The sequence below is a fragment of the Glycine max genome, chromosome 6 (genome assembly GCF_000004515.6).
Source record: "Glycine max cultivar Williams 82 chromosome 6, Glycine_max_v4.0, whole genome shotgun sequence".
Taxonomy (NCBI): domain Eukaryota; kingdom Viridiplantae; phylum Streptophyta; class Magnoliopsida; order Fabales; family Fabaceae; genus Glycine; species Glycine max.
The window spans coordinates 22,775,169-22,847,257 of record NC_038242.2 but is presented as its reverse complement, the minus strand read 5'-3'; the positions used below and the strand labels follow the sequence as shown (position 1 = coordinate 22,847,257).

Genomic DNA, 72,089 nt, shown 5'->3' with positions numbered 1-72,089 from the left:
GTATGATGAGACAAATGTTTATTCATTTGATGCACACAAACACCAACACCATTTTGCACACACAGTGAGTTGAAAAAAAAAGGGCCTTATACTCAGGTCCATGGGAACATAAGGAGTGGAGGTGAATCTGTGGTCATGCTGGGTCTCCGACTTGCTTGATAACAGTGAACCCTCTCATCTAGAGTTTTTCTCTTTGATAACATATTGTTGTTGGCAGTCCCTACAGCCGCAATATGTTTTTTCGAAGGGGATGATACCTCTAGAAACCATCAAGAGAGATATGACCACCTTGGGAATTATCACTAAAAGCCTTTTAGTTCCTCCCTTTTAGGTCCCTAAAATAGGGGCACGAAGTGAACATGCTCCGTGCCTTTTAAACACTGCCATGCATATAACCTAAATGTCATGTACGCTTTTGCTATATGATAATTTGTAGATATTGTCATGTTGTGTACATCTCCTTGTTACCCTCTTTTTTTCGCATCTGCACCATGTCATCATGCACGGGTTGCATCTTGATCCCCTCATTTTGTCACGAGAAGTCGGAAGGTCTGTGTCACCTTCTTAAATGCATGCATCAGGCGCTGTGCTGCCCGAATGCTGTATTTAAGAAAGAGATGATCTCCCGAGCTCTCGTATCCGTAAAATGCATCTCTGCCATAAGCATTTCTTCATGCATTCCTCCATTTTTACCCGTGATAGATGTCGGAGCCTTGATTCGCACATGTTTTTCACTTTTTAGTAAAAAAATGGGATCGAGTCAAATGCCTTGGCTTAAAAGGAGATTCTATCAGGTCAAGATTAAGAGCCTAGGAATCGCTAGTTTGAAAGAGTTATGACAGTTGATGGGTCAACTCCAACGACAAGCCTTCCGCAAAACCTATGGTAAGATCTGGGACCTAACTATGGCGGAGGTCTCCACGGAGGCCATTGCATCCCTTGTTCAATATTATGACCAGCCTTTGAGGTGCTTCACCTTGGGGGACTTCCAGTTAACACCCACGGTGGAAAAGTTTGAAGAGATCCTGGGATGCCCACTGGGAGGAAGGAAATCGTATCTTTTCTCAAGCTTTTATCCCTCCTTGGCTAGAATTTCCAAAATAGTCAGAATCTTGATACAGGAATTGGACCAGGGAAAGCAAGTCGAAAATGGGGTGGTTGGAGTACCAATGAAATGTTTGGAAGCAAAGGCGAGAGTCTTGGCAAGTCAAGACGAATGGGCCCCGTTCATGGACATCCTAGCACTCTTGATCTTTGGGTTGGTCCTCTTTCCAAATGTGGATGGGTTGGTGGACCGGGCAGCGATTGATGCCTTTTCTCACCTTTTACGACCGCAAGGAAAGCCCGGTTGTCGCTATCTTAGCCGATCTATATGAAACATTCGACCGAAGATATAAGAAGAACAATGCAAGGATCGTTTGCTGTACACTGGCTCTCTACGTATGGTTGGTTTCATACTTCTTCCGCCAAGAGATGAGACACGTTTGCCCGCTAGAAGGCCACCGCTCATGCACCGAGAAAAAAGAGGCAAACTGGGATCGACTCTTAGCAAGCAAAGAAGGAGCGTCTGTCAATTGGTTCCCCCGATGGAAGGAAGGAAGAGTCGGGATTCTTATTTCATGCGGGGAATTTCCCAATGTTCCCTTGCTGGGGACGAGGGATTGCATCAATTACAACCCCGTCCTCACCATAAGACAACTTGGTTACCCTATGAGAGGGGCACCATCAGAGGAAGGCCTCACACCTTTTATTGCACGAGGTTTCAATAACACCAACGCGGAGGTGCTTCAGAGGGTCCACAAGGCATGAGAAATGGTGCAAAGGAAGGACAAGGAACTTAGGGGAAGTAGCAACGGGCCCATCGGCGGTTACCATAGGTGGTTGAAAGCCTACGCACAAGGTCTGGATTGGCTCCCGAGTTTGAGGACCACTAAGGAGATGGAGGGTGAAGCTCCGAAAGAAGACAAAGAGGTACAGGCCCTCAAGACAAAGCTTGAGAAAGCCTAAACAGCCAAAGAAAAGTTCAAGTCAGCAGCTGTTAGGGTTCGAAAAGAGAATGCCAAGGGGCTCTGTGGGGCAGTAACATCGAGCTTAAACTCCGAAGAGAAGAAAGGGACCAATCGCGAGTAGATGGATTGATTCTGAAGGACGAATTGAAGACTTGCCTAAGGTCAAAGAGGAGTTTGTCTTAGTGGTTATGCGAGACCAAAACAAACATGTTAGCCATCATCCGCAAGTACCAAGAAGAATTAAATTTAGCCACCGCCCACGAGCACAAAGTGGTAGACGAATACGCCCGAGTGTACGCGAAAAAGGAGGCTAGAGGAAGGGTGATTGACTTGTTACATCAAGAAGCAACGATGAGGATGGACTGGTTTGCTCTTACTTTGAACGGGAGTCAAGAACTTCCTCGGTTGCTTGCAAAGGCCAAAGCAATGGCAGACGCCTACTCCGCCCCCGAGGAGATCCACAGGCTCCTCAGCTATTGTTAGCATATGATAGACTTGATGGCCCATATAATTAGGAGTTGTTAGGGGGTTTATATTGTCACTCAGATCTTGACTAGTTATAACTTTCTGAATAAAATGAGTTTATCCCATGATTTTTACTCCAAAGATCCATGCGAATTGAGTGACTCCCACATTTTTCTAGCATGCATTCATTCCTTATTAACGTACTCTTCACATTTGGTCTCTTTAGGAAAGACGCCATAACTAAGCGTGCCCAAGGCATCCAAATCTAGGACGATGGGTGACCTAGAGGAAGTACAGGAACAGATGAAAGCCGACATGTCGACTTTGAAAGAACAAATGGCTTCCATGATGGATGCCATGTTGGGAATGAAACAACTAATGGAGAGTAATGCGGCCACCGTCGCCGCTGTTAGTTCGGCTGCCGAGGTAGACCCGACTCTCCAGACTAATGCGCACCACCCTATTCCAAACATGGTAGGACGAGAAAGAAGCACACCGGGGCACATCAACAACCCCCATCCGGGGTACAACCGAGGAACTTACCCCTACGGCTTACCACCTAATTACACACCACCAGCCATACATGATGACGTAGGTCACGTTCCTCCCCTCATCCTCGAAGGGGAGCCTCCTCGACATCTTGATGGGGTCCACGAGAATCCTCGAGAGCATGCTTAGGGAGACGTCAACTCCTACTCCTCATTTCCTGCTGAGGGGCCGACACCCAACGCACTACCTCAACCCAACATCACAGGAGAACCCTGAAGCCACCCAACGCAGCCAATGTTTTTGTCTGTGGGAGGGCCACCACCGACAGTGGAAGGGAAGGGGAAACTCGATCTCATCGAAGAGAGATTAAGAGTTGTTTAAGGATTCAGCGATTATCCGTTCACATACATGACCGACTTGTGCCTGGTGCCGGATGTCGTCATCCCTCCGAAGTTCAAGGTACCTATCTTCGATAGGTACAAAGGGACGACTTGTCCTAAGAATCACCTAAAAATGTACTGTCGTAAGATGGGTGCATATTCCAGGGACGAGAAGTTATTGATGCATTTCTTTCAAGATAGCTTGGCGGGGGCAGCGGTCATCTGGTACACTAATCTAGAAGCTTCCCTCATCCACACCTGGAAGGATCTGATTACGGCCTTCCTTAGGTAGTATCAGTACAACTCTGACATGGCTCCCGACCAGGCTCAACTGCAAAACATGATTAAACAGGAAAATGAGTCCTTTAAAGAATACGCTCAGCATTGGAGGGACCTGGCAGCGCAAGTAGCCCCTCCCATGGTCGAGAGGGAAATGGTTACTATGATGGTGGATACCTTGCCTGTATTTTACTATGAGAAATTAGTGGGCTACATGCACTCCAGCTTCGCGGACTTGGTCTTCACCAGAGAAAGGATAGAGGTGGGTTTGAAGAGGGGAAAGTTTGATTACGTCTCCCTGGTAGGTGCTAGTAGTAGGAGGACCGGCATAGCTGGGGCAAAAAAGCAAGAGGGAGATGCCCATACCGTCACTTCAACACCTGCGTGGTCCAAGCCGCCGCAAACCCCCCACGGTACCCACCAATATGCACAACATCACCCGAGTTTTTTGGCTCGCACCGGGGCCTCTTTCGATACAACGCTCACCTAACCAAGGGTGCCCACGCTCCCACAGGGGGGGGGCTCTTCAGGCTCCGGCTCCGACCCGGCCTCACCCGGCCAACAATGCTCACCTTGGCACAAGCCCCAACATGGCGAGGAACTATTCGCCAAGGCAGGCTCAGATTTTCGCCCCGATCCCAATGACGTATGGGGAAGTCTTGCCATCTCTCATCGCCAACCAATTAGCTGTGGTGGTTCCGGGAAAGATCTTCCAGCCTCTGTTCCCAAAATGGTATAACCCTAGCGCAACTTGCGCATACCATGGGGGAACCCCAGGCCACTCGGTCGAACAGTGCTTGGCCTTGAAAAGCAAGGTCCAAAGCTTGATAGAAGCCGGATGGCTGACTTTTCAAGAGGACGGGCCTAACATAAAAACAAACTCGCTTGCCAATCAAGGAGGGGGGGCGGTTAATGCCATCGAGGTGAGTAGGTCACACGGGCCCAAACTTTTGAAGGACGTAACGACCTCCAGAAGGTTTATCTACAAAGCCTTACAAAAGGCGGGCATGATTCCCCGCTACGGGCACAGAGAGGATTCATGTTTAATGCATCCAGGTGTACTGCATGACATGGAAACAAGTTCAGTGGTAAGAGATCTATTACAACAAATGATAGACCAAGGCCGGCTTGAGGTCGGCAGTGAGGGGGCGGAGGAACAACATGTATACATGCAGTCGGCAGATGAGGAAGGTCCTAAAAAGCCTAAACCTTTGGTAATACACTTCACCAGGGACACGACTCCCCAAAGACCTCAACACCCCTCGACAGTGTCAGGCGGTAGACCTATTCCATTTCCTTACGAGAACAGTCGCATAGTTCCGTGGAGGTATGCCCCTCTGGGCAGTAGGAAGGAAGAAGCTACCGATATCAGTTCACTATCGGCCAAAGTGACCAATATCACCGGGCTGAGCAGCATAACCCGCAGCGGTCGCGTATTCGCACCCTCTGGCCTACCGATACAGCCCGCAAACACTAAAGGGAAAGCAAAGATGACTAAAGGACAAAATGTCAAGGTGATCCCCACACCGGACGAGGATGTTCCGACGAAGGATTTTGCCGAGGGAAGAGAGGGCTGCGGCAAGAAAAAGGTATCACTTAAGGAGGCCGGCGAGTTCCTCCACATTATCCAACAAAGCGAGTTCAAAGTCATTGAACAACTCAACAAAACCCCAGCTAGAGTCTCCCTTCTGGAGCTGCTCATGAGCTTTGAGCCTCATCGAGCTTTGCTGGTAAAAGTCTTGAATGAAGCTCACGTAGCCCAAGACATCTCCGTCGAAGGATTTGGGGGGATCGTCAATAACATCACAGCCAACAATTACCTTACCTTCGCTGAAGAGGAAATCCCCACCGAGGGGAGAGGACATAACAGGGCTTTACATGTGTCAGTCAAATGCATGGAACACGTTATGGCCAAAGTACTCATCGACAACGGCTCAAGTCTGAATGTGATGCCCAAGAGCACGTTGGAGAAATTTCCATTTAACGCCTCCCATCTAAGGTCGAATTCCATGGTGGTCCGTGCCTTTGATGGTAGCCGCCGAGAGGTAAGGGGAGAGATCGACCTCCCAGTACAGATAGGGCCTCATACCTGCCAAGTTACATTCCGAGTGATGGATATTAATCCGGCCTACAGCTGTCTTTTGGGACGTCCATGGATCCATTCAGTGGGAGTCGTCCCCTCCACACTCCACCAAAAGTTGAAGTTTGTAGTGGAAGGACATTTGGTCATAGTATCAGGTGAGGAAGATGTCCTGGTAAGTTGTCCTTCCTCTATGCCATATGTGGAAGCTGCGGAGGAGTCATTGGAAACAGCTTTCCAATCTTTTGAGGTAGTGTCGCAACCTACCCTTTTGCGGGCAAGCGAGGCGAGGCTCACGGGTGCGTCTTCCATAGGAGGAAAATGCGCAGAGTCGCCACCAACGTTTATTGAAAGGAAAACGTTAGAAAAACCAAAGGAAACCGGTCATGAAGAATATTCCAGATTCGGGAGTTATCTTTACATTTGAGGAAGGTATTAGCACCTCTCACGTTTGTCCCAAAGGACAACAGCCTTAGATTAGAATTGTGTGAAATTATGTATCTAAAATTTTATCTCTTGCTCCTACGTACCCTCCATTGAAGAGGAAATCAGACCTACGTAGTTTTTTCGAAAGGGGTGAATCAAGTGATTCTTTTTACTTGGAAGGTGGTCATTTAAGGCGTTGGACCTTAAAATGATCCACTTTTACTTGGTGAGAAAAGCTGAGGCGTAGGACCTTAAAACATTTTTTCAGTGATTTTTGCGGACAAAGCTTGATTTTGTGAGTTGATTTTAGCCTTAGTTTAACTTTAGTTATTATTCAATTCAATTAAGAAAGAAAAATCCCAAAGAGAAACGTCCGATTAATTTTTTTGTTTTATTTTACTAAAAGATATTTTTTGATTATTATATTATTATTTTACCTTTTTTTTGGTTTCCAACGTGGTTACAGCATGACCGAACAGTCGGATTTCATTTTAAAAGAAATTAACAGATATTACAATTCAAATGATCGGTGGAAATTTATTTTATTTTTTGATTAGGCGAGAAAATGACTTAAATAAATGACTAAAGCACGTCAAAAGGAGGTACGGAAAGTAAATGAAATGAAAATAAAAGTACGCGAAACAAGTGGGGACCACCAAGGGTACATAGAATCAATTGAAAAGTTCGATTTTGGGAATTTACCGGTTGAAGACTAAAGAACGATGTAGAACGAATGAAAGACGGCGGAAAATCTTCACGAAATCAAGCACGGAAACGTTTCGGACGCGTTACGGAAGCGCCTCGGCTTGGATTTTCTTCACGGAAACAATTTTTTTTCACTAATTTCAAGTGATCCTCAGATACCAGGAGGGTTGAACGTTTTTGTTCTTCCCTCCTCTCCCTATCTATAGGGAAAAGAGGGAGAATCTTGCCACCCAGCTCGCCCAGGCGAGCTAGGTTGCTTGCTCTAGAAGGCACCGCCTTCTGGAGGAACATCTTGGAAGGCCCAAGTGGGCCTGGTTGCTATTTGCAACCCCTATTTACTAAATACACCCCCTGCCTTTTTTTTCTGATTCTTTTTCTATAACGTTACGGAATTTTACGAATTCCGTAACGATACTTGTTTTCCTTCCGTAATGTTATGGAACCTTACGGATTATGTAATCATCACTTTTTTGGCTTTCAGAATGTTATGGAACCTCACGGATTGTGTAACAATGCTTCCTTTTGATTTCCGGCATGTTACGGAACTTCACTAATCGTGCAACAATGCCCTCTTTTGACTTTCGGCACGTCATGGAACTTCACGTATTGTGCAACAATGAGTGCCAAGTACCTCGAAGTGTTCAAGCAAAGGTTGCATGCCATCAAACAATGGTCCCCGGAAAAAATTAGGGTATGACAGGTAGTAAGCATCGCCTCCGTAGATTCCCTCCCTAGGCAGCCCTGCCTGTTCGATGCGGCAATAATGGTGGCCCAGGTGATGTTGGGGCACGGCTACGAGCCCGGAATGGGTTTGGGCAAGAACAACGGCGGTAGGACCAGCCTGGTAAGTACCAGAGGAAACCACAGGAAGTTTGGGTTAGGCTATAAACCTACGTAGGCTGACATAAGGAAAAACATCTCAGAAAGGAAGAACAAAGGCCAAGGCCCGCGGTCGGGACAACGAGCCAAAGAGACTCCGTCGTGCCACATCAGTAGGAGTTTCGTAAGTGTGGGTTTAAGACGCGAAGGACAAGTCGCCGCGATATGCGATGAGGACTCCCCGAGGAGATCGGATTTGGTACAGGCATGCTCTCCCGGTTTCCAACTAGGAAATTGGCAGGTGGAGGAACGATGGGACGTTTACACGACACGCATAATGTAACCGTTTTAGCTTTAAAACTCTACAGTCGGGCCTAGACTTTAGGGTTTCCTTTTGTTAAGGCATTATGTCTTTTGTTCTTAAAGTTATAATATAAAGATCTTTCTTCATCTGTTCTTGCGCCTCCACCCATTCTCATTCATTTGCATGTTTATTTCCTTGTTACGCTTAAAATGATACAGATCCGACGACGAGTCCCGTGAAGGTACTAATACCGGGGACCCGACTGTCGATTTCGAGCAAGAAGCAAGTTGGATGGAGGAAGAAGAGGATGAGGATGTAGGGCTTCCCCCAAAGCTAGAGAGGATAATCGCTCAGGAGGATCGAGAGATGAGGCCGCATCAAGAAGAGACAGAATTCGTAGACTTAGGAACCGGCAGTGGAAAAAGGGAAGTAAAAGTAGGCATGGGTATGACCGCACCCATCCGTAAAGAATTAATGGCCCTGTTGAAAGACTACCAAGACATCTTTGCCTGCTCATACCAAGATATGCCCGGTTTGAGTTCTGACATCGTACAACACAAGTTACCTCTAAATCCTGAGTGTTCCTTGGTAAAGCGAAAACTGAGGAGGATGAAGACTGAGACGTCCCTGAAAATAAAAGAAGAAGTAAAGAAACAGTTTGACGCTGGCTTCTTGGCTGTTGCTCGATACCCGAAATGGGTTGCCAACATTGTGCCAGTCCCTAAAAAGGATGGGAAGGTACGAATGTGTGTGGATTATCGGTACCTAAATCGAGCCAGTCTCAAAGACAATTTCCCTCTACCGCACATCGATGTCCTCGTGGATAATACGACCAATTTTGCTTTGTTTTCCTTCATGGACGATTTCTCCGACTACAATTAGATAAAGATGGTGCCAGAGGATATGCAAAAGACCACCTTCGTCACCCTGTGAGGGATGTTCTGCTATAAGGCGATGTCCTTTGGGCTCAAGAACGTCGGGGCAACCTATCAACGGGCTATGGTGGCTTTGTTCCATGACATGATGCACCAAGAAATCGAAGTCTATGTAGCGACATGATCGCCAAGTCTAAAACCGAGGAGGAACACCTTGTCAACTTGCGGAAGTTGTTCGAAAGGCTTAGGAAGTATCGATTGAGGTTGAACCCCGCTAAGTGCACCTTCGGGGTCAAGTTAGGAAAATTACTGGGTTTCATCGTAAGTCAAAAAGGAATACAGGTGGACCCCGAAAGGTAAAAGTGATGCAATCCTACCCCGTAAGGGCATTGGATAGAAAACTCCAAGTAGATTGGGCCAGAGATGTAAGAGAATGCCCTAGGGTTCTTATGAGCCTTAGGGTAGATTTCAGGCCCATGGGCTAAGTACGAGCCCACTTATCTTTGTAAATATTAGATTAAGGTTTCATTATTTTTGGGCCTTGTATTTAGGGCTCCATAATGTAGGTAGGGTACCCTAGAAATATAGGATTTTTCAGCCCTTGTATTTTAGGGCACCTAGACTAGTTTTTGTATTAGGGGAAGTTTTGTAATTTCACATGCACTAAGTGAATATTTGATGTGTGTTGGGAAATAAATTTAATTGAATTAGTAGAAGCCCAATCCAATTAAATTTTAGAGGGGGAGGTGAGCATTTGCTTACTACACCCCATTGCCACATCATATAGTCACACTTTGTGCATGTCCTTCATGCTTTACATGCCTCATGACACCTAAGCACACTTAGTGGAGAATCTTGGAATTGATCTTGGATTAGTGGGCTGAACCATAAATAAAATTCACTAATCATAATTAGTGAAATTTTGGCTCCAATGTTTGGCTCCACAAATTCAAGTGAAATTTTAATTGAAATTCAAATTTCCCTCCAATTTTGTGTGACACTTAGGCTATAAATAGAGGTCATGTGTGTGCATTTTTTTTAACTTTAATCATTTGAATATTAACTTCATATTTCAGAGCTCTTTTAGAGCATAAAATTTTGTGCTCTTCTCTCCCTCTCCCTTCATTCATCTTCGTCTTCCTACAAGCTCTTATCCATGGCCTCCTATGGTGGTGAGCTTCTTCTAGACTCATCTTCCCCTTGAAGTGGCGTCTCCTCTCTCTCTTCCTTCTCCATTCCGCTGCCATCTATCTTCCAAGAAGCAAAGGAATCCATTGATGAAGAAGATCCTAGGCCTACAAGCTCCAATGGAGCTTACACCATGTGGTATCAAGAGCATCTTCATCTAGGTGATGTTCTTTTGCTTCCTCTATCTTTTTGTTCGGTGAATTCTCTTTAATTCCTTGTTCTTCATCTTATTCTCCTTGTATATCCTCCATTGTCTTGTGGGTTGGTTCTGTTTAGAGTAGATTCAAAAAAATAAACCGATTAAATCTTAGATCTACACTTGTTCTTGCATTTCTATGGTTCAAATTTTGTAGATCTACTCTTGAATCATGTTTTTTGTGTTGATTTTAGGTTCTATCATTTTTCATTCATAATATTCTTGTGCTGAACCTTTAGATCTAAATTTTCTTCCAAAATATTGATTTGAAAAAAAAACACAAAAATGTAAGTGTAAATCACTTAATCCATGTTGTCTGAGAGTCATGTTTAGTCATAGTAATTGTCACATTATGTTCTAAGTTTGTGCTGAATTTTTATTTTGTTGATTGAATTCTAGATACATTTGTTCATGTATTCTTGTCATTCTTAGCCTATCTTTTGAATTTTGAGTCTAATTCATGCATGTTATTTAGTTCATAACATGTTCTAAATCAATTCCTAGAAGTAGTCTTGTTTTTGAACTTTTTTTTGTTTTCAAAGTTTCTTGCATGATGCCTATGATGAAGTTGAGTTGTGGTGCTGAGTTGTGGCTGGATTTGTGAATCAAAATAAGTCTTAAGCTCTCTTGAATTGTGTTATTCAAGATAATTGAGCATAAGCAAACACAAATTGTAACTATCCAAGCCTTAAGCAACATAAACACTACTCTTGATTTCGAGGTTGAAATCGCTGGTGCTGGCAGCTTGAACATACGAACTTGTATAAATTAGTGGGAATTGGTCACTACGTTTTTTGAGCTGAAATGTTTACTGAATTTTCTAAACATCTGGACCAAAATTATAAAAAAAGAACCAAGCGATTTTGAGTAAAATAAAAAATAAGAAAAATCGCACAAGTTGGCAGAAAAATCAGTGTCCAAGAAAAAAAAAAGTGAAAGGAAAGTGTGCATGTTGTTTTGGCTCATAATTTGTTCTATAATTGGTGCCTATTTTATACCTATCCTAGTTCTGAAATTTCAATTGAAAATTATTGTGAAAACAAGTGCCAAAACTAGAGGTTTCTTGAGTCTTTTTTTTTTAGTTTTTCTACTCTACTCTAGAGCCATTCTAGGTTTCTCTTTGAGTCCTAGCTTGCTTTTTTGTGCTTTTCATTGCTTTAATTGTTATATAATCCTTGAAAATTTGTCTATGCATGTAATAACAAAGAATGAATTCACAAATTTTCTATTATTAGATGGATTAGATTAGATTAGATTATTAGATTATATTACACTCAATAATTATTTAGTAGAATTTGATATTTAAATAATTATGTAAAAAAATTCCCCCTAGCACATGGACCTCCATGGAGCTAGAGAGTTCAATTATATCGTGATAATGAGAGTGTTGTGCTATTGATTTGACAAAGAATCATGTGTATCATGTTTAAACCAAACATATTGATATGAAATTTCACATTGAATTGGTGACATTTAATCAAATTTGTTGATGATGTAATTTTGGTTTTCCTTTATTTTGTTTTTTTATCTCACGTTTTATATATATATATATATAATAACAATAATTTCTCAGCACAACAACCACAATACCCACAACCCTAATTTATAAATCACAAAGATAACCACTTTTTTTACTATTCAAATAACATTGAGCAAAATATAAGTAGTATACTTTTTTTAATACATTCTATCTTGCTAGTTAAAATTAATTGAAATTAATGGATTCCAGACCTTATTTATTAATTTTTCTCTCTTAACGATGTAGTTTTTAATCATTTTTAACCAATAGAAGAGTGTTAGAGTGTTTCTAGGACTCCTCAAGCATTAATAGTGATCACAAACCAAACACTCCAATCTTGATCATCAATTCAAATTGGCCAAGATCCAATTGATTTAATCAAAAGAGATTCAATAAATTTCTTGATGTGAATGTTTAACGCGGTTACATGATAAGATTTGAATGCAAGATTAATGATTAAATTGAAATAATCATTTCAATATTTGTAAAACAAATAAATTTTAATTGATTGACAATGTAATTTTTTATATCTGATCTTAAATAAAAATGATTTTTTAAAATAATGATTGTACAATTCTAATAATTTTTAATTATATAATGATTCATCATTAAATGTAAATGCATTTCAATTAAATTCATATAAATAATATAAGGAATGAATAATGTCATGTTTGAAACTTCTATTGGCACAACATAGTAATATTATTACTTTTATGAGAAATATCTTCAAAGAGAAAGGACACGTGTCGCATAGACATTGAAGGAACCATGTAATGGTCAAAAGTCAAAATTTAAAGTCAAAGCTCAGCATCTAAAAAAAGTCAAAACTCAGTCACATGCTTACATTAATACCTTTTTATTGTGGCTTACATAAATACTTATTGTGTAATTAACATGCAAGAGCGGGGTATATATAAAGCATCCCTCATTCAGATTCAATTGCAATAAAGAAAACCTAATCGCTATGCATAGACAAGATAACATAACACAATGGATTGGGTCTCAAAAACTATCAAACCAATGCAATTCAGACAAAATCTAACGGAACTCATCAGTGTTGGTACTATGCTCCACTCTTCTCCTTCCTTTTCACTATCATCAATTCAACATAAGAATTAATTAATTAATTAACAAATCATGTCTAAGAATCTAGTTACTCTTGCAGCATGTTTCAGGCTTAATTGCATCATTCACTCTTGTAATGTGGAAAGGGTTAATGTGTGTTACCGGTAGTGGAACACCTGTTGTTGTTGTTATCTCTGGTAGCATGGAACCAGGATTCCGAAGAGTTAGTGTCGCTCCTTTTTATTTTATTTTTAGTTTTGGTTTATTTCAGCGCGTGGAAATAATGTAAATGATATTGGCATTTTATTTTGTCCTTACTTTTGAAGCTTATGATTCTGCTACAGGGTGATATTTTGTTCTTACACATGAGCAAAGATCCTATTCGCGCAGGAGACATCGTGGTTTACAATCTAGATGTATGTATCATCCCCCATTATAATTTTGTTTTCTATTGGCTATGAATTTTGAAATGCTTTGGAATTCTAATATATGAATTTGTTGTTATTCACCATCATGCTTTTGTACTTAGTAAGTAAATTTATCGTTGACATGAATATGTTTGTTTTTTCATGAAAACATTATGATATTATTTATAAATTTATAAATTTTTTATTCATATCATTGATTTTATTTTAATGAAATTTGATCTAGAAAAGTGGTAAAATTGAAAAATACCTCCAATATTACATGGCAAGACACATTGACATGTTGGGACTAAGAATATATTTTTAGTGTAAAATTCTTAAGGGATTTCCTAGATTACCAATTATAAGAAACCAACATGATCTTGAAACCTATGATTCTCACAAACAACAAATAAACAAATAATACGTATCTTTCTCCATAAGAAGATTTGTACTTTTCTCCATAGGAAGACTTCTCTCCGGTGTACTTTGATTTCCTTGGAAGATGAGAGAAATAAGATTTTACTTCCTTAGACCTTTCTTTCCGCCTCTCTCTATGTTCGTGATGGCTATAGGTGAGAGAAAACACTTTTCTGTTAGGAAGGGGACCTTATTTCACGTTAGTGGGTATTAACCCTCTTTTATAACCACTACTCCCATCAAGTAGCAGTTAACTCTAGAAATTTCTCCTATTAAGCTCAATTACAATTTAGTCCTTAATTATTAATTATTTATTTATTAGTCCCTACATAAGTCACATGTCTCTCACATGAGACATTAATTTTAACATTCTCCCACTTGGCTCATGTGACATTAATAAACATTATGGACTAAATAAATAAATAGATTAACTAACATAATGCGCATTAAAAATGACTAAATTGTTCTATACGTTGGGTACATCATAATTTCATGATTAAGAATAGGAACCAATTCGAGTCATGACAGTTGTACATCATCTAATCGACATAGTTCCTTCCATGTACTACAAATTAGTCTTTTCCTTAATATGATCATTAGTTAGGAGTACATAATTGGTCCAACATAATGTCTTCATTCAAGACAAAACCTATTAACATTACTCTAACACAAACATGCATGCAAACATAGAGAACATGTAATTAGAAACATATCATAATTGAGCTCAGAGTGTCACTAAAATGCATAAGATAAATTACACTTATGATCATCAATAACAATAATGCCCATACTTTCAACATGTTCTACAATTTCTTGGGCGGTAATCCCTTATTCAAAGGGTCAATTATCATAAGGTTTGTGCTAATATGTTCTATTGGCACTCTTTGTTTCTGAACTTCTTCCTTCATGACAAAGTACTTCAATTTCATATGCTTAGCACCCTTAGAGTGGTTGTCGTTCTTACAAAAATATTGTTGGGGAGTTATCACAATACATTTTTAGCGACTTAGCAATACTGTCGACAATTCCAAGCCCTGAAATAAAGTTCCGCAGCCAATTAGCCTGAATTGTAGCCTCAAAACATACTACAAATTTAGCTTTCAGATGCAACAACAATTGATGCATACAACATTGCTTCCATTTGTTTTCATTCCATATCATTTCTAGGAGATTGTGCGAGACTAAATTTGTCTCCTTTCTAAATTAGAACAGATGATATTAAACACCTTTCCATCTTGAATCTCTCTAGTACTTTATTGATATATGCTTTCTGAGGTAAGCCTAACAATCCTTGTGATCCATTATGGAATATTTTTATTCCTATCACATAGTTTGCCTCACCCATATCCTTCATTTCAAAGTTACTAGAAAGAAACTTGTTAGTCTCATGAAGAGGACCAAGATCATTAGCTGCAAGCAAGATATCATATACAGAATTAAAAAATAACCTTACTCCCACTGACCTTCATATATATATATATATATATATATATATATATATATATATATATATATATATATATATTGATCTATAGTATTTTCCTTAAATCCAAAGGAAACAATGGTATCATTAAACTTCAAATACCATTGGCGGGAAGCTTGCTTAAGACTGTATATTGATTTCTTTAATTTGCACACCATGTGTTTCATTCCTTCAACTGAGAATCCCATTGGTTGGTCCATATAAACATTCTCCTCTAAATCTCCATTAAGAAAGGTGGTTTTCACATCCATTTGATGTAGCTCCAAGTCATAATGGGCTACTAATGTCATGCTAATCTTGAAAGAATCCTTTCATGAGATTGGTAAAAATGTCTCTTTATAATCAATGTCATCTTTCTAAGTAAATCCCTTAGCAACAAGTCTAGCCTTGTAATGTTCAAGGTTGCCATGAGAGTCACGTTTAGTCTTGAAGACCCATTTACAACCAACTCTCTTACAACCCTTTGGTAATTCTACAAGGTCCCAAACACCATTATGTTCCATGGAATTTATCTCTTCTTTCATGACATTCAACCACTTCTCAGAATTATCACAACTTACAACTTGTGAAAACAAAACTGGATCATTATCATTAATGCTTAAGTTTGTTTCTGTTTCATGTAGGTATACCACATAATCATTCAAAATAGCTTGTCTCATTTCTCTTTGAGACCTCCTTAATGCTACTTCTTGTGGTTCTTCCATAATAGGTTCATTATCCATCATGGGTTCATTATTGTGTTGCTCATCTTCATTAATTTTGTAACAACAACTAAAAAGAGCAATCACCTTACTGCTAGAGGCACAAGCTAAAAGGACTTGCACTCTAACTTCTTTAATTTCCACTTGTCGTGGAACTACACTCCCACTGATTTCACCATTTTCAATGAACCTTGGATTTCCAGTTTCGACAATTCTCATACTATGATTAGGACAATAAAACATATACCCCTTTGATTTTTCTGGATAACTAATGAAATATCCACTGATTGTTCTTGCATCCAATTTTCTTTCTTGTGGATTATAAATCCTTATTTCTGCCTGGCAACCCCAAACATGCAGGTGTCTTGTACTAGGTCTCCTATTTGTCCACAGTTCAAAAGGTGTCTTTGGAACTGCCTTACCAAGAACCCCATTCAACAAATACATGGCAGTTTTGAAGGCATACATCCACAAAGATACGGGTAAAGTCAAATTGATTAACATACTCCTAACCATATCCATTAAAGTTCTATTACGTCTTTCTGATACACCATTTTGTTGTGGTGTACCGGGCATTGTGTATTGCGCACACATGCCACGTTTCTGAAGAAGCTTAGCAAATGGACATGGGTGTTGCCCAGTTTCATTATATCTTCCGTAATACTCATCACCTTTATCATATCTAATAATTTTCACATTTCTGTCTAATTGCCTTTTTACTCCATTCTAGTAAATTTCTAAGGCATCCATTGCCTAAGAAATCTTAGGCAGTAAGTAGACATAATCATAACATGAACAATCATCAATAATGGTGATAAAGTATCCTTCCTTTCCGAAAGAACTAACATCAAAAGGTCCATAAATATCAGTATGCACAATTTCAAGAAGTTGAGTGCTTCTTGTAGCTCATTTCTTTGTATGTTTTGCTTGTTTTCCCTTAATACAAACCACACAAATATTTAGATCCGTAAAATCTAGATAAGGAAGAATTTCATTCTTTATTAATCTTTCCATCCTTTCTCTTAAAATGTGACCTAAACATTTATACCACAAGAAAGCATATCGTTCATCACTAAACTGCGTTTAGTGCCAACATTATGATACAGAGTTAAAACAGTTTCAGCATACAAACTGTCTAATTTCAATTTATATAAACTATCACAAGGAATATTAGTACCAATAAGATGATTATGCTTAAATAAATTGAAACATCCATTATCAAAATTAAAAGAGTATCCAGTAACATCAAGTTTAGTTAATGAAACTAAATTCCTAGATAAACTAGGTACATAAAGAATTTCCAGTAAATCTAAACGATGTCCAATGTCGAGTTTTAAACAATAAGTCTCAACTGCTTCCACTAGAGCTTTCACTCTATTCCCCATGAAAATGAACTTCTCATTTGGGCTTATGGTTTGGATTGTAAAGAATCTCTGCATAATGTTAGAAACATGAGTCGTACATCTAGAATTAATCCACCATGTATTATGGGGAACTTCAGTTAAGTTTGATTCAAAATATACATGAGCATTAAGCTCACCTTTCTTTTCAAACCAAGACTTGCACTTTAGGCAATCCTTCTAGAAATGTCCTGATTTCCTACAAAATTGACAATTATTGCTCTTTGATGCTTTTTCTGGATTTGCACAGGACCGCCATTGATCTTTAATGGCCTTTTGCCTTTATCATGCTTCTTCATAAATCTTTTTCTAGCTCCTTGATTCCCTCGGTGGCTTACATAATGAACTAAGTGACTTCCTTGATTCTTAAACCTCGTTTCTTCCTGAACTAACATATTGTGCAATTCATGCACATTCTATTTATCTTTCATGGTATTATAGCTCATTTGGAATGGGCCATATTTAGACGATAATGAGTTTAGAATAAACTGAACAAGAAAGTTCTCATTCACAGCCATTCCCAAGGTCTTAAGTCTTGATGCAATGTTTGTCATCTCAATGACATGTTCATATGTGAACCATCAAATTTCATGGTGGTCAATGTACCCATTAATGTCCCAGCAACAGACTTATCAGCTGATTGAGAACGCTCTCCCACTAATCCCATAAACTTTTTAGTACTTTCAATTTTAGGGAGAGTTGTCTTAATACTGTTTGCAACAGTCATTCTCATTAACATTAGGCTGAGTCTATCAGATCTTTCCCAAGCTTTAAATTGGGCTTTCTCTTCATTGCTACTAGCATCAATAATAATAACAAACTTCTCTTCCAACATAGCAAGATCATGATCCAAAACACCAAAGTAAAATTGGACTTGCTCATTTCAGTCAGAGAAGTTAAGCCCATTAAAATTGGTACAGATGATTCAATGAATTCAGAACATGTATTACATAAAAAAATTCACATAAGTGTTTTGAGACATAAAATACATGTCATACATATGATTCATGCAGGTAACGGTCAATGTATATTGATGTTCTCCTTTGGGTGATACACCAACACAAAACACACAAACATAACGATGCTAATAAAAATTCTTAACATTATTTGGAAATTAAATATGCACCAATTAGTAGTATCTATTTCCTTTAGGCATATAAATAAAACTAATGATACACATAAATCGCCTACAATTATATTCATTATTATAAGAACAACTAATCAACCTTTGGGCGATCCATGAATGCCTTATAACAACGAATTTCAATTACCCATAAACCAATAATCATATAATTTAGCATCCATTATTCTATTAGTAATTGAAAGAATCATTAATTTGGAATTAAATAACCTTATAAATTTGATCACTTTGGTGACTAACTGTCACAACCTACCCTTCGGCGAGAGGGCGACGCGTGACTCGTGTGTGCGTGTTCCAAGAAAGGAATACGCGTGGAGTCGCCACCAACGTTTATTTGAGGAAAACGTCGGAAAAACCGGAAAAGACATGATCTTCGAACTTTTAAGTGAAAGGTTCGGGAGTTGTATTTACGCACGGGGAAGGTATTAGCACCCCACACGTCCGCCACAAGAGACGACAACCTTTAATCAAATGTGCAAATATGACTTCAATTTATATTCTTTTCCCTTTTTACGTTCTTATGTCTTTTTTATGCCTTTTTATGTTTTTATCTTTTTGTGGTCGACAAGGGGGTTTCCCTTTGCTCCTACGTATTCCTCAATTGTGATGAGAAAATCACACCTACGTAGTTCTTTTGTGAACAAAGCATGTTGGTTATTTTTTTATCCTTTTTTTGCAAGATATGTTTTTATTGAATGAAAGGTCATTTAAGGCGTTGGACCATTAGACAATCTTTCAATTCTTTTGAAAAGTGAGAAAACATTAAGGCATTGGACCATTAATGATTTCTTTATTTTTGAAAGAGGTAACAAAGTTACATATTGATTTTAGGCTTTTTAGAAATCTACACTTAACCAATAAAAGCGGAAAAGACCATTTCAAGGCGTTGGACCTTTGAAAATGGCTTTTTTAGGCGATGACAAAATTTTGGTTTATGAATTGATTTTAGCCTTAGTTTCACTTTGGTTATTAGTCAATTCAATTAAGAAAGAAAAATCCCAAAGAGAAACGTCCGATTGATTTTTTTGTTTTATTTTACTAAAAGATATTTTTTGATTATTATATTATTATTTTACCTCTTTTTGGTTTCCAACGTGGTTACAGCATGACCGAACGGTCGGATTTCATTTTAACAGAAATTAACGGATATTACAATTCAAATGATCGGTGGAAATTTATTTTATTTTTTGATTAGGCGAGAAAATGACTTTAGTAAATGACTAAAGCACGTCAAAAGGGGGTACGGAAAGTAAATGAAACGAAAATAAAAGCACGTGAAAACAAATGAGGACCACTAAGGGTACATAGAATGAATTGAAAAGTTCAATTTCGGGAACTTACTGGTTGAAGACCGAAGAACGACGAAGAACGAACGAAGAACGTCAAAGTATGGTTGAAAATCTTCGCGAAATCACCCACGAAAATGTTACGGCACGTTACGGAAGCGCCTCGGCTTGGATTTTCTTCACGGAAACGTTACGGACACGTTACGGAAGCACCTCAACATGTCACAGAACTTCACGGATTGTGCTACAACGCTTTCCTTTTGGCTTTCGGCATGTCTCGAAACTTCACAAATTGCCTAATGATGGATGCCAAATACCTCGAAGTGGTCAAACGAGGGTCGCATCCCAACAACAGATGGTCTCCGGACGAAATTAGGGTATGACTGTTGCCCCTCTTTACTTGTCTTTTATTGGAGATAAAAGGGAAGTAAAGATAAGACACTAATTTCATTCGAGCGAAACACCATTCGGCCAGTGAACCTCCCTGCAAGCGGAACCTGCAAAAATTTGAAAATGATCAGTACTGACACATCATCCTGATACTGTCGAATTTGTTCCTCTTGGTTGATACAAGACACAGAATGACCATAATTTGTCTCTGCGTTTTGTTGGACATGACCGAGCCTGGGCGGCGAGACACAGAATGACCATAATTTGTCTCTGCGTGCCACCGGACACGATCGCCTCTGGATGGCGAAAAGGTGTGCGGAATGACCATAATTTGTCTCCGCCCACCTCTCGACTTACTGTCCCTGAATGACAAAGGGCGCAGAATCTGTCTCTGCGCGTTTATCACTTGACTTGCGAAATCTGAATGACAAAGGGCGCAAAATCTGTCTTTGTGCGTTTATCACTCAACTTGATGTTCCTGAATGATAAAGGGCACATAATTCGTCTATGCGCGTTTATCACCCAATTTGTGAAATCTGAATGGCAAAGGGCGCAGAATTCGTCTATGCGCGTTTACCACTCGACTTGCTGCTCCTGGATGATAAAGGACGCAGAATCTGTCTCTGCGTGTTTACCACCCAACTTGTTATTCCTGAATGATAAAGGGCACAGAATTCGTCTATGCCCGTTTATCACCCAATTTGCGAAATCTGAATGGCAAAGGGCGCAAAATTCGTCTATGTGCGTTTACCACTCGACTCGCTGCTCCTAAATGATAAATGTCGCAGAATCTGTCTCTACGTGCTATCATGCTTTGAGTCTTAGAGATAGCAAAAGAAAGTTTTAAAAGTGCGAATAACCACTTGGGTATCTCCGCATGTCACGTGACTCCAGGGTCAGTATGACAGAAATTGTCTACGCGGAAGATGGCGCAAATCTCCGCGTGTTAACGGGCTTGTTGGCCGCGATTGACAAAGGGTGCAGAAGACAACGTTAGTCTCTACGTGCTATCATGCTTTGAGTCTTAGAGATAGCAAAAGAAAGTTTAAACGGATAACCACTCGGGTATCTCCGCATGTCACGTGACTCCAGGGTCAGTATGACAGAAATTGTCTGTGCGGAAGATGACGTAAATCTCCACGTGTCAACGGGCTTGTTGGCCGTGATTGACAAAGGGTGCAGAAGACGAAGTTAGTCTCTGCGTGCTATTATGCTTTGAGTCTTAGAGATAGCAAAAGAAAGTTTAAACGGATAACCACTCGGGTATCTCCGCATGTCACGTGACTCCAGGGTTAGTATGACAGAAATTATGGGGCGGTCGACAAAAGCGAGGCTCTTGCTCCTACGTATCCTCAATGAGGAACTCAGACCTACGTAGTTCTGGATAACTTGTGAGACTAAAAATAGTCTCAGTGTTTTCTTCACTAAAATGCGAACATGCTTTAGTAAAGAGACAAAACTTCCAACTAATCAGAGCAACATATGTTTTTCGGATGAAAAACAATGTGTCTACCGGGGAAGGAGAGTATGCTGATGAAATTCTCTCGTAACCATAAATGAGATTTTGGATGTTTAGCATTTCGTTCTAAATGACCATTTAGAGGAAACACTGGGTTCAACAAAAATAGAAGAAAATCACTCAAAGTGTATTAATCTCACACAGGTAAGTGTTTCGTCCTAATTCCGAACCATAGATATGCCATGACTTGATCTTGCAAATCATTTCCTATCAAATCAAAAATTACATGCGTGATCATGGATCAATAGGACTTTTTCTTGGGAATGGTGTTTTTTTTGTGGGAATTTTGGCTTTGAATGTTTTTGGCCTTTTCCTTTTCTGTTTTTGTTTAGTGCGGGGCAAAAAAGTCGCTGACACACAGGATTTTGGTTGGCAATCAAAGGGAGAGGACCACTTTAGGTCGTGGTTTCCTTTCTTTTCTTGTTTACCTGGTGACAATTCTGTATTATTCAGATATTGTTTGGTCCAAAGACCTTTCTGCATGTTTATCCTATTTTCTTCCGATCTTTGATCGGGGATTTTCTTTCTTCTTCCATTTTTTTGCTTTCTCTCCCTCTTTTAATTGGGAATTTTCTTTCCTTTTTTGCTTTCTCCCTTTCTTTGATTGGGGATTTTCCTTCTTTTTGTGTTTTCTTCCAAGGGCAAGGATTGATATTCTCACCCTGGGTCAAGGTTTATGGTAAGTTGGGATTTTGGCTCAAGGCTTGTAGCACGGCTGGACATGATATATGTCAGGGCTTGGTTTAGTTCAAGGATAAAAGGGGATGTCCCACATTATTTCCATGACACAAATGCAACAATGATGATTTGGAAATTGTATGCAAAACTAGTCATGCATGCACCTATGCGGACACTCAAGTGTCGAAAAAATTTTGGTCATGTGATGCTAGGGCTCATAATTCATTTTCTCTATTTTAGTCAACCCAATGTTTCCAAAATATGTTCTTTTATCAATTTGTGCATTCATCCGAGTCTATCTTGGGTGTTCGGAAAAACTTTCACAGCATTTACCCTTCAGGTGTGTACACACATTTTCTTTCAAAAACTGGTTATGATTAGTGAATTTTTTCAAAGAAAAGTTGGAAGTTATCTCTTTTCACAAGCATGTTGTTTTTTTAGCTAGACAACTTTTTTTTTATTTTCTCTTTTTTTTATCATTTGTTTATTTCTTTTTCTTGTTTGTTTTTGTTTTTTCCCCTTTTTTTCTTTTTTTCATGAGGTATTTTGCTACCTAAATACGTGTATATTTTTGTGAGGTATTTTTGCTATATACATGCATATCCAAGGTATCTTGCTACCTAAACATACATACATACATACATACATATATATATATATATATATATATATATATATATATATATATATATATATATATATATATATATATATATATATATTGGTGAGGTATCTTTTTGCTACATACATGCATATCTAAGGTATCTTGCTACCTAAACATACATATATATATTTTTTGAGGTATGACTACCTTCCGAGCTTGTGCTTGTTTTAGTTAAATTCCTAGGATCATGAACAACTAGGCGTGTCCTACTACAAAAAGTGATCAAATAACAAGCATAGATTCAAAAGGTACTAGGTTGCCTCCTAGTAGCGCTTCTTTAACGTCTTGAGATGGACGCACGATGACTTGTCGGTCACGGACCTAGTACTTTGCTTACCTTTGGCTTTGGACTTGGTCGCCTGCTGGTCGACCACGGGTCGTAGGCAACACTCTAACCTTTTATGGATGAGCTGAGGTGAACTCTAGAGGTGGCGGCGGTGCGTTTAATGCCCGCTGCCGGCTATCCCCAGGCTGTTGTGGTGTCTCGCCCTGCGCCTATCTGGGGGGCGCAGTACTTCTTGATGAAAGCCCGGTTAATAGGGGGCTTGATGACCTTGCTGGGGGTGACAGGCACTCCGTAAAACTGACAAAGGCTCGTAATCAGAGCTGGAAACCCCAGGACCTTGTTGGACTTCTTCGGGTTCACTAGGTGTCCTGTGGGCACGACCCCTGCAAATAGTAGATTGCATTAGAAATCAGTTGAACCATACGCATACTTACCTATGTCATGATGGCGTGACCTTGCCGGGGGGTACGAGCACCCTGTAGGACTGATAGAGGCCCATAACCAGAGCTGGAAACCCCAGGGCCCTGTTGGATTTCTCCGGTTCCACTGGGTGTCTTGTGGGTGCGACCCCTGCAAATAGTAGATAGCATTAGAAATCAGTTGGACCATATGCATACTTACCTATGTTGTGACGGCACAGACCAACCGATACTTTCGCAGGGGGAGATCGGCATTGTGGTCGCTGGGCAGAATGTTGCTAAGTAGCAACGTCATTTATATCTGTGTAAGAGTGGTCATGTTGGTGCGCATGATCCATACTCGTCTCTTTGCAGTGGCACGGGTGAAATCTTGCCCCGGTATGCACAGTAGCTGCATGATAGCCTCCTCCTCTGGTTGTACTTGCATAGTTGGCCCTCCTCCAGGATCAAGGGGTGGCCCCAAAGTTGATAAAAGGAAACTACTAGCCCCTTAAACGGGAGCACAAATCTCGGTTAAGCATCAAGGGCAGAGGACCTTAAATTCTCTTAAGGTGCGGATGTGGAGCCCACTGAAGGTGAGAGCGTGTAGCCCTCTAAAGGCGAGAGCGTGTAGCCCTCTGAAGGCGAGAGCGTGTAGCCCTCTGAAGGCGAGGACGTGTAGTCCTCTGAAATGAAGGATGTGTAGTCCTCTGAAGGCGAGGACATGCAGCCCTCTAAAGGTGAGGGCGTGTAGCCCTATGAAGGTGAGGACGTGTAGTCCTCTGAAGATGAGGATGTTTGGCCCTCTGAAGTGGAGGACGTGTAGTCTTACGAAGGTGAGGACGTGTAGTCCTCTGAAGATGAGGACGTGTAGTCCTCTGAACGTGAGGGCGTGTAGCCCTACATAGGCGAAGGTACATGACCCTTTGAAGGTGAGGACGTGTAGTCCTCTGAAGGTGAGGACGTGTAGTCCTATGAAGGCGAGGGCGTGTGGTCCTCTGAAGGCGAGGACGTGTAGTCCTCTGAAGGCGAGGACATGTAGTCCTCTGGAGGCGAGGACGTGTAGTCTTCTGAAGGTGAAGGTACATGACCCTCTGAAGGCGAGGACGTGTAGTCCTCTGAAGGTGAGGACATGTAGTCCTCTAAAGGCGAGGGCATGTAGCCCTCGAAAGGTGAGGACGTGTAGTCCTCTAAAGGCGACAGGTTCTAGTACCCAAGGGTCCACCCTTATAAGAAAACATGAGATTGACTCATTGAAATTCACAAGATTTGGACATTAGATGCAGGAAATCTATGCAGTTAACATGATTTTTAGGGATGCAAATGCATGCAATCTTTGTCGTGAAATTTGGTAAATGCGAACTTCATATGAAACAATGATATGTAATGGAAAGTTGTACAATTTTCATGACATTCTTTCCCTATTTTATGATTTTGATTTTGATTTAATTTTTTTGGAAAATGCAAATTGACTGTCCTTTTGAAAGAGGTGATAATTCATGCAACCTTATCCTATCTTTTGGAAATCTCTCCGGGAACTCCCTCAGAGTGTATGTTCTGTTTGATTTAGTCACTTGACCATTTTGGAGTGACGGCAATCCATTGAAATTCCAGAATTTGTCCCCCATTCTTTTGTTTAAAAACATCGACGGGTGAGAACTTTTGATCTGCCCCTATGTTCACTTGAGGCTCATGCACGATGTCCCTCATTGCCCCAGTGTAAGGTTTTGAGGTACCAATCGTTGTCTTTCGTCATGACCTCATAGCTGGGAACCTATTGGGTGAAAACTTCTAATCTGCCCTAGGTTCGCTTGAGGTTCATGCACGGTGCCCCTCATTGCCCCAGTGTAAGGCTTTGAGGTACCAATCGTTGTCTTGTTTTCACAACCTCGTAGTGAGGAATAATGAAAGAAGCAGTTAATTCTCGCAAAAAGAACTTTCCAAGGACGATAAATAGTTGAAGGATTTATTTTTAGTTGGTGGATTAAGTCAAATGACTCCTATGTAGAAGCAAGATGTTTTGATGTTTTGATGATGCCAAAGGATCAAGTGCTTCTAAGTCAAGAATCCAAGAAATCAAGATATATGATCAAGTTGATCTCTAGAATCTTAGGAAGAAGTTTCCAAATTGAAAAAGCTAAAGGTTTGGCCAAAGAATTCCATCTAAATCATTTTAAATTGAGATTTACTCTCTGGTAATCGATTACCGGCAGCTGAAAATGTTTATAACAGTCACTAGAAATTTGAATTCAAAATTTATAATGTGTAATCGATTACACATGGATGGTAATCGATTACCAACAGTTTATTCAACGTTTTAATTCAAATTTTAAAGCCTATAATTGATTACACAAGTCTTGTAATCGATTACCAGAGGAGATTTTCAGAAAATAATTTCCAAGAGTCACATCTATTCAAATGTTTTATGAATGGCCATTAAAGGTGACTTGGAAACACGAATTTAAAGAGAGTTTTCATTGCCCAAAATTTTTATCCTCTCAAAAGATTAAGAGTTTTTCTGAATTGAAATGTCTTTATCCTCTCAAAAAGATTCCTTGGTCAACCACTTGCATATTCAATAAGGAATTTTGATTGGTCTTCATTGTACAATCTATCTCTTTTAAGAGAGATTTCTTCTTCTCTTCTTCTTATTTCTGAAAACGGATTAAGAGACCATGGGTCTCTTGTTGTAGAGGATTCTTGAACACAAGGGAAGGGTTGTCCCTGTGTGGTTCAGACTTTGTAAAAGGAGTTTTACAAAGAGAGTGGAAAATCTCAAGTGGGTTGCTTAAGGACTAGACGTAGGCACGGGAAGCGGCCGAACCAATATAAATCAAGTTTTCATTCCTCTCTTCCCTTAAACTTCTTTTATTTATTGCTATTTATCTTTTGCTTTAAAGAAGTTTATTTTGAATTGTCTTTTGAGTAATTCATGTTAAGGGTGCATTGTTAATCCAAAAAGAGAGAGTGAAAGTTTAATTGGGGAATAGTCTTTATATCTTAATTCAACCCCCCTTCTTAAGATAACTGAGGCCATTTGTCCCACATCCTATTCTTGATAACTCACTTCTCTCTAAAAAGACGAACTTTTCGGAATAATAAAACGAGGTCACATGAACGTCTTGAAAACACAGTCAATCAAATGCTTTTTTTTTTCTTTTTGAACTCCTTTTTTTTTATTTTGAAACTTATTTGTTTTGAACTTTACTCGTTGTTTTACGGCACCCCCACCAACGTGCAAGATGAGTAATCTCTGATTGAACGGTCTTGGAAGTCAGCACTCAGGAGCGCATGTCGCTCGAGCAAACAAACCAATGGCTTGCACCCACATTCCAGTGGAAGCAAAGATGTAATTACGAGACGATGAGGGACAAAGATGTCAGATTTATCCATTTTATTTAGCATTGTAACTATGGTTTACAATAATGGCATAAACTTGAAGATCCTGATGAGTCATTAGAGACATCTAACAATAGCTTTCAAAATTGCCCCATGTGTGGTGTCGCTTGTTAGTGTTAGGATTCAACAAGCAATTCTCCTCAAATTTCAGTCAGCCCACATCAATTAGACTTTGCACCTTATGCTTCAGGGTCATACAGTGGTCAATGGAATGCCCCAGGGCTCCTCCATGATATGCACATGTTGCGTTCAAGCCGTATTGATGGAAGCTTGCTTGTGGGGCTTCTATGGAGGCTGGATCTTTGAGCTTCAATGGGGTCCTTTAATGGTGATTTTCCACCATGGAGATGCAGCGGAAGACAAAGGAAAGGAGGTGAGAGGAGGCGCCATCCATTAAGGAATAAGCCATGGAAGAATGAGCTTCACCACCAAGATGAGCCTTGGATAAGAAGCTTGGAGAGGATGCTTCAATGGAGGAAAAGAAAGAGGGAGAGAAAGAGGGAGGGGGGAGCACGAAATTGAAGGAAGAAAAAGGGAGAGAAGTTGAACTTTGAGTTGTGTCTCACAAGACTCTCATTCATCAAAGTTCCAACAAGTGTTACACATGCTTCTATTTATAGACTAGGTAGCTTCCTTGAGAAGCTTTCTTGAGAAAACTTCCTTAAGAAGCTTCTTTGAGAAAACTTCCTTGAGATGCTAGAGCTTAGCTACACATACCCCTCTCATAACTAAGCTCACCTCCTTGAGAAGCTTCCTTAAGAAGATTCCTTAAGAAGCTAGAGCTTAGCTACACATACCTCTCTAATAGCTAAGCTCACCTCCTTGAGATGAGAAGCTAGAGCTTAGCTACACACCCCCTATAATAGCTAAGCTCACCCTCATGACAAAAAACATGAAAATAACAAAAAAAATGTCCTTATTACAAAGACAACTCAAAATGCCCCGAAATACAAGGCTAAAACCCTATACTACTAGAATGACCAAAATACAAGGCCTAGACGAAGGAATAACCTATTCTAATATTTACAAAGATAAGAGGGCTCATACTTAGCCCATGGGCTCGAAATCTACCCTAAGGCTCATGAGAACCCTAGGGCCTTTCCTTGGATCTCTAGCCCAATCTACTTGGAGTCTTCTAGCCAATGCCCTTGCGGGGTAGGATTGCATCATTCCCTCCACCTTGGAAAGGATTTGACCTCAAATCCCGAGTTTCATCATACTCTGGGCTCCTTCCCTCAACACCTGTAAAAAGAACAAAAACACATGTATTAGTGGTGTTTGGTATGTTGAAGTAAGGTAAGGTCTGAAAACCCATTTCCTGGGCATCTTCCCATGAAGGAACATGGTTTCTCACCAACTCAATGAGTGGTGCTACAAGTATAGAAAAATATGGGACAAACCTTTTGTAAAAGTTTGTTAAGTCATGGAAGCCCCAAATTTTTCTTATACTTGGTGGAGTGAGCCACTCAGGAATGACCTTTATTCTCTTAGGGTTCATGGGAACCCGTTGATCACTATTTGAAAAATTAAGAAAAGTAACGCAATAAAACATACCTTTTTCTGTATTTTCATATTGATTATTCCTACCAAAAAGTATGACAAACCTAAGGTGTCCCATATGAGTACCTAAGTTTGTATTGAAACTAAAAATAAGAACAAACCTACCTAATGGGTCCCTATGTACACACACCATGAAGATGTTAGGTGTACGAGTGATTTTACAAAAGAGGGTTGCACCACTCAAAACATTCATCATACCACCTATTTTAGGGACTTGGTGCCTAATAATACCTATTTTGGGCACCAAAAAAGCACAAGGATTTAAGCTTTTGCGAACCAAACCCTCATCCAACAACTTCTTTACTTGAGGAATAAACTCAAGCCCAAGAGGTGTGGCAATGCTAGCAAGTGTCTTTTTACAAAAGAGAAAATGTGGAGGTTGTCTAAGAGGGAAAGTTTCTTTAATGTTTGTCTTTATTGTAAAATGAGTTTCCTTCTTGGCTAAACTCTTGGAGGAGACACTTACCTCCTTACACTTCTCTTTAACCACTAATGGTTGTCCATCTTCTTGGGGGTAGATTTCTTCACTAGATTCTTCCCCTTTTGCTTCTTCACTTTCACTAGAGGAAGGTGAAGTAGTAGCCTCATCTTGGCTACTATAAATGTCTTGGCCCCTCATAATCATGGTTTTTGTGGTGGGGCATTGAGAAGTAATGTGTCCTCTTCCAAGACATTTAAAGCACTTTATAGAGCTAGTTTTCTCTTGCATACTAGCCTTAGGGGCTTGCTTTTCTATTGCCTTCCCCTTATCATCTTTGGGCTTAGAAGGTGTCACCCCTAAGATGCCTTGACCTTGGTCTTTCTTTGGATAAGAGTGAGAGCCATAAGATTTTGAAGTAGACTTCTTTTTAAGTTGTTGCTCTACCCTTATTTCCCAATCTAAGTTAGCCTCTACATTGTCCTTCCCATGGAAGTATGAGAGGTTAATGTTAGCCTCTTGAGGCTTTCTTTCCTTTTCTCTTCTATGGGAGTGAGGTCTAAGATGTGACCTATGCCTTCCTTCGTAATAGTCACGAAGTTCTTCACTTAGGCTCTTGCAAGAGTTATGACTACTATTGGAAGCATGTTTTTCTCTTTTCATTTCTTTCATTATTTTTCTTCTTTCTTCCTCTCTTATTTTCTTTCTTTCATCTTGACTTATTTCTTCCACTCTTTTTTTTTCCTTTTTCTTTTCTCTCTTGTTTTTCTTTCCATAACTTGAGGGAACTCAACTCATCTAAGATTCTAGATAAAGGGTCTTTATGACTAGTACCCTCGCCATTAACACTAGATGAATGATGACTCATGTTGGTTCCTAAGTTGTGGTTCTTTCTTGTTGGAGGTTTAAAAACAAAAGGTAAAAGAAACTATGGTTGAAACTAGCCAAATAAACACTAAAAGAGGTGTGAAAGATAAGGTAAAAAAAAAAAAAACTAATTGGTAAAATGCAAGCTATCTAGGCGATTTGACAATGGAAGGTAAAAGAAATAAGCTATGAAAGTAAGCAAGAAATGTAAACTAGGTGAATCCTAAGAGTGTTTGGATGACCACATTCAAGGTTTCCAACAAAACACTCACTATCCTAAGTAAAAATTGCCTAAAATTATTACACATAAATGGAAGTTTGGTAACCTATTGGAGGCTCCCAACACACTTCCAATGAAAGGCCTTTTTGTTACAAAAACTTGAAAGCAATGAAGGTAATTAAATTGCAAATTACAAAATTACAAAACGGTCCTCAATTTTGGTGGTTGTTCTCTCTTTGGTGATTCACTCAATTTGGAGTGCTTCTTAGTCCAATAGCTCTTAAGGTGGTTGGCCCCTTGCTTCTGGACTCAAATTCTTCAAGGGATGGCACCAATCCTCCTTCCAATTCCCTATATGGCAACCCACAAACAAGGAAACAAAGAGACAAGCAATAACCAAAGACCAAAAAGAATGAAATGAAAGCTAAACCAATGGAGTTTTAACAAGACAATTTTTCAAGGATTATTCAACAATTAAAGCAATGAAAAGGACATAGAAGCAAGCTAGGACTCAAAGAGAAACTTAGAATGGCTCTAGAGTAGAGTAAAAAAAAACTGAAAAAAAAAGACTCAACAAAACTCTAGCTTTGGCACTTGTCTTCACACTAATTTTGAATTGAAATTTCCAATTATAGAATAAATTTTGAGCCAAAACAACAAGCACCCTTCCCTTTCACCTTTTTTTTCTGGATACTGATTTTCCTGCCAAATTGTGCGATTTTTCGTATTTTTTCCTTTTATCCAAATCACTTGTTTCTTTTTTTATAACTTTTTTCCAGATGTCTAGAAAATTCAGTAAAAATTTCAACTCAAAATTCGAAGTAACCAATTCTCAGTAATTTTTACAAGTTTGTATGTCCAAGCTGCCAGCACCAGCGATTTGTTTCTTTAAGCATGGTATATTGATTGCCTTGGGCTTACTTTCAACCTTCCTATGTATGTTGAACTCACTAGGATTGTTTACCACAGTTTTCAGAGTTCAATATTAACTTAGGATCAACATTTCAGCCAGCAATTCAATCACCAAAACTCAAATTCATAATAGACACAATCATAAGGAAACCTAAAAGTTCAAGAAAAGGTTCACAATCAAAGACTCTCTAAGAATTTTGCATGAACATGTTAAGGACTAATTAACACGAAAGATTTGACTCAAATCAATAGGCTAAAAGAATTTCATACACTCATGAACAAATGAGTTAGACAAAGAAACAAGAAAATAAAATTCAGCACAACATAAGAAATCTTATGTGACAAGTTTCATGACTAGACATGACTTCTATGACAAAACTACAATAGGTGAACAAGTCACTCTAGATTTTTGAGGTTTTCTTCTACTTTAATATTTTTGTAAGAGTTTTATGGTTTAGGTTTCAGCCACAAAAAATAACAAGACAAAACTCAAAGGAACCTAAACTCAACACAATTCATGGTTCAAGAACAAGAACAAGAAATTTGAACCATAGAAAATCAAATCTAACTTCTATAGCAAGTTTAATCGGTGGAAACTCTAAAGAATCATGTTAACAACATTTAGAACAAGACATGTGAGGAGATACATGGAGAAAAATGAAGAAACAACAATGGAAGAGAAGGTAAAGAAAAAAAATTAATGGAGGTTTAAGGAGCACCTACTTGAAGCTCTTGTGCTCTGATACCACTTGATGGAAGCTTGCTTGTGGGGCTTCTATGGAGGCTGGATCTTTGAGCTTCAATGGGGTCCTTTAATGGTGATTTTCCACCATGGAGATGCAGCGGAAGACAAAGGAAAGGAGGTGAGAGGAGGCGCCATCCATTAAGGAATAAGCCATGGAAGAAGGAGCTTCACCACCAAGATGAGCCTTGGATAAGAAGCTTGGAGAGGATGCTTCAATGGAGGAAAAGAAAGAGGGAGAGAAAGAGGGAGGGGGAGCACGAAATTGAAGGAAGAAAAAGGGAGAGAAGTTGAACTTTGAGTTGTGTCTCACAAGACTCTCATTCATCAAAGTTCCAACAAGTGTTACACATGCTTCTATTTATAGACTAGGTAGCTTCCTTGAGAAGCTTTCTTGAGAAAACTTCCTTAAGAAGCTTCTTTGAGAAAACTTCCTTGAGAAGCTAGAGCTTAGCTACACATACCCCTCTCATAACTAAGCTCACCTCCTTGAGAAGCTTCCTTAAGAAGATTCCTTAAGAAGCTAGAGCTTAGCTACACATACCTCTCTAATAGCTAAGCTCACCTCCTTGAGATGAGAAGCTAGAGCTTAGCTACACACCCCCTATAATAGCTAAGCTCACCCCCATGACAAAAAACATGAAAATAACAAAAAAAAATGTCCTTATTACAAAGACAACTCAAAATGCCCCGAAATACAAGGCTAAAACCCTATACTACTAGAATGGCCAAAATACAAGGCCTAGACGAAGGAATAACCTATTCTAATATTTACAAAGATAAGCGGGCTCATACTTAGCCCATGGGCTCAAAATCTACCCTAAGGCTCATGAGAACCCTAGGGCCTTTCCTTGGATCTCTAGCCCAATCTACTTGGAGTCTTCTAGCCAATGCCCTTGCGGGGTAGGATTGCATCACGTATCCTCAGAAAAATGGAGGTTGAGGAAACCTAGCAGGGGTTATGGCTACCATTGAATTATCGAGTAGATATGAGAGCAAGTTTAGCATATGACACCGGAATTTGGGGTGAATCCTACAAGATTTTTGCTGCAAAATTCCTTTTTGGTTGGTGTTTTGGTTCGTTCTAAAGGTGGTGTTTAGCATTGGTTGTGTGGTAGACAGGCTTTGTGATTGATTTAGGGACGGCCTTTGTGGATAACTGGGTGGTGGGGAAGGAGAAGGTTTGTTATTGGCTAAGTAATGACATTGTTGGGTTGGTGGGAAACTTGGTTGTATAGGAATGGCAGTCGCAGCATGGGTTTCTCCCTCATTCTCACCCTCCTCATTTGCCCCAGTTTTTTTTCTCATTCATCCAAGCAAGATGATTAAATTTGCCTCTTTTCATACCTACTTTGATCCTTTCGTCGGTGAAAACTAAATCAGCAAAGCTTGAAGGTGTGTAGCCCACCATCTTTTCATAGTAGAAAACTGGTAATGTGTCTACTATCATTGTTATCATTTTTTTCTCCGTCATTGAGGTGCCACTTGAGCTGCCAGGTCTCTCCACCTTTGGGCGTATTCTTTGAAAGATCTGTGCCCCTTTCGGCACATGTTTTGTAGTTGCATCCTATCCGGAACCATATCAAAATTGTACTGATACTGCCTAACGAAGGCAACCATTAGGTCCCTCCAAGAGTGGACTCGAGAAGGTTCCAAGTTAGTGTACCAGGTAACAGCTACCCCAGTAAGATTTTCTTGGAAGGAATGTATCAGCAATTCCTCATCTTTTGCGTATGCCCCCATCTTCCAACAATACATCTTTAGATTGTTCTTGGGGCAAGTAGTCCCCTTGTACTTGTCAAAGTTCAGCACCTTGAACTTGGGAGGGGTGATGATATTGGGTACTAGGAAAAACTCTTCTAGGTTAGCAAAGGCATAATCTTCACCTCCTTCAATGGCCCTGAGCCTTTGCAAGAGGTGTAGTTGTGGGTGATACTGAGGGCTCTCCACAGTGTTTTGCAAGGGTAAACCACCAACTGCTTGCCCTTCAGTGGCATATCCGAGGCAAGGCTCGAAGTCGGCTAGATCATGTGTCTCCCCCATGGTTTGAGAGACATGTGCCTGATCAGATTGAGGTTATTGGCTCTCAATGAGTATCGGAGTGGAGTTATTAACATTCTCATTTGGAGTGTACGCCACATTGGGTGGTGTATAGTTGGAAGGCAAGCCATATGGAAGGAAGGCATGCTTGTTTTGAATTTGCGCATAATGGGGGCCGCCCGTAATTTCCAAATCTTTGCCTACCCTAGCTAAGGTTGGATGATTCATTTGGTTGAGGCCAGATGGGGGCATCAGGTTCACCTTAGCAACAGCACTGGTAGCGGCAACTGCAACCGCATTGGCTTCCATTATCTTCTTCATGCTTATCATGGCCTCCATCATTGTGGCCATTTGCTCTTTCATGGCCTCCATGTCGGCCTTCCTCTACTCTTGCACCTCCTCTACTTCACTTATTACTCTAGCTCTAGCACGAGTTCGGCAAGGGCGCCGTAAAGTATGTTCTTTTCTTTTTTATAACAATGATTAAGTTTGTTTTTATTTTATTTTATTTTATTATTTATTTTTTTCCAAGGAAAGAATGCAATGAGCAATGCAACCAATGAAAAGCATGGATGTATATGAATGATACACAGTTGAAGTATTGCGAATTTTTACGCAGGACATGGGGTTGAATCAATTTAGATTTTTTAACATGGTCCATGACATCTTGGTCAAGGTGAAAATGGAAGTAACAAGGACATCAACGGTCCTAAATGTGCTTAGCAGTAGACGAAGCAGTGATGTAACCCGATTCATTTTTTGCCCCAATTTTTGCAAGATGGTTACTTCCATACTTCAACTTGACTTGATGAACTTTTTTTCGAAAAATCATGAGCTTAGTTCAACCCTATAATCCAAGGAATGGTAATTCTGATCGCCAATACTTCAACAACCTTTCATAGGGATGAATGACTCGAGCATACTTTAAGCTATGCATGGAAAATGTAATTATGAAATTGAAATGCCCGAAGAAACATCATTTCCTAGTTAACCATGCATTAGGTACCATGTTCAATCATTCCATTTTTAAGTGAAACGGGTTTATGATCCCAACATGGTTGGCCCATGGTACCGAATATATGCAACTAAGAATGCATAGTGAATTTTCATGCTTCCCTTTTTTGTTTTTGTTTTACAGAGGAAAATGCAAGGATCATGCATGAGCGAACATGAAAACAAAAGGTATGCAGTTTGTAGAACAAAAAGTATGTTGAATGCATATGCATGATGATGCAATGACTCATGCAAAATGTAATGCTAGAATATGATAACGGACAAATGCAGCAATGATATGTTCATTACGATGCCTTGAAGAGATGCTTATGCGATGCATGATATGAATGCATGCTAGAGATAAAATGCGGGAGTATTTTGATTCGCACTGATTTTTTTGGAGTATAAACGTGGGATAAACTCATTTTATTCAGAAAGTTATAACTAGTCGAGACCTGAGTGACAATACAAACTTCTTAGCGGTTCCTAATTATATGGGCCATTAAGTCTATCATATGCTGACAATAGCTGAGAAGTCCGTGGATCTCCTTAGGGGCGGAGTAGGTGTCCGCCATCGCTTTGGCCTTGGCTAGATTTAGTTCTTCTTGGTACCTGCTGACGATGGCTAGCATGTTGGTCTTTGTTTCGCATAACCGCTGAGACAAGTTTCTTTTGGACCTTGAGCAAACCTTCAATTCATCTTTCAAGATCAAACTGTCTACTCGTGATTGGTCCCTTTCCTCTCTTCGGAGTTTAAGCTCGTTGTTGCTACCCCACAGAGCCCCTTGGAACTTGTTCCAGCCGTGTTCTTCCCTACAAGCTCTCTTGGTTTCTTGTTCCAAGGCTTTGGTGGTAGCCACATTTACATCTCTCAGTTCGGTATTCTCCTTTCGGATTTTTAGAGCCGCTGATTTGAACCTTTCTTTAACTGTTTGGGCTTGCTCGAGTTCCGCCCTAAGGGCCTGCACCTCTTCGTCTCCCTCCGGTGCCTCAACTTCCTCTCTTTTAGCGGTTCTCAAACTTGGAAGCCAATCCAAACCTTGCACGTGGGCTTTTAACCACTTACGATAGCCACCGATGGGCCCATTGTTACTGCCCCTGAGTTCCTTGTCCTTCTTTTGCAACACCTCCCATTCCTTGCGGACCTTCTGAAGTGTCTCCACGTTGGTCTTATTGAAACCTCGTGAAATGATAGGCGTGAGCTCATCCTCTAGTGGCGCCCCTCTCATAGGGTAGCCAAGTTGTCTTATAGCAAGAACGGGATTGTAGTTGATGCAACCCCTCGTCCCCATCAAGGGAACATTTGGAAATCCTCCGCATGAAATAAGAACTTCGGTTCTTCCTTCCTTCCATCGAGGGAACCAGTTGACAGATGCTCCTTCTTTGCTTGCTAAGAGTTGGTCCCAATTTGCCCCTCCTTTCTCTGTGCATGAACGGCGACTTTCTAGCGGGCAAGCATGCCTCACCTCTTGGCGAAAAAGGTGTGAAACTAACCATACATAAAGAGCTGGAGTACAGCAAACATTCCTTGTATTGCTCTTTTCACATCTTCGGTCGAAGGTGTCATATAGGTCGGCTAGCATAGCGACAACCGGGTTTTCCTTGTGATTATGATATAGGCGAGAAAAGCGTCGATTGCTACCAAGTCCACCAACCCATCCACATTCGGAAAGATGACTCCTCCGAAAATCAATAGTGCGAGAATATCTATGAACGGGGCCCACTCGCCTTTACCTGCCAAGATTCTTGCTTTTGCCTCCAAATATTTTCTCGGTATTCCAACCACCCCATTTTTTACTTGCTTTCTGTGGTCTAATTCCTGCACCGAGATTTGGACTATCTTAGAAATTCTAGCTAATGAGGGATAGAACCATGAGAAGAGGTATGGTTTCCTTCCCCCTATAGGGCATCCTAGGACCTCTTCAAATTCTTCTACCATAGGTGATAGTTGGAAGTCCCCAAAGGTGAAGCACCTCAACGGCAGATTATAATACTGGGCGAGGGAGGCAATGGCCTCTGTGGAGACTTCTACCATGGCTAGGTCCCAGATTTTACCGTAAGCTTTGCGAAAAGCTTGCCGTTGGAGCTGACCCATCAACTGCCCTAACTCTTTTAGACTGGTGGTCCCTAGGCTCTTGACCTTGACTTGATAGAACCTCTTTTTAAGTGAAGGCATTTGACTTGATCCCATGTTTTACTAAAGTGAAACAAAATCTAGTGCGAATCAAAACTCTGACATCTATCATGAGTGGAATGGATGAATGCATGCATGAAGAAATGCATATGACATAGATGCAATTTATGAATACAGGAGCCCGGGAAATTGTCCCCTTCTTAGATACAACGTCTTGGAGTAGCAAAGTGCCCGACGTATGTATTTAAGAAGGTGGCACGGACCCTCCGTTGGTTTGCCAAAGAGAGGGGATCAAAACAGAATCCGCGCGTGATGAATATGCGAAAGGCGCAACACGGGAATGTACATAGTATGACAATATTCACAAAATATAAGCAAAGGGGTACATGACACTTATGCATGGCAGTGTGAAAAAATGGCACGCAGCGTGTCCGCTTCGTGCCCCTATTCAAGGGACCTATATGGGAGAGAGCTAAAAGGGTTTTTAGTGATAATCCCCAAGGTGGTCATATCTCTCTTTTTGGTCTCCAACGTGGTTACGGCATGACCAAACGGTCGGATTTCATTTTAACAGAAATTAACGGATATTAAAATTCAAATGATCGGTGGAAATTTATTTTATTTTTTGATTAGGCGAGAAAATGACTTAAGTAAATGGCTAAAGCACGACAAAAAGGGGTATGGAAAGTAAATGAAACGAAAATAAAAGCACGTGAAAACAAATGAGGACCACTAAGGGTACATAGAATGAATTGAAAAGTTCGATTTCGGGAACTTACCAGTTGAAGACCGAAGAACGAAGAAGAACGAACGAAGAACGTCGAAGAACGGTTGAAAATCTTCGCGAAATCACCCACAGAAACGTTACGGAAGCGTCTCGGCTTGGATTTTCTTCACGGAAATAATTTTTTTCACTAATTTCAAGCGCCCAGGCGAGCTAGGTTGCTTCCTCCAGAAGCAACCGCCTTCTGGAGGAACATCCTGGAAGGCCCAAGTGGGCCTGGTTGCTATTTGAACCCCCATTTTTACTAAATACATCCCCTGCCTTTTTTTGGTGATTCTTTTTCCGTAAAGTTACGGAAACTTACGAATTTCGTAACGACACTTGTTTTCTTTCTGTAATGTTGCAGAACCTTACGGATTACGTAATCATCCCTTTTTTGCCTTCCGGAACATTACGGAACTTTACGAATTGCGCATTAACACTTCCTTTTAATTTCTGGCATGTCACGGAACTTCACGGATTGTGCTACAACGCTTTCCTTTTGGCTTCCAGCATGTCTCGGAACTTCACAAATTGCCTAACGATGGGTGCCAAATACCTCGAAGTGGTCAAACGAGGGACGCATCCCAACAACGGATGGTCTCCGGACGAAATTAGGGTATGACACTAACAAATTCAACATACATTTAATTCCAATCAAATATATATGGCCTGCACATACTTATTTTATTAACAATTCATAGTCATTCTATTAAATTTCATTCCAGGCCATAAAATAATATTCACATTTATTTGTGTTTTGCATTCAAACACGTTCAAGAAAATATGTAGCATATACATATTTATTGTTATCGATAATTTCAAAGCATTCACATTAATTTAATTCTAAGACATAAACTTGCAATCCTTTAATGACATTCAACAATAATATTCGGAAAAAAAAATGATCAAGTGGGATTGAAAATAGCAAATAGCAATTTCCAAAATTTCCTTTCTTTCCCTACACGTCAGCCTTTCAATTGGAAAATAAGGAAGCATACATGCGGCGGAGGCTTTCAACATGAATATATACAACAACGTTAATAGAAATAAATCTGGGTAGCTTCCTCCATTAGAAATAAAAATTAGCAGCATTAATAACTTTCTTTCTTTTTCCACATTCAATATATGTTAAAGGAAAAACCAAACACCAAGTCATCATAATCAAATTAAATTAGATAGCACAAAAGGATAAATATGAAATCTTTCTCCAAATTTAATATATACAATTCAAAGTACCCACTACGTACAAATATCATAAGTTTTTCTTAATTGAATGCAATCAAAATAATATAATTTTACGCATTCATACCCTTTTCAATATAAGATTTCATACTTGCACAACAGAAGAAAAAAATCCCTAAATTTCATAATTAGGGTTCATGCATAATTGGGAGAAAATAAATCATTCTTGGATAATCATAAATTTCATAACACTTGTTCTGATACCACATGTAAAATTCTTAAGGAATTTCCTAGATTATCAATTATAGGAAACCAACAGGATCTTGAAACGTATGATTCTCACAAACAACAAATAAACAGATAATGCGTACCTTTCTTCATAGGAAAACTTCTCTCCGGTATACTTTGATTTCCTTGGAAGAGGAGAGAAATAAGATTTCACGACCTTTCTTTCTGCCTCTCTCTACCTTCGTGATGGCTATAGGTGAGAGAAAACATTTTTCTGTCACGAAGGGGACCTTATTTCACGTTAGTGGATATTAACCCCCTTTTATAACCACTACTCCCATCAAGTAGCTGTTAACTCTAAAAACTTATGTTATTAAGTCCAATTATAATTTAATCCTTAATTATTAATTATTTATTTATTAGTCCCTACATAAGTCACATGTCTCTCACATGAGACATTAATTCTAACATTTAATTTCATGAAAATGTTCCAATTTTGGGTTTTAGTTTTTATAAAATTTTAATCATTCTCTAGGGCTAAAAATATGTGTACCAAAATCACATTATTTTGTTAAACTTAGGAACTAAATTGAATAAAACTTTCATAAAAATTATGACAAAATCAAGATATTGTTGTTGTTTAATTTCATCTTCTTAAGAGAAAAATATTTTTAAGCAATACAGGTGTAGCTTTTTTCATCTTTTAGTCTTTAGCAAGTCACAGTGACATTCATGTATTGCAATGTTTGAGAGGATCCGTATTTCTCTCATACCTTGTTTTTTGAAGGGTGGAAGTTTCTAAAGTTTAGGTTTTGACGACAATTCAATATGTGTTTATATGTTATATAAAACCAGGAAGGAAAGGGTGGAGAAAAAGTCATCATATATGTTTTATGCTTTTGCTATTCTTGACAAATTTATATTTGTTAGTTTTAATGCGTTTGCCACAATACATTTTGCTGACAAATTAATACACGTTGTACAGGGTAGAGATATCCCAATTGTTCACCGAGTAATTGAGGTTTGAATGACATTTATTTCCTGCTCTTCAGCATCTACACTCCATTATTCAGTTCACACAATATAGGCTTATTATAAACAATATATCTTTGAATCAGAAATTAAGTAGCTTATGCAAACTAATGGTTAATCTTTCCACTGCACTGTTATGTTGCTCTGCACAAGTTAATATCCTTAGTCGGAAAGAGTCCACGTAACAAACTTTAGAAACATATATATGAAGGAAACACAAAGTATTGATTATGAAGAAAGGAATAACTTTGCTTAGTTTTGCTTCCTATTTAAATTTTATGTTTACACAGGACTAGAATATTGGCTACATCTTTCTTTAAATTTTGGATATTGTTTGACGACTATATGATAGAAATCACTCAATTTATTAATGTTCTTTTATTATTTTAGGTTCATGAACGTCAAGATATTGAAGAAACTCATATCCTCACAAAAGGTACAATTCAATAGATATAGGTGTATATAATATGTTAATATTATATTCAAATTTTCAGTAGATGGTCCTTTTAATTATAAGGAAAGTTATTTGTTTATCATTTGTCTCTGGTTATATTTGTATTACATGGCCATCGTTCAACAAAGCTATTACTATTAGTACTAAAAGTTTATGGATAGTACTTTGTTTTCATGGTGTGAGATAACTGTTTTGGTTTTAACAATTTCTTTTCATCAAATTGATCAAACTTTCATAATTCTTTCATATGTATTATTTCAGGAGACAATAATCCTGTGGATGACAAGGTTATGTATAATCCTGGCCAGAAGTGGTTGCAACGACATCATATTATGTGAAGAGCTGTTGGGTAAATCTTTTTTCTTCATACTGAATATTAATTAGGACTAAGGTTGCCATTTTTTGGGCATGTCAAAGACAAATTACTTTTATAGAGAAAACTATCTCTTGAACTGCATATGATTTTATGCATATATAACTTCCTTCTGTCTTTTGTTACAGGTTCTTACCTTATGTTGGTTGGGCTACAATAATATTGAATGATATGCCTATTCTCAAGGTTTGTTATTTTGAGATATAATTTTTATATTTGTAGGAATCAAAAATAGATATCACAAGATTTATAATCATTCAAGTATTTTGTTCAGTCAATTGAGTTGGACCTCTTGATTGACTACATTTTAATACTATGTAAACATTATCATTTTAATATTGTTTTGGAGTGAAACATTAGCATTTTAATTTTAATTATCATTTTTTTTGCAGTATATACTATTTGGGGCATTGGGATTGCTGATTTTTACCTTGAAGGAATAAGTTTGAATTAAGGGCAAAGAGTGTAAGAAATGATTATATACAATATAAAAGAATCTTGGATTCTTTTTCCTTTTTCAACAACTAGGAAAATGATAATCATACATACAGTTTTTATTCATCTAGCGTTCATATGAAAACATGATTAATTATATGTATAAATAAGGTTAATTTTATTTACAAATGATTAAAGTAAACTAATGTGATTATATATTACTGATATGTAGATATGTAGTTGGGAGAGTCACGGTATACAGTACAAGTCATTAGATTATTGAAATATTTAATAGTGAGGAGCAATGGTAGATGCACGTACAGCACTGATGGGACAATTGTTCCCAAAAGAATTTGTTTGTTATTCGTATATGTGTAATTTAAAATAATTGCCCCCATACAAAAATAGGTATTTTTCCACCAGTATAATATTTTTATTAATGAATATACAATTTTTAAGAAATTAAAAAAAGAGTAAATTGATACTAATTTTATGACTTTATCCTTTTAAGTTTTATAAGATTGACAATGAAAAATCATATAATATTTCAAAGTACGAAAATGTAGAGAACAATTGTAATTTATAAAAACATGCATATTTTGAATTTTTTGTCATGTCATTATGTGTTTTGGATATTCAAAGTATGACAAGTAGGGAAGTTACATCTATTTTTTTTCTAGTAAATTGTGTTTTTAAAATCTCATGTTAAAATTAGTTGATGATATCAAATAAATTTATGAGAGATTAAAAACATAATTTAAAAAAAAAAATATGTGATTGTTCCGTCAAATTTCTTCATGATGTGACAAGTTATTTAGCTACTAACGTAAATATTATATCATCAATTAATGTTGTTATTAGATGATAAGGATGACTAAACCCATTAAAAGACAAAAAAGTATAAGGATCAAAAATACTAAAAAAAATTGCTTAAAGACTAAATTTTAAAAAATGAACTTAACTAACATTCTAAATGAAATTAGGTATTTTTTTTCCTATATTTGAATTTAGAGAGAATAATTAAAATAGTGTATATAAGTGATGATAATTTTCACCTCATGAACTAACTTTTGGAATCGAGTTAGGTTTATACATAAATTTTAGAGCAAATTACATTAAACTCCTCTAAATTTAACACTTATTACATAACATCCCTACTTAATTTTTTATTTTTTTTGCCTCTCCTAAAATATTACACTCATGGTGACTTAAGGTTAATAGAAATAAGTCTGCTACGGTGCAGTCCATGTAATGAAATTGTAAAGTTGTGGGAGTTTTGTGTAGGAATTCAACAAATAGAGGGTTGAGTGTAATAAGTCTTAAATATAGAGAAAACAAGTATAATTTGCTCTAAATTTTAATATGGTATCAAAATCTAACTAATTATTATTGGATCGTTATCAGATCACTTGCATAGTTGCATGTGTTTTAGAGTGAACTAAATATGATATTTTCCCCTATAGAATTATTGAAAATTTTACCTTTTCCCTTCAGGAATTAGATAGATGGTTTAATGGCAATGGAAAGTTACTCAAATCAAAGATCCTTTGTGGGAAAAATGATCAAATCAACATTTGCATGAATTATATATTCAATCATGTTTCTTGAGTAAGTCGGTTGGATAATCTGTCTAGGGAATTGTTAAGAATGAAGGAGAAGAATTGGTTGTAGAAACAGAAAAAAAAATTGGGAACAAAAAGAGTTGTGTTGTTCTATTAATAGAAAAAATAGAACTTATATACATGTGATAGCATGCTTTCTATTATTAACACAATGACAGAAAAAATAATTACCTAAAGCTGCCAGCTAACCACCCCCCCCCCCAACTAACCAACTAATATTATACCATTTATAACAATCTTCACCTTGGTCTAATGCTTAGTTAGAACCAGTAATATTCAACAACTGTAAACAATAGTTGAATTTCTCAAAGGATAAAGCCTTTGTGAGCATGTTTGTAGCATTCTCATTTGTAGATATCTTCTCAATAGCAACAGCTTCACTCTTGATCATATCTCGAATGAAGTGATACTTAACATCCACATGCTTTGTTCTGTCATGATACACTTGGATTTTACTCAAACTCACTGCATTTTGATTGTCACAGTGAATTACAACGGTTTATAACTCTTTCACTTGGAGTAGTTTTGAAACCAAGCCTCTTAACCATAGTGCTTCCTTTACAGCTTCACTAGCTGTTATGTATTCAACTTCAGTAGTGGATAAGGCCACTACTGACTGCAAATTAGCCATCCAATTGACTAAGTTTCCAAACACCTTGAAAGCATAGCCAGTAGTGGACTTTCTTGTATCAATGCTCCCAACAAAATCAGAATCCACATACCCTTCAATACTAGGAACTTCACCTCAATTAGCATACTTCAATTCAACATCAATGGTCCCAGATATGTTCCTCAAAACCCATTTAGCAGCCTCCCAATGCCTTTTGCCTGGATTTGTCGTAAATCTGCTTACAACACTCATAGAGTATGACAAATTTGGCCTGCAACACACCATGGAGTACATGATACTTCTAACAACACTATCATATGGCACTTTCTAATATAGGCTATATCTTCATCAGACTTTGGTTCTTGTTCCTTAGACAGCTTAAAGTGTTATGCTAGGGAAGTGGTAACTAACTTTGCTCCTTTTAAATTGAATCTTTCCAAGACCTTTTTGAGGTAATCTATCTGAGATAGGTACAACACTTTTTCTTTCCTATTCCTAATTATTTATATACCAAGGATCTTCTTAGCATGTCCAAGATCTTTCATCTTAAACTCTAGATTCAACAATCTTTTAACTCTAGCAATTTCAATCATGCTTTGACTAGTCAGTAGCATATCATCAACATATAGCAACAAGTAAATTGGTTTCTCATTCTTGTGACATTTCCAATACACACAGCAGTCATAAGCACTCCTAAAGAATCCAATTTTAATCATATAATCATCAAAGCGCCTATACCACATCCTAGGGGACTGTTTAAGACCATATATGGACCAATTAAGCAAACATACCTTCTGCTCATCACCCTTTTTGACATAACCAATTGGTTGTTTCATATAAATGGTCTTACCAAGCTTCCCATGCAAAAAGGTTGTTTCGACATCCATCTGCTCAAGCTCCATATCAAAATGAGCTACCATAGCAAGAAGAACTCTTATTGAACTATGATTTACCACAGGTGAGAAGATTTCTACATATTCCACTCCTTCCTTTTGAGTAAACCCACTAGCTACTAGCCTAGCTTTGAACCTTCCACTTTGAACTCCTTTAGTACCTTCTTTCCTCTTGAATACCCATCTACATCCAACAATTTATTGCCCTTTAGGACAATCCACAAGTGTCCTTCTTTTCTAGGGAAGCCATTTCTTCTTCCATAGCTTCAATACATTTTGAATTGTCCTTGCTGCTTATGGTCTCATCATAAGACTGAGGTTCTTCCTGATCTTCAATCTCTTTTCCAACTATTAAAGCATAGGAAATCAGATCTGCATGACCATATCTTTCAGGGGTTTTGATTGTCCTCCTTTTCCTGTCTCTAGCCAAACAATAATCCTAAGTTGCTTCTTCATTTTATTGTCCAGGCGCAAGAACAAACTTGCATCTTATCACTACTGATTCCTCATGAGTCTGAGTAGTTATCTCTTCAGACTTCACTTGAACTTATGAACTCTAACTTCTAGCAGACTTGAATGGCATAATTAAAATTGCCATTTATAGTTCATTAAACACTACATCTATGCTGATGATGCACTTCCCGTGTCCAGGTTCCAAATATCATAGCTTGTATCCCTTTACTCCTTGTGGATAGCCTATGAGGATACACTTCAAGGCCCTTGGTTCCAACTTATCCTGCTTTAGATAAGCATATACAACCAAATGTCTCTAGTTCACTGTAATCAGCTTTCATGCCACTCCAAGCTTCCTATGGGGTTTTAAAGCCTATGGCAGTTGATAGGCTTTTGTTTTTGTAGTAGACAACAGTGCTTACAGCCTCTGAGCAGAAAGACTTTGGTAGACCAACATGATTCAACATACACCTAACTCTTTTAAGTATGATTTTGTTGAACCTCTCCACAAAGCCATTTTGTTATGGTGTCCCTCTCACAGTTAAGTGTTTAGCAATACCATTCTGTTTGCATAAGGTTTTGAACCTTTCATCACAGAATTCAAGTCCTTTATCTATCCTTAATTTCTTCACCTTTCTTCTTGTTTGAGTTTCAACTAAAATTTTCCATTCTTCAATCACCTTGACAAATTCATTCTTGTGTTTTGGAAAATAAACCCAAACCTTTCTAGAGAAGTCATCTACTAAGGATAGAAAATACCTTGCCCCTCTATGTGACTCAGTTCTTGATGGTCCTCATAGATCTACATGCACATAATCAAGAGCTGCATTGCTAGAATGAGTGCTGGTGGGAAATTTTTGCCTCTTTGCCTTGCCTAGCACACAATGTTCATAAAACTTCAGTGGCTCAATATGCCTTGCCCAAAAACAACTTGTTTTGCTAACTCTTCTTACCCTTTATGACCGATATGTGCCAATTTGTGGTGTCATAACTTTGAGTTGTCATCAGCTACAACATTTGCAGAATCAACAACAATTGTTTATCCAACCAAGGAATACAATCCATTCTTCCTTACTCCCCTCATGATCAGATTCTTTCCCTTATGGATTTCAAGGTTACCACGATCACACTTGTAGCCACAACCCTCATTGTCCAATGTGCCTAAAGAGATCATATTTCTCTTTAATTTTGGAACATGTCTCACATCTTCCAGCACATTTTCTATTCCATTGTGCATTCTGATTCTTAATGAACCAATCCCAATAACCTGACAAGATTTATTATTTCCTAGCAGTACAGTACCACTATCTATTGGCTTGTAATTTTCAAACCAACCTTTATTGGGGCACATGTGGAATGAGATCCAAGATTCATTCCTTTTGAGAATCCTCTTCTGATACAGCAAGAACCTCTGCATTGTCATATCCTTCTTGAGCCACAGCCGCATCTGCATTGTGTTTGTTCCACTCATTGAACCTTGACTTGCTTGGGCAATCTTTCTTGAAGCACCCCTCTTTGTCATAAGGGAAACATTTCTTCTTCTTATTTTTAAACTTCGATTTCTTATTCTTGAAATCCTTCTTTTGATTCTTGTTACTTGCAATGAGCTCTTCAACAATCTCTTCCTTCTTGGAGTCATTCTCCTTTCTTGACCCCATCCATTGATTTAGTAGTCTTCCCATACAACATTGTATAAAAAAAAATGCTCAAATCGCTTGGGAAGAGAACTCAATAGAATGATGGCTTGATCTTCGTCATTTATCTTTACGTCAATGCTCTTAAGGTCCAAGCTGATCATATTGAAATCATCCAGATGTTTCTTCAAGGGCTTGTCATCCTCCATCAGCAAAGCATACAAGCGTTTCTTGAGATATAATCTATTTTCCAGGGACTTCTTCAAGTACAAATCCTCCAACTTATCCCAAACTATCTTGGCAGACTTTTCTTCAGCCGCTTCCCGAAGCACTTCATCTCCAAGACTGAGCAAGATTTCACTATAAGCCTTCTTCATCACATATGCACGTCTCCTCTCTTCTATCTTTGAGATTGCTTCCTCTGAAAGTGCAACATCCAAGCCTTGATGAACGAGCAATGCATTCATCTTCGCCCGTCATAGAATGAAATCATCTATTCCACCAATGAATTTTTTGATCTCCATTCTTGCAAGAGCCATGGTTTTCTCCCTTTTTTCCTTAGGATCTCAACTCAGCTACTGATTGTTAAGAATGAAGGAGATGAATTGGTTGTAGAAACAAAAAAAATGGAAACAAAATGAGTTGTGTTGTTCTATTAATAGAAAAAAAAAACAACTTATATACGCATGTCTTCTGTTATTAACATAATAAAAAAAAATAACTACCTACGGCTATCAGTTAACTCCTCCCCCAACTAATGAACTAATATTAAACCACAGGAACAAATATGACAAGTTACCTCCTAATGAGTAAGTAAGTCGGTCAAGTGACTTGGGGGGAGAACAAATGTCACCTAACCTCTCGGTTTTCATTTGATTTCATGCTTCTAATATTGGCGTTCATGTGCAAAATAATCTACCTTGTGGCAATTTTTCATTATGCAATCTTTTGGGAATTGCATTTTGTAAGAGAGACATTGAATCCTTGATTGCTCCAATCGTGAAAAGAAAAAATAATACCTTTACATTTAGTAGAATTTTATTAAAATTATGGCTTTGCATTCCCTCGATAAAACATAAACCTTACATTGTTTCTTGTTTATGAATATCATGAAAAAAATTATGCATTAATGAGTTAACTTTATATTTTAAAGACTAATTTGATACTACTTTAAAAATGAATTTATTAAAAAGTATGGCATTGAAAAATGTGTCAAACTAAATTTGAGGCCTAATATACTTTTTAAGAGGTAAGGGTCAACCCAAATTATAAGTGTTGACCAAACCAAGTAAAAGATTATTATAATCCATCTTTTTGCAAAGCATCTTGAACATTGTATTAGGATTATACTTCCATATTATACTATTGTAATTATTCCGGGAATATACCAAAGTAAACTAATATTGTACCCAAAAAAAAGAGTAAATTATTATGCTGCAATATAGGTTAATGTTCTCTTTCATAAGTATTGGGCATTGTGTTAGGTAGTTTAACCCGTTTTAAGCAACTTATAAATATAGTCAAATTGAACAGTTTTTCATCATATGCAATTATAATATATTGTCACTCACCCAAAAATCACAATTGACTTAATCATTTCCTCATTAAAAAAAATAATAATATGCGATAAAAAAAACTCCTCAGATATCAAGAAAATAAGTTTATTTTTTCAATTTTACCAATCAATTTACCCTCATATCTAGTGTAAATCCCACACGATTCTTCTCATATCAAGAGTAAGAAAAAAATAAAGCTCTTGTTTTTCTATCTAACCATGTATGAAGAAAGAAAACTTTCAACTTCTTTTTACACATTTAAAATTTACTACTCTTTTAGTCATTTTCTGTTCTTTGTTATTTTTTTCACTTTTTTCTTTCTACCTTTTCCCACATCCGAAGATAGTGACCCCATTGATTCATGACTTGTCGTTGATCCCACCTTGCCTCTTTCAACTACTTTTAGCCTCCGTCCACCAGATTGCTAGTAATTTTTTAAGTGTAGGAAAAGATATTGCAAGGTTTTGAGATAATGCCACAATTCAAGGCACAATTACGGTATGAGGATGAATAAGCATGGATAAAATCGATTTTGAATGAAACTAATTTTAATTAAAATTGTTTTGAAGTATATAACTTTGTTTCTATTATATAAGTAAAATAATAGTAAAATTTAGTATAAACTTTTTTATTCGAAGAAAAAAATTATCTACCGTTATTTTAATTCAGAATCAATTCTGAATACAAAATTAAGTTCTCAACCTGAAAGTAAATATGTGGAAATTTATCTAAAATTAAGTTAACTAGTGTTTTAATGTGACTTTGAAATATCCAACATACACATAAGCCCAATCTTGCGCTCCTCAAATAGGTAAAATGATAAAGTTCACGCAACAGATATCAAATGCAACCCAAAAACCTAAAAAATGGCAATCAACCAATTCACTGAAAATATATTACCAAAATGCCACTTATTTAGTTAAACTGTGGGAAAGAAATAGGCTATCTTATGAGCCTGATGAATCAAGGTAACTCAATCCAACAACCAAAAAAACCCACTAAATATCAATATTTGCTAGGGCTAGTTCGGTTTCTCCTTAATCTCCATATCATTTATCTTTCATGCAGACCCAAACAAGGTACATCCGAAAGGCCATGGCGAATCAACTGATAGCACAGAATCAAAGATCAACAAAGCATTGTTTAAATGAATTCCAAGCTGCTAAGAAACATTAAATTTGATATCCATGATGATAGATAAAGCTATAGATCACATCATTGTAAAAGTCTTGCAACACACAAATGGTGCCTAATGGACATAACCTTTGACTCTTGCTTGCCAAAAAATGAATTTTATTAGCCATCCAACTATGCTTCCACTACTTCAATCAGAGTCCATCCAACTATGCTTCCACTACCTCAGTCAGAGAGCTTCAGTGTATCAAGCACTATCAAGGAAGCAAAGCAGGCTAGATAGCTACTTAAAAGTACAAGGAAAATGTTTGGTGGACTACCCTTGGGGTGTCTACAGCTGGAGAGAGAAATAAATAGGTGACAAGTAATAGATGTTATAGGTGATATGATGTAGAGAGAGTTGCTAATAGGGTGTTTACATGTCCAAAGATCATGCTTTGGAAGAATATACGTTCATCCTTCATGTTTAATTGATGACATCAACTACTTCACACAGTGTTGCTTCAGCATGTTTAACACCCTTTAAACACTATTTCCTTTTGATAATGATTTAAAATCATGGAGTATTGAACTGATCCCTTTATCTTTTCCTCCCTCCTTTTGCCATCCAAAAGCATGCTTTCTTCTTCCATTCATGCTACTATATTAGAGCTTAAGTAATAACTTGATGCATAAAAGCTGCCTCTTTGCAGCAATGAAATCAACAGAAATATTAAGGCATTATAGAAAAAATAATAGGTACTTAATGATTTACTCTACCATATGGGTTGTACCACCTTGTGCAGTTGAACATAAAATACACATCAGACAAAACACAAATTTAGGTACATAAGTGAGGCCATGCATTCATGCCTCTTGTAATGAATGATTTTAGTAAAGGAAGATCCATCATAGAGATATTTGATGAAATTTGAAAGATAACAATCCCAACAAAGCGGCTGGCTTATTGTAAACTTGCTTCACTATATGGGAGTGAAAAATAAATTGTACCACCTTGTGCAGTTGAACATAAAATACACATCAGACAAAACACAAATTTAGGTACATAAGTGAGGCCATGCATTCATGCCTCTTGTAATGAATGATTTTAGTAAAGGAAGATCCATCATAGAGATATTTGATGAAATTTGAAAGATAACAATCCCAACAAAGCGGCTGGCTTATTGTAAACTTGCTTCACTATATGGGAGTGAAAAATAAATTGTACCACCTTGTGCAGTTGAACATAAAATACACATCAGACAAAACACAAATTTAGGTACATAAGTGAGGCCATGCATTCATGCCTCTTGTAATGAATGATTTTAGTAAAGGAAGATCCATCATAGAGATATTTGATGAAATTTGAAAGATAACAATCCCAACAAAGCGGCTGGCTTATTGTAAACTTGCTTCACTATATGGGAGTGAAAAATAAATTGTACATTCTATAATAATATCACAAGCAGGAAAAAGCTACTGCATCTACAACAAAAGGCAAGACAATATTAAAAATTAGGACCTTGATTCAACTTATCAATTCACCACCTCAAACTTCCGCAACATATCACAATGGGGTGTTTCCCGGATATACCCCCATTGGCGACGCTGCAACTCGAAATGACAATTCTGGCGGAGAATGCTGAAGTACTCCCTCTCTACCCTCTCTTCAATTTTTGATCGTTCATCACTCCCCAACGGATACTCCTGAACAAAGTTTGTAGACTTGACATAATAGTTAACACCCTTGGGTGTGGTAAACCGATGTTCATAAGGATAACTCTTCGAAAGCGAGTACAAGGGCTCCGATGAAGGCAAAAAGTTCAATAACACAATCAGCAGCACAGGCAGCAACTGAATTAAAGCGCGAACATTAAAACCACCAGAACCATGATCAGCAGCATGCCTATGACCATTGAACCCATTGAAACCAGCTGGTCCAAAACTGAATCCTCCAAAATTGGCTGCAGGGGCCATTCCTCCAAAGAAGTTCCTGAATATCTCCTCAGCATCAATATCAGCCTCATAGTAACCATTATAACCTCGGGCCGCCGGCCTTGCCGCACGCTGCTCGTAAACCGCTTCATCCTCACCCGAAACATCATACTTTCTCTTACTCTCTTCATTACTAAGACACTGAAACGCCTTTGAAACGGCCTTGAATGCTTCCTCGGCACCAGGGGCTTTGTTCTTATCGGGATGAACCTTAAGAGACAGTTTCCTGTACGATTTCCTCACATCCTCAACAGTGCAAGTCTTCTCCAATCCCAATATCTCATAAAAGTTTTTCTTCCTCTTAATTTCCCTAATAATTGAGACTTGCTCTTCGGTGTACGAGGCCGAAGAGGACGAGGCCGACGAGGGCCCGGCCGAGACGGTCGCAGCCGCCCCGGTGGCCCTCCGGCGGATAGAAGGTTGATCAGTGGGCTTCGTGGGGCCCTCCGCCTCGGCGGCGGGGGCCTGATCCCCTGCATCCACCTCTATCGTGGACAATAGATCGTCGACGGGGAGAGTGGGGTCGAGGCGACGCGCCTTCGTCACGAACTTCAAAGCGCGTGACCGATCGCCGCTTTCCATCGCCTCTTTGCCGATTCTTAAACATTTCAACGCGTCGTCCTTGTTCCCATCCATCGTATAACCAACGCTCGTGACGGATCTTCTTGTACCTGGAAAATTAGGGCAACAAAAGGGGGGGTGAACAATTCGAGATTTATGCGTCAGCTTTGATGTGAATTTCGACGAATAATAGAAACAGTGAAGCAAAATTGTGAAATTTAATTGAGAAATTGAAGAGATTGGTGGAAATGATTCGGCGGATCCAGAGGAAGTGAAGTAGTGGGGGGAAATTGAAAACTTACAGATGGAGCGCGAAGACGAGCGTGGAAAGATTGCTCTAACGAGATCGAGAAGCGAGTGAATTAGGGTTTCATGCCGAAATGGAACAAAGATTGTTAACTCAATTGATGGTGCCCCACGATGAGGAAATCGGAGCAACTCTGAAATTGTTGTTCTCGTCTTCTCGTTTATCTCAGCAAGCGTATTTATCAGTTTTTTATTTAAAAAATAATAATAACATCATTAATTCATCATGGTGTCAGATTTATCAAAGAGTTAATTATAAATTATTATTATATATATATATATACCAGTTGAAAAAAGTAATGATAACATTTTTTAAGAAAAAATTGACAATAATTATATTTTAAAGGTTTAAAAAAATAAAAATAGTTATATATAATATATATTGAAAAATAATTTAAGAATAAGAAATATGAAAAAAAAAGATAATTAACTTTATTAATAGTTATAGATATTATATATATATACAAAAAATATTTTTTAAAAATATTAGAAACATAAATTTATTTTAAGATGCATTAATTGTTAATTATTTTTTTACCCTTCATTTTATGAAAGTTGTTAATGAGGCACGTACTTTAATCATATATTTGTTAGTCTATTAATAATACAAGTTACACTTATTAACAACATTACAATGTTGTTAAATGCAATCACTACTTAAATCAATTAATTTAAAAGTATTTTAGGAATAAAATGTATTTAGACTTAAATATATTTTTAATCATTGTAATTTAACGTTCTTTTTTGCTTTTCATTCTTGTAAAAAAATTATTTTAGTCTTCACAGATTATTATATTTGTTTCATTTTTCGTCTTTAAATTACTTTAGATAATATTTTTTTAATATTAATACTATCTAAATTAATTTAAGGATGAAAATAAAATAAACATAATTTGCAAAAACTAAAAAAAATATTTTGCAAGGGCAAAAAGCAAAAAAAAAAAAAAAAACTATTACATGTAAAAATAATATTTATGAAATAGAAAATATCACACTAAAAGGGGAGGAGGTTGAATAGTGTGTTAGAAAAAATATGAAATTTTTTTTCAATGAATAAGTTCAAAAGAGTTTTTCAAAGAGCATCCAATAGATATAAATAAAAGTTTTCAATAAGAAACTTGTGCAACCAAGTGTGTGATAGTTAGCATAAGAGAATATAAGTATAAAGGCAAAAGCTTAATAGAAACATTTGGTTTATATTGATCCACTCAGCTTGATTATGTTTACATCTGTTTTACAACCTGTAAAGGGTTTCACTTAATCCAACCGATTACAAAACAAGTATTCTGACTTGTCACTCTTGGTTACGTCAAGTATTTTCTATGCCACTTCTGGCACACTCTTAATCTTCTCTTGAGATTAAGAACACCCAAATATTCTTTGATCACTGAGTCACTCCTGATTTTCCAAACAATGGTTTGAATGTATAAAATATTAAAAACTCTCAAAGATAGAATAAACAATGAAGTTCAAATTCAACAAATAAAGAGTGAGATTTCTTAGTTTTATTTTTGAGCGTCTGATACTTTTGATGGAGATGCAACACTTCAAAACTTATATATTTTGGATCAACTATCTTGCTTTGTGTTTCTTCTTGAAGTTGCTTTTATAGGCTTTTGAAAAAACTATTTGTTGTGGGATCTATGCCTTCCTCAAATATTTTCATTATCACAAGTTGTCTCTTTTGCCACATGACAACTTGTTGAAGAGAGAGGGGGAACAAAGGTATAGTTCACAAACAATTTATATCTTACTTATCGTCAAAACAATGGGTATTTTTGGACCATTCAGATATATTATATTGGACCGTCCAATTCTAACAATCTCCCCGGTTCCCATTTTTTATGATGATAAACCATATAAATTTTGATTAAGATAAAACATAATAATGAAGGATAAAGTTGAGAATTGTGCATGATTATGAAATATCATATTAGTGTGTGTTGTGTATGTGGGTGTAAAGAGAGAGAATACAACTCCTCTGAGAACATGAGAATAATTCATAACAATCATTAGATTATAATTAAAAATAATAGGCGTATGAGATTAAAATATTTAAAGATTTGACATAGTTCAAAGATTTGTATATTTTTACATCTTCCCAAAACCAAATTGACTTCAACTTCTTAAATTTTAAATCTAACATAACCTTATTTTCATTAAGGTAAATATTGCACCAAAATTCATTCTATGTCATTCCAAATAAAATTTTCTTTACAACACTTTTCCCATACTTCACAAATGTCTTTACTGCAACCACTCTATTTTGCTTAGGCCTTTAGAAAATGAAGATAGATTTTTATAATATACATGGTTGAAAAAAAAATCTCTCTAGTTTAATAAAATGTAACCGTATTTTGAATTTGAAAACCACAGAAGCAAAAAATTAAATAAAAACATGCACTACCAGACACAGCTCGCAAAACAAGACAGACACCTTGTTTGTCATAGATAAGCCTTAAACTGACCTTATCTCTCAAGGTCTTCAACATGAATGTTGCTTCAAATTGTGTCTAAAGTAAATTAAGACAAAGTTCATGAAAATTCAACAGATAGATTTTATTATAGGCTTGAATCTCTAAGACTTGTCCAGAGAACAAAGTCTTCCAACTGATCTCTCCCTTCTTATAGTCCCAAATTTGAAAATCAAAGCTTGCTTAAATATCCTAATAAAAATTGGACAAAGTCCCCTTTGTATTAGGAGCACTTACAAGACAAAAACAGAGTAAAAATAAGGGAAGAATACATGCATGCAAAAAACAATGTCATAGCTTTATAAAAACAGTTTGGTAAAGAGGTTTAAAAACTTGTTTTTCCAACATGCAATGCAATGGAGGTTCACTACAAAATGGTTGCCTCCTCCCAACGGCAACCATGGGGGTTGAGCCCATAAAAAAGAACCCCCTTACCGTAGGTTCAATTTACATGAATTTAGAGAAAAAAAGACGATGAAAGTGCAAGATTCCTAGCCTTGCAATGGCACCACCACAAGAACCAATTGCAAAATTTGATTTTTGGTCTTCTCCTTCTCCGTGTGGCTCGCAGTTTTGGCTGTATTTAGGGGAGGAAAAATGGTTTTGCTTTGTGCTTTCTCAAGGTGCTGAAGTGAGGTGAGAGAAAAGAATTTTCTAGCTTTCTTACCAAGTTGAAATGAGAGAATGACTAAAGTGTTAGTAGGTGTCTGTGGAGTGTAGTGGTGGGATACAAGTGTAAGGGAAAAGTTGAGTGTGATTTTGGTTAAAGAGGGATTGGGGAAGGGTTTTTGCTCAGCCCCCTCTCCCATTGGTGGGTGGGATTTTTGGTAATGATGATCTTTTGGGGTTTACATGGGAATCTTGCACTCTTAATTTTTTCACAATATAAATTAATTCTCTATTAGCTTTAAGAATTAAATCTAACCAATTAAATTTTTATAAAACTTAATACTCGAGGAATTTTTGTGTATCTAAATAAATCCTAATGGTAAATTATCTTTTCTATCTCTTTAAATGAATTTAAATTAAAAACAAAATATCGTAGACAAATAATTGAAAGTAAACAATTTCATACAATTAATTAGAAATAAACCAATTATTTAAAAACATTCTACCTACAATAAAATAAATTAACACTATGATTTTTAATTAAATCATAGTCTACAATCAATTTAGTCACAACAAGAAACACAGAGATATAACTACACTATATGCAAATAATTGATTTTTGTACACTTTTCTACTTAAACATTATTAAGAAACTACTAATTTCCCCTATTTCCATTCTTCCTTTTAGTTACTCAATTAATTATTGATCATAGGCAATCACTCAAGACACGTCTTTTCTTATTAAAACGAATAAATCATAATCAACTCATTTATGTGTCTCTTAGTGGGTCTAAATTTTGTTTGTTACACTCAAAACAAAAATACTAGAGATACTCGACTATATTGTTCTTTGCATATCTTGGGTTTTCATAAGAACAAATAGTCGATTATATTGTCTATTATTTGCGAAAACTCTTTAGACCCAAATTGTCCAAAATGGAAATTCGCTACTTGATGTGCATTAGAGAAGGTTTTGATTTTTCAATATTTTTCTTTGCATGCCCATTTACATATCACATGTACTTAATACCTTGCTTGATATTTTTAGATAAACCAGACTCTAGATAGACCATTGTTTATATATGAAAAATTGCAAGATCTAAAGGAACAAAACCTATGTATATGTTGCTCTGATGACATGATAGACTTATGATGTGTTCCTTAGTTTTAGTGGCATATTTCATTGGCAATCTCTACAGTTCTATGAAGCAAAGGGCTATCCATGCTTTCATTGACAATGAAAGGCTTAGAAGAGGGGAGGAAATTACACCAGCTCTTCTGAAAGCCATTCGAGAATCTAGGATTGGCATCATTGTTTTCTTGTATTCTTACTATGTTGAGATAAAAAATATTCTTTTTAGGACCAAACACATTGAGTCCTAAAGTGTTTAAACTCAATCTAAAATAAGTCCTATGCTATGAATCCACTTGCTTGTCATGCTATAGTTGAAAATTTATATTTCAATCTATTGAATTCGCAGATATATATTTTTTGTCTTGTTGGAGCTCATGAGAATAACCCATAATTAAATTACACATCTTCCCCATATAATATTCTAGTTTTAGGTGTCTTCTTTCGAACATAATTGGTTTAACAAATTTTAGAGGCTCTTAGAATATTTGGAGAATATTTTGGAAAAAATAGGTTGTTGGCGAGTTAGTTTAGACAGATTTGCATACTTTTGTTATTTGCTTCAATTTAGGATATATACTATTTGAATCACATTTTGAGATTGTTTTTCCTACTTTTATAACTCTAATAGAAGTACAAAGTTAGTCTTGCCTAAGTCCCTAACCTCCTTTATTCCTAAGAGAAGTTGAAAACTTAAAAATGTGCTCAAAATGAATATTGATTTCTTGACTATGAATTGTTATGGGTTGGAATAAAAACTGGTACTAACCTGAAACGAACTTGCTTAAACCCTTCAATGAACATAGAAGTGTCTATCAAATTTTGAGTGTGATAACCACTTTTTAGTTCTGATTTATTTATCTACATTGTTTGAAATTTTTTGATGAGGTTAACTTATCTGATTATCTACAACAAAATTGAGGGTTAAAGTGGATGGGAAGAGTACTAATCAAAAGCCAAAGACACCAAGATCAAAACACTTTGCAACAAAACAACGGAAAATGAGCAAAATTAATGACAAGTAAGTATCACATACCATTACCAAGCTGATAGAAGTTTTTCTGGATGCTAGAACAGGCACTCACTAGTTGCAAACTTGAAATAAAGGAGTAAAAGGAACTTTCCTTTTTACTCTTCTATTTGTGAACTAAAAACAAACTAACATAATTTAAAGAAAAAATCCTTACAATAATTAGGAGTAATTGATGGATTTGTAATCAATTATTTGTATATGTTTATAACTTTAAAACATATAATGTAATTCACATGATTATTTATATATGTTAGAGCTATGGATGAATATCAGAAAAATGGTAGGTGTTTGTTAAACAAATAGAAAGAAGCCTATATGAATTTTTATTCATGTAAGTAGTTTACAAACTAACAATCAATTAAAAATTAAAAATAATTACTAATTATATTCAAATTTTATATTCATTTTGTAGAGTTAAATGCAACCTGAGAGCTATGAGTATAGATATTATGTCATGACACATTCTCAAAATTGTCACCAACAATATTGTTGCTACATGGAAACATGTAATTAATGTACTTCTCAACAATTAAAACTAACTATGTTTTTTGGTTTTTAGTTCATGAACTGATATTTTATCATATATTATTTGAAATTGTAGAACTTCGACAATTTCGGTCTAATGTCTGATGAGGCTATTGCTAACATTCGACAATGTTGGACAACTTTTTTTTCTTCTTGAAATTGGCAAATTTTAGACTCTGTTTAGAATTTTTTGTATGTTAATACATATATGTTAAACTCCAATGAGTACTTTTTTGTTTTTATATGTTAAGACATATATAAGGTTGTGATGAACTTATTTGTGTTGCTTATATTATGTAAGGTTCAATAAGTACTACATGTTTTGAATATTTGACTATAATTTGTTTAGATTAATGTATTTGATGCTTTTATTGTTAAACAAATATATTATAACTTGTGATCAACTTGATTGTTTGTGTTGTGGTGATTTTTTATAGGGGAAATGAATAAAAATACACCGCAAATAAAAAATACTTAATCGGTTGAGACCATAACAAATGTAAGAAGTTTACTTTAACCTGATGTAAAATATAAACCTTTTACATCGATTTTAAGACAAAATTGATGTAAAAGGTTGTTTTTACATCAATTAATGAAATAATCGATGTAAAAGATAAACAAAACCGAGGTAAAACATATTTTTTTTAAAATCAATCTAGGCATTTCAAATCTGTTTTTAGATTGATTGTAGATTGATTGTATGAAAACCGATCTTAAAAGGAAACTTTTAAGATTAGTTAAAGTCTAGTGTAAAAGGTTAAACTTTCTATATCTCTTGCATAGATATTGGCAGTACAACCAATGTAAAACGTTATTTTAATCGATGTAAAAAGTGTTCTTTGTAGTAGTGAATTAAAAAAGTGAATAAACTCCCATATTTTGTTATTGAAAAATTTGGTGTCAAATATGTTAACCTTTTTAGCATGCAACACTATGACTTAATAATTAAGACCCAAAATTTACCACAAACCATGATTTAAAGCATCCAATACTTCAAAGTTTTCATGAGCATTAATTAAAAAAAAGGTAAATAGTCAAATTCATTCCTAAAAGTGTGAGACATTGATAAATTGATCCTTGAAAGATGAAAAATTCAAATTTAGTCTCTAAATTTGTAAAAAAAAGTGTGACAAATTAGTCATGTAGATAATTTAATGACAAATTGGTCCCTAAACTTTACAACTTAATGTCAAATTAATCATAAAAAAATACTTATTGTCAAATTGGTCCTTAAACATTACAACTTAATGCTAAAATGATCTTACAAATTTAACGGTTAGACTAATTTATCACACTTCTTGCACATTTAAGGACTAAATTTGTAATACCTATCTTTGAGGGACAATTTGTCAACGCATCGCACTTTCCTGGGACAATTTTGGTTATATACTCAAAAAAATAGTTTACATTTTTTATTATATTTTTACTTAGGAATTTAAAATCTTCTTAAATATTTTATAAAATAACTATTAAATAAAAAAGTTAATAGAGTTGTAAAAAGATTAATAGAGTTAGTGACTTAAAATTAATCAAGGTCCTCACACAAGCCTTTTGCAAGGCCACCGACATGCACATCAAGGAAGAGGTGGAGGTCATGGAGGGCAAAGTTGTTGAGGTCCATATCAATCGCCTTGTGGTGGTCAATGCCACTATGAAGACGGAAAATTCACGCTAAAGATGATTGAGATGGAGATCTTTTTGTCAACATATATGACATTTTTGTCCGTATAATTGACTTTTTTTTTACTTTATAAAAATCAATGACAAATATATTTTTATTAGTGGACCTAAAGTATAGTTTTTAGTTACTTTACCCTTAAATTGACCTTACTCTCACTTCTACCATTTTGCTAAAGATGGAATCTTGTGCTCCGAGAAGTTGAGATGAAGGGTATATTTTGTGGGCATATATTTCCTCATTTTGTTATGATGTGTGAAACTTTGGTCTCAAAATATTATGTAGGCAATTTTTCTTTCGAGCTCTTGATTTTAGTTTTTTTTTTCCTTATTTGTACACATGACTGAGATCTTGATTTGGGTTCTTGTGTGTGTCTTATTGAAGTAATTTTTAATGGTTTTTAGTAGTAAAAAAATTAATAAAATATTAATAGAAATAATGTCACAACACATTTAATTGCCAAAATAAATAGAAAAGACTAAAACATTAGATGAAAAAAAATTAATTTTTTTACTAATCAACAAATTTAGCGATAAAAATCAGAAATGTTAAAAAAATTTAAGAACTAATAAGATAGTTATATTTTTTAATAAGTTAAAATATAATTTTGTTCTGATAAATATAAAAATATTAAAAATTTGTATCTGTAAAATTTTTAATAAGTACTCACAAAATTAAAATATATTATTTTTTATATAGTTTTGAACATATTTTAACCTTTAAAATATCATGTGAAATAGACATGGCAATGGGGCGGGTCGGGTATTGTCTCCCCAATCCCTTACCCCGACTCCTCAACATATCCCCATACCCGTACCCGATACCCGACGAATTTGAATTTATTGTCCCATCCCCGTACCCGTCAGGTATCGGGTATCCCCAACCCCGTTCCACACATCATTTAGAAAATATTTTTTTTTGTAAAAAAATATTAAAAATTTGATTTTAGAAAAAAATAAATTGATTGTTAAACATTTATTTTTAACTACTTATATATCAATAAATTTATTATAACGCGTGTGTCTACATAAATAGTTAAGAAAATAATATTAAATTATGTAAAAATTTTAAAATAAAATTAACTAGTAATAAAAATTATATGCCTTTTGATTAAATTATGCAAAAATTTTAAAGATTTCAAGTGGCGGGGCGGGTTCGGGGTCGAGACGGGTCTAGTAATCCCATACCTGTACTCGTACTCGACTTTTGGTTATCGGGGAAAACCCGAACTTGACCCATACCCGGTCAACTCAGGTATTAGCCGTCAAAGTCGGGACAGATTCGGCGGATACTTACGGGTACAGATTTTCTTGGCATGTCTAATGTGAAATGCATTTCACATAAAAGGAGAGAGAAACCGTGAATGCGTGCTGAAACTTAAAAGTGACTTTTTTTTGCTAGTTATACATTTTTATTAACGGATGGTAGTTAAAAACTTAAAAGTGACTATTGATGGAGTAAAGAGATACAAAGAGCGACGTCAAAATAAAAAAAGATTTTTTTTTTTGCTGAATTAAGAAAAAAAGATATACGAAAAGCTAGTATTAGATCTTTACAAATACAATATAATATAAAAAGTAGGCTTAATTATTATTTTAGTTTTTAATTTGAAGATGTGTTTTTTAAGTTCTTGAAATCTTGATAACTTTTTAATTTCTGAATTTTATTTTATTTTTTAGTTTCTGACATAATAAATTAATATTTTATGATTATTTTTAATATTTTGTGATGATTTTTAACTATCATAATTTTAAAATGTAAATTTAACCAATTAAAAAGTAAAAATTAATTTATGATAGTTAAAAACATATACCACTATATATTAATTACCTGAGAAGTTGTTAATCAATTTAAAATGAAGGAGCATTATGATTTAATGTGTAAAAACAATTCATTTTTTTTTGTCAAATTGGTTTTTTAAAATAAATATAAAAGTTGGTCTTTGATATCAAAACTAGTTTTAATTAAATTTGAGAAGTGTAGTTTTGTAGTCCCATAAATTTAAAACTACTTTTTTTAGGTTCTTAAATTTTGATAAATTATTGTTTTTTGTCTTAATACAATAAATTAATATTTTGTAACAATTTTTAAATTACATAAATTGATTTTTATATTTTTAGCAGCTTAAATTTATATTTTAAAATTATCACAAAATATTAAAAACTATCATAATATTAATTTATTATTTATTATGTTATAAACCAAAAAATAATAATTTATCAAAATTCAAAAAATTAAATATTTTTAAATTTAATGGACTAAAAACTATATTCCTCAAATTTAACAACAAAATCAATAATTAATCGTTAAAGGTATTTTGACCGACTAGCATATCAAATTTATTTCTCAGTCATCAAAAGAAAGCATACCTAATTTATTAACTTCCTCGTGTAACAAGAGTGTTGTGTTGTTGCAAGAAACATTAAATTAATTAACCACCAACAAGGCCAGTGAAATCACAATGACCAATTGGGACCGGGGCAGCATTGTAAACGCAACACTACGTGGCCTATGCGTGTTGCCCATATCGGTCATTTCGTGGGACAACAAAAAGTCGACTCAGGAGGAGGAGGAGGAGGAGACAGAGACACCGCTCGCTCGATTTGAAAGTACCCAACACACCACACAAACAAACCCACATCCCCCCTTTTTTTTCTTCATATCATTTCACACACCTCCTTGTTCTTCTTGTTGTTTTTTTTCTTCCCTCTCTTCTCTTTGTTTTTCTTCTCCTTCGGTTGAATCAATGGGTGCAGAGGTTAAGATCTGGAATCCCGTTGAAGTCGCTGAGCAAGCTCGCCATGACTACGCTTCGCAGATTCATCCCTCACATCTCACCATTGATCCCTCCCTCGAGCTTCCTCAAATGACACCTCTCGTCCTGTTCGTAATTCTCACATTTTTTTCTTCTTTCTCATTTGTTAAATAAAACAATAATATGTTGTTATTTTTCCTTCCTTTTTTTTTTTCTCTCTTTCTTTCTTAATTTCGCGCGCTTCTCTTTTGAACTTGCTTGGGTTTCGTCGTTTCTGGGGTCAGGTTTTTGAGATTTGTCGATTCCAGATTTTTAGGAATCGTTCAATTTCTTTGGATTTGGAGTTGTGATGAGGAATCTATAACGTGTCTTCCGATGTTGAACCGTTTTTTTTTTCTTTTTTTGCGATTTCACGTGGCTTTTTTCGCCACTGTTCATTTCTATTCCTGAAATTGCATGGTTTCTTTTCTTTTGTTTTTTTTTTTAATTTTCTTGTGATTTCTTGCAGAAAGTTGTGCAAGGATATGTTCAAGGCGTGGTCGAATTTGGATGATTCTTGCTTTGTTGTTGAGAAAATTTCCGGGGGCATAACAAATTTGTGTTAGTTATTTGTTGTTATTCTCATTTTTTGTTCTGAAAAAGAAAGAATAAAATTATTGTTGACTCAAGATTAATTTTCGTATGGTGAATGGCTATGTATGGTTGCTTAGTTACTTGTAATTCATTCTTAGCCTTGTATTGTTGGTGTGGGACCTAACTGATATATTTGTGATTATCGTTCAGTACTCAAGGTTTCAGTTAAACAAGAAAACTGCATTGAGGAAACTATAACTGTCAGATTGTATGGACCCAACACTGAGTACATTATTGATCGGCAGAGGGAATTGCAGGTTAGACCCTGCATGATTACATACAAAAATTAGCCAAGTTACTGAATGCTTGTGCATGCTTTCCGAGTCAAGCATTGCAGTCATCTTGTGCTGATGTTGTTTTCTTTTTTTTATTTTTTTATTTCTGCAACTGTTGTTCTCTAGCTGATGAATGATTGAAAGTTACTTGGTAGCTGAAACTGTATATATGTTTGTGGTGTAGTAATATTTCTTGGATTCTACCATTTTCTATATTTTCTATAATGGGGTTTCTGTATTAGATGATGTTGCATATAAAGATTTTGGTATTTCACTTTTTGGGAATTAGGATTTAGAAATGTCTTTCAACATAAATATATTAATTTGTTAAATATGTATTATTGATTTCATTATTCTGCCATATGCTGGGAAAGGATAAGCAAACCACAACTTCCAACAACATTGAATGCCACAGAAACATAAATCCCTTGTAGATGTGCTAAAAATTTTGTTCATTAAATCTATAAAAGAAAAGAAACGAAGAGAAACCATGTTTGCACGTCTACATGTACTTTACATTTATATTCTTTCATAGATGTGCACAGAGGATCTCTGTTGTGAATTGCAATAAGAGAAATATATGAATTCTAATGGTGTTAGTTTATTTTCTAAATCATCTGCAAAACATTGTAGGTTATAATTGTTAGATTAATTGCTTATCTGTATTTATTCAATGGTTTACTTGAAGTTTCTACCTTGTAATTGCTTGTGAAATTTGGCGTCTAGGCTACCAAATACATCACAGCTGCAGGATTTGGTGCTAAGTGGCTTGGCATATTTGGGAATGGCATGGTGCAATCTTTTATAAATGCACACACTCTATCTCCTTCAGGTACAAATGGGAAAAATTCATGTTTAGAACACGAGTGACAATGTCAGGTTGATAAATGCTAATAGATTTTATTAAATTTCCTACTTTTGGGTGTTCTTGATAATATTTGTTAGAAACTTAAGCATATCTAAAAAATGAATCTGTACCCACTACCCAGTATTGCATTTACTGTACATTACAGTAGCAATTATAGAAATTTCTTTTTTGGCTAAATGTATCATTTTATTATGCTTTGTATATCCAGAGAGCTACTACCGATTTAATGACTTAATGAATACATTTTCTCATGGCAGATATGCGAGAGCCAAAGCTGGCTGCTAAAATAGCTAAGCAACTTCAAAGATTTCATCATGTGGAAATTCCAGGCTCAAAGGAACCTCAATTATGGAATGATGTCTGGAAGTTCTTTGAGAAAGGTCCTTTATCTTTTCTTCCTGCTTGGTCTTTGTCTGCTTCTATTTCTTTTGATTGAGTTACTTTTGTAAATTTTTTTGAAGTCAATTTAATTTGTGTTTATTTTGAGTTCTATATGCCTTTGTTTTTGGCCAAAGTTTTGAACTACCCTTTAGCCTTTTCAGTTTCACCACTCTACCTGATTTTAAGTTTGAAAGTAACTTATTATACTGGAATGATCTGTTATGCCTTGTGCAGGATCTGAAGTTGTTTTGGGCCTATAGATTTAATTTTAAATATACAATGTAATCTATTTGGTGTCTGTTTTTTGTTACATAAAAGCTTCTTACGATTTTCATTCTATATCCCTAGTCTTATGTGAGATGTACAGCTTCAACATATTAAAACTATCATCCAGCTAGATTAACCTCATGTAATATGATTTTGTCAAGGACTAGTGTATATGCTTGAAAGCTTGATATTATTAGTATTTGAGTTGCCACTTTTTTTTTCAGCATCTGTTCTTGAATTTGATGATAGTAAAATGCAGAAGACTTATGAGACAATTTCATTCAAGGAAGTCCATGATGAAATTGTTGAGCTCAAGGTACTTGCTCTTTCCATATGTTTCTTAGCTTTTTTCTTTGTATTTATTTTTCATTATAATGCAGGAGTCAAAATGCATATAAATTACCATCATCTTTGGAAGTCCAATGCTAATCATTAGATTTGAAAGTTAAGTTTATATTTTACCATCTTATTTTCTGTTAATATCGCATCACTTTTACTAAATATTTATTAGGACAGGCTGAAAAAGTAAGTGCCCTAGCGTCCAGGCCAAAGGGATCATGAAACATAGCCTTTTCCATTCCATTTGTGCTTGTGAAGATAATAACTTATAAATTTGTGAAATTTTTTGAAAAGGATAAATTAGTGGTAGTGATTGATTCTTTTTATGTTGTCAAATGTCAACAATTTTTTCTCTTGACAGATGTTATGTTTTTTAAATTTTGCAACAGGGATTGTGTGATCTACTCAAATCTCCTGTAATTTTTGCTCACAATGACTTGCTTTCTGGAAATATAATGATGAATTGTGAAGAAGGTATCCAAATTCCTTGTTTGTAAACATACTTGTGATTCAACCCTGTTACTGTAGATTTTATTTATTTATTATAGAAGTGACTGTAGATGTTAAAGCATATTTCAGTAGCTTATATTTATTTTAGATTTTTTCTTATGCTTTCCATTTTGTGTGCATGCCATTTTTATGAACTCAAGAGTTAGATAGTGTCACTACATCTTCATCTTTACCACATATGTGTGTGTGTGAAGGAGGGGGGGTCTTTAAAGGTTTCCTTTGTCTTTATTCTTCCTAAAAATAGTAACATTCACATGTGAAGAGAGAATACGCTTAGACAACCAACTTATTTATAAATTCATCTTCAATTTGTTCTGACAATTCTCCAGATAAACTTTACTTCATTGATTATGAATATGCATCGTACAACTACAGAGGCTATGATATAGGAGACCACTTTGCAGAATATGCTGGCTTTGAATGTGACTACGACTTGTAAGTTCTTTATGCTTGCTTCTCTCCTTTAGTCGTGATTTGTGTTAGTTACTTCAGTTCATCATTTTCATAATGCAGGTACCCAAATATGAATGAACAATATCATTTCCTCAGGCATTACTTGAAACCTGAAAGACCCCAAGAGGTACTAATCACAGTGAAGGGGTTAAATATTTCATATTCTATTTTATTTCATTGCCTCCAGCTTGTCAATCATCTCTAAAAATAAGATGCCCATACTCTATCAATTATAGCCACAATCATCTTATCCACAGTCTAGCTTGACATATTTCATTTGTGCTGTTTAAGAATTAAGATTTAAAAACCATTTCAGTGGTGCTTGGCATTTGTAAGGGTATCATGGTTAAATTTTTTACTACGTTTTGTAATGGGCCATAATGGATTTTTCTGTTATGATCTTCATGCTGCCTGATTTTGTTTTTTCAGCTTTATTTTGATTGCTATAGAAGTAAATGCTCTTTAATGAAATTGGCCTATTCTTCCTTATACTTCCTGCAAAACTCATTTACATATCAGTGATTAATCTCTTTAATGCATTGTGAATGAAAGTTGCCTGATTTGGTTAGTGGTGATGATTGCATTTTACTTCAATGTATATTCTGTGGTTTTCCATTAGTTTTTGTTCACTTTGACACACTATCCCTTTGGTGCATCAACTATATTAGGTTGTCTTTATGGTTTAATGTTGGATTGATATTTGCTGTTGCTGGTTTGCAAAGGCTGATGTATGTTACATAAAACCGCCTGAATATCTTCCCGAAATCCCCACTTTTGTCCTACTCTTGAAGTTTATTCAAATTTGACTTGGACTTGATTTAGCCTTATCTCAGCATGCCTTGTTGCACTTGAGGGTATATAAGTTATTGGAATATATAACGCAGTAGTTTTAATTTTTTTTCCCTGTATGGGTATCTCCTGTGTTTCTTTTAGATCATCATTTACTTAATATAATACAGGTGTCTGAGAAAGATCTTGAAACTTTGTATGTTGAGGCAAATACATTTTCCCTTGCTTCTCACATTTTCTGGGCATTGTGGGGTCTAATTCAGGTAATATTTCCTCTTATATGGTCGCTATGCTTTCTTAATCAAATGACATCCTCAACTGTTGATATTGCTTCTAATGATAAATAGGCAAAGATGTCTGCAATTGAATTTGATTATCTTGGTTACTTTTTCCTTCGATACCACGAGTACAAAAGGCACAAAGAGAAGTATTTCTTGCTGGCACAGTCCTACCTTTCAGGATGCAAGAATGAGATGAGTAGATAGATAGATTATACTTATACTCAGTCATTCGTGGGATTTTTGTACGTCAAGTTTGTAGCATGAGTCCCCTGATTCATGTAGTTTAATGTTTGTGTAACATATCATTTTTAGACGCTTATCACAATAATGGCTAATTAGGCGTTTATGTTTGAGCTACAGGCTCTTCTACATTCTATGTTGTAATCCTAGTACATAGGCTATATAAATTGATATATCATTCTTTTTCTTGTATTGTTGTCATCATAAATTTTGGTCTGATACCAATAGTTTTTGTTATCCCTTTCCTTTATTGTTTATTCCCCGTCGATTTTGTACTAGGCGAAGGATGAGACTTGAGAAGCTGGGCATATGTCCTATAAATAGATTTAACTTGTATAAATCCTTTTGTGGTGATCGTTATTTATTCTGTGTCTTTGATCAGTAAACTTTTGCATATTTGTATTTCTGTGAGGATTTCGTATAGAAGAAAAGGGTAAACTTCCATTTGGTCATTGTTTTTTTATTTTTAAACATATTTGTGGGCAATTGAATTCTGTACCTTATCGCATCCTGCATTTTCCATTTTTTTAAAAACCCTGACCTATGCCTCTATCTTCTTCCTCTACTAGATGTTGTAGCTAGTGTAAGTCCAGATCCCCTCCTTTCCCGTTCTTTTCTTCTCCAATTCAACTCTTCTTTTTGACTCAACTCAACTCTTCTTCTCGGAACAGGTGTTCCTATTGAGTTTTGAACCTATTTTCAAAACAGGCGTTCTAGGTATAAATACTCTTATGGAATGATCATTCTGAAAGGAAAAGTCTTATGGAACACCTTTTTCGCAAACAAAAATAGTGCTTTTGGAATGGTCATTCTAGAAGATACAAAATGTATGTTTGGATTGCAATTTTTGCTTCCAGAATAGTCTTTTCATAAGTCAAAAATAGTATTTTATAGAACGCCTTTTTCGAAAGATATAAAATACACTTTCGGAAAGACTATTCTAGATTGCAGTTATTGCTTCTGTAATGAGCTTTTTGTAAACACAATAATGATTTTTGAAATCTCCTTTTTGAAATATACAAAATGCACTTTCAAAAAGGTTGCTTTGGATTTTGAAAAAATGCTTTTAGAATGACTTTTCTGTAAGCAAAAATGCTTTCGGAATAGAGCATTTTGCTTACGAAAAGGCCTTTCTAGAAGGTTTTTTTTATAGTTAATTAAATTTGAAGGGAGAAAGAGGAGGAAGAAAAGAAAAGAGAAAGGAAAAGGAGACACTTATCTTCACAGGAGGAGGAAAGGGGATAAGGGAGCGTGAGAATAAGGGGGCACCGGAAGAAGGTGCCATCGAGGGAAGGTTGTTGTCACGAGGGTTTGCTATCGAGGGAGATGGTGTCACGGGTTGAGAGAATGGAGAAGGAAGGTGTTATGGTTGGAAGATGGAAGGTGAAAATTTCATTAAGGGCATTATTGTATTTTCACTGAATGAATAATGTGGGGTACATGATTCAACTTGAGGAGTACAAGATTCAAGTCTCATATATGTGTGAATTTGGTAATATGTTTTTGACATCAAAATAGATTCAAAGTTTATTACGAAGACTAAATTGGCATCACGGGAGAAACAATTTGTTTGCATGGCTGGCCCTGGCCAAGCAACCTAGGCTAGATGGTGACAGTCTAGCTGGAATGGGCCTAAAAAAAATAAACAAATTATATAATTATGTGGTAAATTTTATATTATTTTACATTATTTTGTAAATAGATTGAAATTATTATTTTTTATTCATCTTTTTTATGTATAAATTAAAATGTGACACATAATTAAAAATATTATTCTTTTATTTGTGATGTGTTACATTTATAAATTCAATCTTGTTAAATAAATATTTCATTTAATATTGCCAAGAAAGAAAACACTTTTAAGTGTTATTAATGCATTTCTAATATTCAACATCTCTCAATTTACTTTTTACACGTTTTAAGTGAGTTTCACTACTTTGTTAAAAAAAAGTGAGTCTATTGTACATCACTTATTTTACTTTGTAAAACTTAGGTAACTCTTCTCTGAAACTCTTTTCTAAAAAAAGAAAGCTCTTCCCTTAAACCCAACATCTTAAAAAATTAATTAAATAGGTTACATAAGTAATTTCATATCCTTATATTTCATCAAAATTTCATAATAAAAAAAATACGTGCACACATGATGGCTCACAAATTTATTAAACATTGATACTTAGATAAGCACTTGTAGCCTTGTAGGTTCCTGGGTTCTTACTAAGCACTTGCTGTGTAGACATATCTTGTTAGGGTCAATACTTAATAAATTACCTACCTCACAAGCACCTTTGATGGAGGTGCTCTTAAATGTCACAAAAAGGAATATGAAAGGTATTTTCTAATAAAGTTTGATAGATAATCTTCTATAAATCAAATCTTTCATGGAACTTGAGATATCATTATTGAAAAAGATGATGGAACTCAATAAACCAAAGAGGGGGGGGGGGTGAATTGATTTCAAAATAAAATGTACTTTTAAAAATAGTTACAAAACATGATCATTCATTAATATCCTTTCTTTCACAATCATAAAACTTGAATCTTTATGAAAAACTTGAATAATACTCAAATGACTTGATTAATACTTGAATGAGTTGATTAATACATTGAATGAGAGAAAAAAATCAGAACAAGAGAATAAAAACACAATCTTTTTATTTTGGTCCACTCTCTATTTCTAGAGAAGCTAATCCTGTTATCTAATCCACAACCTGAATTAGATTTCCACTATGCATCAAGAATCCTTACAAGCAATCACAACCAATCTACAATTTTCACCCCGAAAAAAGAGACTAAGGCACCCAAAGACTAGAACCCTTTGTGAATATAAGCCTAAGAGAATCTTACTCTTAGCCCAAACTAGAAAACCCTATTCTAGCATGCTGTAAATGATTCACGCATAAAAACAAAGATCATGTAAAAATCATACACAAGAAAAACCAAGTAGGAGAGATACAGTCTGACCAATCTTTCCACAAAAACTATGCTAGATTGAGAATGTGATCTTCTTCTATTCAAAAGACACAACTCACTTTCAAGAAAAGATCTTCATAACCAAACGATTAAGAAGTTGTGAGTTACTATATAACTTTTTCCTTCTCTTCTCTTATTCACTAATGACAACACAAAATCTTGTTCATTCTAAGGCTAAGATATTATTTTCGAGATGTATTGAGTATTCTCTATTGATCTCTTGATCTGTATATGTGAACACAAGCTTGTTATTTATAGATAAAACAGTTATAACCGTCTGTAATTGATTAAATCTATAAGGTAATTCATTGTTTTAACAAAGTAATCAATTAGATTATCTAAGTAATCGATTAAAGTGTTCATCCAACATCTGAAAAACAACTTAAGAACAATGTAATCGATTAGATGACCTAAATAATTAATTAAAGTGTTCTTGTTCACCTCTGAAAACTTGAACAAGAGAGAAGTAATTGATTAATCCACTTGGTAATTGATTAAAGTAGAAACTCCTGAATAAATCAGTCATTGTCTTAAAGAAAATTATATCCTAATACATGAAGTAATATGCCAAGAAGATACAAATGCAAAGAAAATGGCCATTGTTGGTTGTGATCAAACTCTTGGTTGACTAATTATGTAAAGTGTTGATTGGTGAATGATGGAAAATAGAGATAAGATGGACCACAACATTGGTCGTCTGTCCCACTAATCTTATCTTATGTATTGATCATCCAATCTTTTGTAATCTGGTGGAACATCCAATCATGCAGAAGAGAACATTTAGTCTTATGGTTCATTAACATAAGCTATGTTGTAACTGTAATTATTTTCTGTTGTAATCGATTTTCAGTTAAACAATTAGTTGTTCTTTCCTTTATAAAGAATTTTGTATTCTGGGTGTTTAGAGAGTTAAGGAGTGCTTTGAATCCTTCATTATAAATTCTATTATTCATAATAAACTTAACAATTTGTACAATATCTTTCTTCTCCTTCTATCATCTGAACTTTCCTATTTGAATAAAATTTTTTGAATCTTTCCTAACATAACCAAAACACTCTAGTACTTGTTGCTATCATAAAAAGAGGCATTGTCTGTTTCTTATGTAATCCTTATGGCATTGTTGATGCCTTTCTATATAATACATATCTTTTATTGCTGATAAAAAAATGTATGAGTTTTGAAACACTTTGATGTTATTGTTGATAGGTTACAATGCCATAAGAAACATTATTTATTTTGGATGGTTGGGTTATGTATAGAGGTATTATAAAGTGCTGAAGTGAACAATTATATGATTAGTTCTGAAAATCAGACAAAAAATCCAAACTTATTTTCATAAGAAATTTAATATAAGAGTTCTATCAAACTAAAATTTAATCTTTTTACAAAGTAAAGTTGTTTTGATATCATAAGTAGTAGGTTATTATAACTATCACTTTTATTATCGTTATCACCGTTGTCATCTTTATCATCACTTTTCAATGTTGTCACCACTATTAAAGGTATGACCATCATCACTACTATTGTCACAACTACTATCATAATTATCGTTATTATTATTGTCACAATTGTCCTCACTAGTGTTGTTGTTGTCATTGTATAGTCATCATCATTATTTTTGTCATCATCACCCTTTCCATATTCATCGTATTTAGATAATTAATATAAATTATATTAAAATAGTTAACATTAAAAAAATATTAAAGTAAATTTCACCATATATTACTTGTGTTATCCATTGTCCAACAAAGCAAACAATGGACGTGATAGGTTATTTTAACTTAAGAAGCAATTGTAATTATACATATA

General features: G+C 36.1%; 3 protein-coding genes and 1 pseudogene across 3 annotated transcripts; 3 read left to right on the top strand and 1 right to left on the bottom strand.

Annotated features, from left to right (window-relative positions):
• The first annotated feature begins 4,212 nt into the window (after positions 1 to 4,212).
• Positions 4,213 to 8,889, top strand: LOC102662301 (uncharacterized). The gene is made up of 6 exons (XM_006582535.1): positions 4,213 to 5,200; positions 5,297 to 5,877; positions 7,609 to 7,677; positions 7,757 to 7,836; positions 8,175 to 8,352; positions 8,839 to 8,889. The coding sequence occupies exons 1-6, from the start codon at positions 4,213 to 4,215 to the stop codon at positions 8,887 to 8,889; spliced, it is 1,947 nt and encodes a 648-aa protein (XP_006582598.1).
• A 3,835-nt stretch (positions 8,890 to 12,724) lies between these two features.
• Positions 12,725 to 41,464, top strand: LOC100794320 (signal peptidase complex catalytic subunit SEC11C-like; annotated as a pseudogene).
• An 8,798-nt stretch (positions 41,465 to 50,262) lies between these two features.
• LOC100793797 (chaperone protein dnaJ 49) lies at positions 50,263 to 52,246 on the bottom strand. The gene is made up of 2 exons (XM_014776653.3): positions 52,064 to 52,246; positions 50,263 to 51,871 (listed from the first exon to the last, which is right to left on the bottom strand). Exon 2 carries the CDS (start codon positions 51,834 to 51,836, stop codon positions 50,742 to 50,744), a length of 1,095 nt encoding a protein of 364 aa, XP_014632139.1. The 5' UTR covers positions 51,837 to 51,871; positions 52,064 to 52,246; the 3' UTR covers positions 50,263 to 50,741.
• Positions 52,247 to 62,031: 9,785 nt separating this feature from the next.
• LOC100793261 (probable ethanolamine kinase) lies at positions 62,032 to 67,497 on the top strand. Its single transcript, XM_003527108.5, has 11 exons — positions 62,032 to 62,401; positions 62,782 to 62,873; positions 63,057 to 63,163; positions 63,908 to 64,013; positions 64,307 to 64,429; positions 64,922 to 65,013; positions 65,426 to 65,510; positions 65,876 to 65,981; positions 66,060 to 66,126; positions 66,959 to 67,051; positions 67,136 to 67,497. Exons 1-11 carry the CDS (start codon positions 62,265 to 62,267, stop codon positions 67,271 to 67,273), a joined length of 1,146 nt encoding a protein of 381 aa, XP_003527156.3. The 5' UTR covers positions 62,032 to 62,264; the 3' UTR covers positions 67,274 to 67,497.
• Positions 67,498 to 72,089: the final 4,592 nt, after the last annotated feature.

Bases quoted from the DNA above. Each gene is read 5' to 3' on its own strand.
- LOC100793261 (XM_003527108.5), top strand. From the start codon at position 62,265: ATGGGTGCAGAGGTTAAGATCTGGAATCCCGTTGAAGTCGCTGAGCAA. The intron at 63,164-63,907 runs GTTAGACCCTGC...TTTGGCGTCTAG, and splicing joins ATCGGCAGAGGGAATTGCAG to GCTACCAAATACATCACAGC. The intron at 67,052-67,135 runs GTAATATTTCCT...AATGATAAATAG, and splicing joins CATTGTGGGGTCTAATTCAG to GCAAAGATGTCTGCAATTGA.
- LOC102662301 (XM_006582535.1), top strand. From the start codon at position 4,213: ATGGCGAGGAACTATTCGCCAAGGCAGGCTCAGATTTTCGCCCCGATC. The intron at 7,678-7,756 runs GTAAGTACCAGA...AAAACATCTCAG, and splicing joins ACGGCGGTAGGACCAGCCTG to AAAGGAAGAACAAAGGCCAA. The intron at 7,837-8,174 runs GTAAGTGTGGGT...AAAATGATACAG, and splicing joins GCCACATCAGTAGGAGTTTC to ATCCGACGACGAGTCCCGTG.
- LOC100793797 (XM_014776653.3), bottom strand. From the start codon at position 51,836: ATGGATGGGAACAAGGACGACGCGTTGAAATGTTTAAGAATCGGCAAA.